Raw genomic sequence first — 72,089 nt, 5'->3', positions numbered from 1 at the left:
CTTGGGGAAATGGGAGGGACATGGCCAGATACAATGTGCTTTACTGATCTAAGATTCTCATTGTTTAAACATTTGAATATCAGCACAGTCTGTGTGCTTTTGCCTCCCCTGCAGTGTAATTATTTGTGCCCTTTTGTCCCACATTTTCACCATTCAGTTTAATCATTCACTCCTTGCAAGTCCCCCACATTTCCCCCTTTTTGTTTTACAAAATCAGTCAGGGGGAGGAAGACAGAAAAATAGCGTGATTTGTACTGGGCCTCATGCAGGAAGGTCATCATGAGCTCAGCACAGAGTGTCCCCTGGAATAGCATACAAAGGGCATTGAGGACTGTAAGAAAAACAGCAAAAATATAATCCCAACAGGAGTAAGAATCCAATGTGAAGGTTGAGACCAGCAAACCACGTTTTGGGGTTGGTCCAATATGCAATATCATTAAGGTGATTTAAGAAGACATTCCCAGCTCCCACTGTGAATTATGAAATTGGGCCTGTGGTTGGCCCTAGAGATTAGTAAAATCTCCCCCCAGATTTGTGTGAAGGGAAACAGAAAAGGTGTTGAATTTCCACTTAGGACTCTAAATGGCTACATGCAATAGATGTGATGCACATAATACAACAACCATCATCACAAATAAGTTAACTGTGTGTCTGAAGAGCTTGTGGATATTTCTTGAGCCAGATTTTCTTTTTTGTCAGGAAGTACCATTTGTAGGCTTAAGGTGCCAACCACTGGAATAGCCAGAGTGGTTTTAGACCCTCCTGCAGTCCTTAAAGCACTAGGAGGTGGCAGTTAAATTTTGTCTATATGTGAGATGTCATTAGAGGAAAGAAGTGATCATGGATTTTCCAATGTAACTATATCTAAGACAGGTGAGGTAAGAAGATGAGCCCCATAAATGATATCACTTACTTGAGGTTTATGTCTCAGCAAACTCACAAAGATAAGGAGCCTTTTTACTTTTGTAATTTTGGAGCTATATTTGACTTACATGATCTTTGAAAAAAAACATGTTTTTAGAAGTAAAAGTAATTCTTGTGCTTTGCAGCATCTGTTCAGCTTGAGTGATAAATTTTTTCTTTTTATTGTTGGAACTGAGTTTTGTAATGTGCAGTGCTTCATACTGGACTAAAGCTGCAAAAATGTTATAATTGTGCAAAGGGGCACATTTCTAAAGGATTGTAAAGACAACAATAAAGAAAAAGAGACAGAAATAAAGCAAAAATGCCCTAAATGCAAAAAAAAAAAAAAAAGAATATTACTGGGCTAGTTGGTTCTGCTCCAAATTTGATTATGAAGGAAATGTCATTACAAAAAGAAGAAAGAAAGGCCCAACTCCCTGACCGCCAATAAAAATGGAGTCAACTCTAAAATTCTCCTGCTCTGGTGTGAGAGCAAACCCAGGGTCACAAGAAGAGCCCCTAATTACAAATCTTAGCTACTTGAAAAAATTACTTTTAGATTCCAACTTAGTTTTGTATTTTTTAAATTAATATGCTGAAAACATTTCTTGTGCATTATATATTCTTATATTACAATTATGGGGTTAACTTGCTTTTCTCTCTGCTTTCTGCTGCTGATAAGAGAACTGACTCAGGGTTACATGAAAGTCTGCTGGCAGCCAGTCAAGCTTGAAGACATAACTGTCAGAGCCCAGAGGAAAAACAGTAACAGAAGGACACTTTAAAGTCCAAGCAACTGCAGCCAAGATTGTTATAAAAAGTTTATACAAAGCAGGATAAAGAAAAATATATAAAGGAGGCTATATATATTTATATATAAGGGAAAGTTCACACCCCATGCAGCCAGCAGGCAGGAGGAAAATCCAGGGAGAAAAAGCCACCCTTGCAACTCACCCCCCAAGAGCCTCCTCCATTCATATGGCCTCCTCACTGCACAGTGGGATCCTGAGATTCTCAGCGAGTGAACCTACTCTGAGGACAGCACCAAGATCCATCACCATCACAATCAGGAGGCTGTGCGGGGCATTTTAGGTCTGAACCACAGTGGAGGTGGTGATGTGGTTTCAGTGCTGTGATACAGCTGGTCAGAGCTCGATGAGCTCACAGCACATGGTCCACTCTTCCTGTGTGAATTGAGTCAAAAGGCTGTGGTAGCAATTGGAAAAGAAAAAGAAATAAAAGGAATAAAGATAGGAAAGGAAGAAGTTAAATTGTCATTATTTGCTGATGATATGATACTTTACATAGAAGACCCAAAAAACTCTACCAAAAGACTTCTAGACTTAATTGACAGATTTGGTAGAGTAGCTGGATATACGGTCAATGCTCAAGAAACAATACCCTTCTTATACACGAATAGCAGACTCACTGAGAGAGAAATTAGGGAAACAATTCCTTTTATAATAGCATCCCAAAAATGAAATATCTAGGAATCAATCTAACAAAGGAAGCAAAAGACCTCTATCCTGAAAACTACAGCACCCTGAAAAAGGAGATCAAGGAGGATATAAGAAAATGAAAAGACATCCCTTCTTCATGGGTAGGACAACCAATATAGTGAAAATGGTCATACTTCCTAAACTGCTATATAAATTTAATGCAATGCTGATTGAAATTCGAACAATATACTTCACAGAACTGGAGAAAACAATCCAAAAATTTATTTGGAACCAGAAGAGACCTAGAATAGCAAAAGCATTTCTGGGCAAGAGACATGGCTGGGGGTATCAAAATCCCCAACTTGAAGCCATATACTACAAAGCTACTGTGATAAAAACAGCATGGTACTGGAAAAGAAACAGACCAGAGGATCAGTGGAATAAATTAGAAGACACATACTCAGTCATACTCAGCCACCTCATCTTTGACAAAGGAGCCAACCACCCTCATTGGAGGAAAGATAGCCTATTTAAAAAATGGTGTTGGAAAAACTGGATTTCAACCTGCCAAAGATTAAAACTAGACCCATATATATCACCATGCACTAAAGTAAGATAAAGTGGATTAAAGATCTAAATATTAAGACAGAAACACTAAACTTGCTGGAAGATAAGTTAGGTAGAACTCTTGAAGATATTGGCATAGGAAATGACTTTATGAACAAAGCCTCAATAGCATGGAAACTAGCAGAAAGAATCAACAACTGGGATTTCATCTTATTAAAAAGCTTCTGCACTGCAAGAGAAAGCACTAACAGAGCTAACAGACAACCTACAATGTGGGAAAAATATTTACCAGCTGTAATTCAGAAAAAGGACTACTATCTAGAATATATAAAGAATTGAAAAAAATCAGACACCCCAAATTCAAAGAGCCAATTCAAATATGGCATCTGAAATGAACAGACATTTCTCAGACAAAGAAGTAAAAGCAGCAAATAAACATATGAAAAAATGTCCAACATCACTGGTCATTCAAGAGATGCAGATGAAAACAACACTGAGATTCCACCTTACCCCACAAAGAATGGCTGCTTTCAAGAAATCAACCAATGACTAATGCTGGCAGTGGTGTGGTGAGAAAGGAACCTTTCTCCATTTTTGGTGGGAGTCCAGAATGTTGAGACCACTATAGAAATCAGTGTGGAGGTACCTCAAAGTACTAGGACTGGAGGTCCCATTTGACCCAGCTATTCTTCTGCTGGGTATTTCCCCCAAAGAATTAAAAGAATAATACCACAGAGATACATGTGCACCCATGTTTATAGCAGCACAGTTTGTAATAGTTAACACTTGGAAACAGCCCAAGTGCCCATCAACTGGAAACTGGATAAAGAAGATGTGGTTTTTTTTAATGGAGTACTACTCAGCCATAAAGAATGAGAAACTAGAGTCATTTATAGCTAAATGGATGCATATTGAGACCATACTCTTAAGTGAAATGAATAGGACACACATGTGTAAATACTGAATAGTTTCTCTAGTGTGTGAAACTGAGAGTGTAAATAAGGATTGAAAGGATTAATAACTAAAAATTTATACTTTGAAATAGAAAAAGATCCAAAGGGGTAGGTGTGGTGGAAGGAGATGGGGAAAGGAAAGAATGGAAAGGAAAAATTATGAGAAAAAAATATGGAAATGAATCTATGTAAATAGGGAAGGGTGGAGGGGTGAAGAGAGTACAGGTATTGGGGAAAAATAAGAACTAAGATACATCATGTACAGGTACAAGCACCCAATGATAAATGTAAATGTATTGTATACCTAAAATGTACCCATAAAAATTTAAGCAAAAAAATTTTCTACATTGCATTTCATGAAGAAAATGTTAAGATTTCTATGTAACAATAAAAGTTTGCAATTTTTCAAAGCAATCTAGAAGAAAAATGACAGAGCTGGAATCATCATATTACTTGACTTTTAAGTCTTGTACAAATTTTTTGTGATCAAATTACCCTGAGAGTAGCATAGAAGACAGACACATTGGTACATAATTCAAGAGAGTGAGCCATCATTCAAAACCAGTGATCCAGTATAAAGTGCTGAGAACAGAGGACAGAGAAAGAAAAGATGGTCTCTTTAAGAATGACAGTGAAACATTTCATATTCACAACTAGAAGAAATTCAAGTAAGGTTGCCTTAAATCAGTTTTTCACAGCACATGAAAAAAATTCAGAGTGAAATGATAACTCATAAACTAGGAGAAAATATTTGCAATAAATATATTGATATGTGAGTAATATGCAAATATATGAGACTGAAACAATTAAAATCAAAGAAAACATATAATCCAATCCAAGAATGGGCTGAGCACCTACATAGATATTTCTCAAAAGAATACAAAAATCACCAATAAATACATGAAAAAAGTCTCATTACCATCAGTCATCAGGAAATGCAATTAAAATAAGGAGGAGACATCACCTAACATTAGTTAAGATGACTACTGCCAAATGGTCAAAAAGTGTCAGTGTGGGTGAGTAGCAAAGTAAAATCATCTTGGGCTTCATTATGAATTAGCCCAAACAGCATGGAGAACACCATGAAGATCCCTCAAGACATAAAACTATGAATCCGTAAAAATAGTTACTGCCTAATAGAAGAATCTTGTCCCTGGGTGTGTTTCCAAAAGCATTGAAATCAATCTACTGAAAGAATGCCTGCACTCCCTCCTCATTGTGGCATTGCTCACAAAGCTAAGATCAGAAGCAACCTAGGTTCCCTCATCAGATGAGGGGTAAAGGTAATGAGGTGAAATGGCAGAGGGCCTTTCCTGTGTACCAACATGGCTGCACCTGGAGGACTCTGCTACGGGAATTCACCAAGGCTCAGAAAGACAAACACAACGTGACTCACTTATATGTGGATGCTAATAACGTTGAAATCATAGATCTGTAGGGCAAAATTCATGTTATCAAATCCAGGCATAAGGGCTTGATGGGTCATGGGTAAATATTGACCAACATACACAACATTTCAATTCAATAGAAAGAAGAAGCTTCAAGGACATATTTGCACGAAAGTATGACCATAGTAGCAATGCATTATATATTTGTCATTTGCAAAGAACATTATGTTTCAAATGTTTCACATGCAAAATGATGAGTATGAGTGATACAGTTATCACATTTAAATGATCCATTTTGTATGAATTATATCACAGTATCTCAATGAATCCCAAAAATACATACAATTGTTGTTTGTAAATAACTAAATAAACAAAAATTTTTTGAAAATAAAATATTCTACAAATAAAACTACCCAGGAGAAAAGACTTGATGTTCAAAATTGGAAATGTCTAACAGACATTACCTAAAAATATACAAAATTACAGTATAGAATTTTAAGAATCCTCTAATAAAATAATGTGTTCTTGGTAAAGTCAAAACAAATAACCAGAGTGAAATAAATTTATCAATTAACCATGGAAATTAAAAATCAATTTATTTATTCATTCAAATATCTGCAGAAAAGTAAACCTGGACAGAAAGTTTACATATAATCTTAGATAGAATTAAACAATATGACAAAGTAAACTCATACAAACACATTCAAATATTCAAAAATTTTAACCTTGTACCTTTGTAAGACTAAATATGATTCAAAGAGTAATTTTTTGAAAACATTTATACAGATAACCCTGGTAGAGATATATTTTGAAAAGACCCATGGAATTATTAGCTTGGTTGGGGGAAATATTTCAATGAATACCAAAATCATATCAAGATTTGCAGCTTACACTCATAATTTTTATTGTCACCTATATCTAGATAAAGCTGGAGAATAGATGTAGCCTCTTTAGAGATGAAACATTGATAGTTGAGGTATCTCAGGCATCAGAGGATGATGAGTCCCATCCAGACCTTCACCAGGTCATGAGCTCTGTATGACAGGAGGTGCATGGGGCCAAACACCACTGGGTTCTTCCAGGAGCAATAAGTATGGAGACACAGTGAGCCTGATGCACCTATTGTTCCAGTGCTGGACTGGGGCTAAATGGCACCAGTGCCTCCATGCTGAGGTTTTCCTAGAGAGAACTTTTAGATGAAAGATGAAGAGAATGTGGAATTCAGTTCTGAGACACAAAAATTGTTGTTAATATGTGTTTCATCCACCAGGATTCAGATTTATTTTTCATGAGGCTGAGAAATAATAAACCCCATTTTGTGTGAATCAATTTGTATGCACTGTTTGATGAGAAAAATGCACCCCATAGTACAAGCATTATTTCTTGCTCTCCAGGGAATTTCCAGTAGTAGTTATCTTTCTTTCTTTCTCCATGCTTCACTCTGATTCATGCTCTTCATGGCAACACAGTTTGAATGGATCCAGCATGGCCTGGATGTTTTCATCTGGATTACAGGGAGAAACCAAACACTTCCAAGTTACATTGTTTTGGAAAGTCAGCTTTCTTGTGTCTTGATTTTCACTGAATAGGGAAAGGGTTTTAGCAGATGCAACAGAAGGAGCCTGTGAGCATCTCAGTGTTAATCATCCCATTTTGTCCTCAGCCCTGAGTTGTCCCCCTGTCAAATCCCCTTGTAACTTATCCCAGCCTGAGTGGAAGAACAAATGCAAAGAGCACAGTGCAGACAGCAGGGTCTTCTTATAGGACCACACACTATGCTCGTCCAGGTTGGTAAGATCCAGCACCTGAGGTACTCTCAATACCACCAGCATCTGTTAAGGTGGAACACATAACATATGCCTTACTCCTTATGGTGCCTGACTATTTTTGATGAAAAATATCTCAAATATTTTCAAAAGTTTACCAAAATATATCAGAGGTGTATATTTTCAGGTTTTAGTATAAAACATGCAACAACTGTATAAGATATTTGAGACATAAACTTGTACTCGACCATAACAAGAACAAATATATCCAGACAGCGAGAAAGAGATAATCCACAAGTGTAGATCCACATTTAATAATATACATCAAACATGAATCAAACAACTCAAAATGAGAGTTGAGATTTTTATTATAGTCAATAAAACCCTTAACTGAGAACTCAGTTTATCTACTGAACATTCTTCTCAGAGAACCATTGATTTCCTTGATGTGTAGACAGTAGATGATGGGGTTCACAAATGGGAGCACCATGGTGTAGAACATGGCCATCAGCAGATTCTTCAGGGATGGTTTCTTTGCAATGTGACCCAAGACAGACACCTCCCCAGAGATGTGAAACAAAAGGAGAATGGCCAGCTGTGGGATACAGGTGGATATGGCTTTGTTACGGGCTTCCATAGAAAGGATCTTAAACACAGTTGAAAATATTTTAACATATGACAGAAACATAAAGGCAAGACACACTAAGATGAGGGAAGCACTTACAGCAAGAAGTACAAATTCAGAAAACTGGACATCTGAACATGAAATCCTCAGGATTTGAGGAATATCACAGAAATATTGGTGGATCACATTGGTCTTGGTGGAGGAAGCCTGAACAGAGCTCCTGTGTGGACAGCAGAGAAGACCAGACCAGAGACCCAGGAGCCAGCTGTGGCCTGGGAACAAAGACTGTGTGATGATGAGCCTGTAGTGCAGAGGGTCGCAAATGGCCATGTAGCAGTCATAGGACATGACAACCAGGAGGGCAAATTCTACCTCTGCAAAAAGAAGATAGAGGAAAATCTGTGCAGCACACTCCGTCAGAGATATGGTCTTACAGCCTGTCATGGAATTCACTATGGCCTTGGGAACAATAACTGAGATGCTGCCACAGTCTATTAAGGCCACACTGATTATAAAAAAGTACATGGGAGAGTGCAGATGTGTGTCTGTCATGATGACAGTTACAGTCACAAGATTTCCTGTTAGTGCTCCCAGATAAATCACTAAGAACAGCACACCTTGCAGAACCTGGGGCTCCCAGGATCCTGCAAAATCCACGAGGAGGAATTCTGTGAAGACAGTGAGGTTGTCCATGTCTGCCCACCTGCTGAGGTCTCTGTAGAGTCAGAAGTTAAAGTAAGCAGTGAATGCTATGAGCACAATGCAGAGTAGCCATCAGAACTAAAATGTGGGCTCTGATCAGGAACTCAAAATAGAAAACATGCATAAAATAAATTATTGTGAAATCCAGTGACTATGTTTATGTCTCTTTCACTTTTCTTTCCCCAAACTACTGGTATCTTATTAAATTTAACATTTATAGGATGAGATAAGTAATCAATATAAAGACAGATAAACTAGTCCTTTATAGCTAAATGAATACAACTGAAGACCATACTCTTAGGTGAAATAAACAGCACCCACTGGGGTAAATAATGCATTGTTTCTCTGGTGTGAGAAATGAAGAATAAATGACTAAAATGTGTAATTTGTGATATTGTGAAATGGAAAGAAAAGGTTCAAAGGTAAAGAGTACCAGGGGAGAGGCAGGGGAAAGTAAAGAGGGGAAAAATTAGAAAAGAAGAAACAAATGGAGCAGAGTTTTTGTAAATATTGGGGGTTGAGTTGTGGAAGGGAGGGCAAGGGAATGGGAAAAAATAACCAAGATATGTCATGTGCAGGGACAAATTTCCTAAGATGAATATGATCATAATGTGTACCTAATTTGGACCAATAAACTGAAGAAAACAATATATGATAGTTAAAATGAGGGCTGGGGATTTAGCTCAGTGGTGCCGCTGCCTGCCTTGCAAGCACAAGGTCCCAAGTTCAATCCCCGGTACCCCACCAAAAAAGAAAAAAAAAAGATAGTTAAAATGAAATGAAACCCCAGAAATCTTTCATTTGTCAGTACTTTTAAAATGACTTTTCTAATTCTCCCAGGACACCATTTGCTTCAGTTTTGCACAGCAATCCCAGCTTTACTCTAAGTGACTGTCTGTAACAAGCCCAGGTGTTGGAAATCCCTCATCTGCTCTTCATTCTCTAGGTCCTGGGCTGGAGACTGTGATGTAGTCCTTCTCTGGCTGATATTCTTCTCTGCTTTCCATAACAGATCTAATGGATGAACCTGAGCTTCCTTTGAAATGACTGTAATCTAAAGGACACCAGGCCGATCACCCTGCCCCATTCTTTCACTTCACATGCTCTTCCAGACCAGTGTGTGGACCTTTTCTTTCTCCCTTTGCACTGTCTTCTATGCAAAAAATTATTTCATTTGGGTGTAAAAATTCTGTTTTCCTAATGGCAGTGTTCAGCCTGCTTTCATCTTGTACTTCCCTGTCTGCCTGCTTTATGTTAAAACAAAACAAAATAAAATCAGCTTGAAGTTCTCCTCCAAAACGTAACCTTCTGTAAGGAATGGATTTGTTGAGGTGCCAGCATTCTCTCCACACCTGGCCTCTACTTGCTCTCAGAGATTTTGTGAAAATATCCTTGTTTTAAAATCATTGTTTTAAATTTACTTTATTTACATGTGCTTGTTTTTGTTGTTGTTGTTGTTGTTGTTGCTCTGGGAATTGAACTCAGGGCCTTGCACTTGTTAGGCAGGTTCTGTGCTGCAAAGATACATCCCTGGTCCCACCTGTGCTTGTTTTGAAGTCTTCGAATTAAAAAGGGTTTGTTAAGATACAATCTTTTTAGTACTAAAATGAGTTACATAGAAAGATATAATCTCAGCATTATTTTATTTTCATTGGTAAAAATATCACAGAGGTATTATAATATTGAAAGCATTAGCACCTTTATTATTAAATATTTTATGTGTGATTACTTTGCCATTACAAAGACATTTACTATTTTTCTGCCTTTCCATGCATAAGAATATTCATTTTTACACAGATGTGCATTCGTATGGCTATTAAATATATCACAAAAATATTTTACAAGATTGTTTGGTCTGGTAATCTTTTTAATTCCATGTGATTCTTCTTTTGGACTAATTTTTCTAATAAAGAGAATCCTATTGGCAGAGAACGTTACTCTCTAAATTGAAACCAGCTGATACTGTTGATAGAACTGATATAGTGTAAGTTACTGATGCAACCACACTTCTGGCCATTTTTCACTTACTTCACCAAAATTACAGAGAGGGGTCAATAGAGGTCTGGTCTCCTCCATCTCTTCTTATGACTGGTCTTCCACCTCAGTGCAAGCAAATCCTCCCATTTCCCTGTGCTAATTCACCTGTCCCTTGTATAACTTACCTTGCATCTCAGTACCACACAAAGGAGAATCCAGGGATTCCTACTCCTCTTCTTTTCTTCAGTGTATTTGGAAATTATTTCACTCACAACATAGAATGGACAGCAGCAAAGTGGTAGTTGCTAATTCCTCATTAATTATTAAGAGGCAGAAATATAATAATCTAACTAAAAATCACTTATTTTAAAATCTATAAAATTCAGCTATTATCCAAAATTATTCAAAATAATGACCTTACTAATCATCTCCACTTTTGTTACTAATTTAAGGACTATGTTTGCTTATGTCATTTAATTTGCATGAAATTCATTCATAGATTTCCTCTGCTTATAGCTCTGTTGCACTTTTCAAATCACTTGTCCTGATGCTCTGTTAAAGGGGATTTCCCATCACTATGAGTTCCATTTATCCTGGACCGTCTCTGAAGCACAGGTCCTCAGAGAACATTTGAAGAACTAATTGCCTGAAATAAACACTAAATATCTGAAACAGTCTATGTATTCTACAAGCACACAGGAGATGAAATTTTCGCAGTTGCTTAAGATTTTGTAGTACTTCAAAAGTACATATATGTGATTTATACATTACTAGTGTGGGTAGACATACATAAAAATAACTTGTAAATATTACCTGAGCAGTGGAGTAATAAGTCTATCCTCACCAACATGAATGCTGCTTTTGCTCAATGTGAAGAAACTTGATGAGATCCTTGCTCCTGCTTCTTTCTTCAGTGAGTAAGTGCAAAGTCACTTCTCAGTGAGACTCCCAGTGTGGATCATTTGTGCAGCCCTACTTCTGAAATACCTGTGAGCCTGCTGAGTCTTCACCAAGGACACGGGGTCACAGTTCTGATAAGCTCATGAGACCTGTTAATCCTGTGTTTCCTCCAAACCCTGATTGATGAGCATTCTGGGCTACACCATTGAGATTAATTAAATTTCTGCTAGACTTTTAAGGAAGTTGTTTATAAGTATGAGATATTAAATGAAAAGTAATCATACTAGTATGTTTTGTACATCACTCATGATTCAGTTAATTTCAAGTTCACATCTTATTCTGGAGTTAATTTACTGGCTTTCTAGCAAATCCCTAAAACACTGTCCTGGCACCATCATTGTGCCATGATCCTGTGCCTCAGTATTTTAAGGGTGACCATGTTTCTCTTGGCATGTTGATATGAATCTCCTGGGATTTTTTTTTTTGGAAAATTGGCTCATTTTCAAGCTGCTATGTATTGTTACTGTGGTTCTTCCATGGGGTTGGTTTACTGGAGCATGGTGCAAAAACTCAGCCCAAAATCCTGACACCAGGACTTGTATTTGACACACTGACCTATGCTTAGGTGAATTATTTGTATACTTGGAAACTTTGTAAGTTTTCAGTGCATTGAATCAAAATTTTAATGCATTTAATTTTGAGGCATTTTTTAGGTGACATAGTCTACCATGCATGATTCTGGTTATGTGTGTATTGACAGGTAATTTTAATCACCACTCCCATGAATGGGAGACATTTTCATCACCTTGGAAGGGAGGCCCTGTATCCACTCTTCTCTCATCCATATCTTCATCCCACTTTCTTCTCCTCAGCCTAACACTAGGCCACCACTAATAACTGCTTCCTTACTTTTCCTCCTCTAGATTTTGATATTAGTGAACCATAGAATATGAGGCCTCTGTCGTTTGCTTTATTCAGTTGTTATAATTTTCAAGGGAATCCATGCTGTGGCCTACATCAGAACTTCACTAGGCTTTATAGTCAAATAACATATGATGTGATCAACATATACAAAGAATGTTCAAATTTGAAGTGATCATCACATTAAAAGTCACATTGGCACAGTTGCCCCTCAGAGTCTTCCCATATCTTGCAAGGGACCTACCCCACCATTCTTGTCACTTTTAACCAGCTCTGGAAATCCTGTTTTGTGAGTGTGTGTAGTTGTGCTGTCCTATTTCCCTTGAGGTCCTGAATTGGTTCAAAACATTTACATATCATGATCCCATTGACTTTAGGGAAGATTTGAAATCACAATATGTCAGATATGATGAATATGATGGATGAGGACACAGTCTCATGTTTTATGAGCTGCCTATCAGTTGGACGGAGCTTGGCAGCAGCACAAAGCATATTTTTGAACACACTTCATGCAGAACCTACAAAAGAGGACTTCCAGAGCTGCTTCAGTAAGTGGAGAAGGTTGGTATGAGGGTGTTGGAAGTGAAGGGGAGGGTTCTGAGGGGGATTAATGGCAATGTGTCTTTTATTATAATCAATCTTAAATATTTAAAACATTGTGTACTGTCATCATACCCTGTATATAGCATAAGTTGTTCACCCCTTCCCAAATTGGTGAACATTTGGTTCCTTTCTAAATCTTGTCTACTATGAGCAATATTTCTATGAACATTTGACCAGTTTTGGTGCTTACCTGTGCTTCTAACTCTCTTGGGAGTGGTATTTTTAACCTGAGGTAGAATTCTCAGCTCACAAGATAGCTCTGCACTTAATCTCCTGAGGAACTGCACACTACCCCAAAGTTTAGGGAGGAGTTGGGGAGGTCCCAATTCCTCCACATCTTCCCTACCACTTGTTGTTACCACTGTAATCTGATCCTTTTCTGTCATGCAACTATGGCCTTCATTTACACTCTGATGACAATTCATGTGAAGAATCACTTCATGGACTTTTAGACATTTATAAATCTTCCTTGGAAACTGTCTGATTAGATCTTTGCCTATTTCTTACTGGATGCTTTGAATTTAATTATTGAGTTACAAGAGGTTCTATGCATTGTAATTGTGTCACTTGCCAGACATGTTTTTTGCCAATATTTCCCTCCAATATGTGATTTCAGTTTACTGTTAATGTTTTATAATTTTAAAATGACAGTTGAATGCACCCAAAATAAAATCTTCCATTCTCATTATTTTTAAGAACACAGCTTACAAATGCTGTGCACATTCACACTGGAATCTACTCTCCAGAACTCTCTGTATCTTGCACAATCAAAAGTCTGTACCCATTTAACCACTTCCCCTTCTTGCCTTTTTTCAAGCTTCTGCCAACCACCATGCTGCTTTCTGTCTCTATGAACTTTTTGGTACTTGATTATTCATATGTATGGAATCACACAATATTTGCTCTTTTCTTCTTATCTTAAAATAACATCCTCAAAGCTCATTTATGTTCTGGAATATATCTATATATAATATTGCATTGTGAGTAACTTGTTCTTTGTGTTCTTCAAGACAAGAAAACATTTCTAATAAAGTTTAACTTGATAAATTACTGATGTCTTGCAATATGAGTAGTATGTGATTCCAAAGGTCAAATGATAACAACTCAGCCAGTGATCTCCCCCTGCCATCAGATAGTGGGTGTTGATCTCCCAAGAGGCACAGGCTATGGAGGAAATGGAGTCTGCAGAGGAGGAGGGGAAAATGACAAAGAATCTGTCACTTCAAATGAGATTAATGAAGATGTGGAAAATGTGGAAAACAGTGCAAAATTTTGTAGAAAATACCAGCCAAATAAGCCTGCAGAATTTCAAGCAATGAATCTAACAACAATGCAATGTAACATTTCTGCATAATTGTCAAAAGGAGGCAGAAAGAACAATTACAAAGAACAAGATTTGAGACCTGTGATTCCACAGAATGGTGCCTATGACAGCAGTGGATTGTACATTTTTCAATTGATTTAAAATAGTAGATTTTAACTATTTCACACACCAAAGGATAAGTATAATGAATAATATATTTGATTATTCACTTCACTGAAGCATTCTATATAAAATTTACATCAAAGAACCACACCCCATCCCATATATACATACAATTGTTATTTGTAAATGACTAAATAAATAAAATTACTAAAAAGAAAAAAATCTAGAAATAAAATTACTCAGGGAGAAGACACTACTTGCAAACTAGAAACACTCTATCTCATAATATTATATTACTTGAAAATAAACAAACAGAAATATAATATGGATTGTTCAAGTACCTTAATACAAAACTAAGTTCTAGGTTGAAAATCAAAACAAAGAAGAACTGGAGTGACATAATTTTATAAATGAGCACTTGGAGTTAGACATTAATCTATTTGTTCATTCAAATATTAAGAATTAAAAAAAAACTGGAGAGAATGTCTACATATGTATTTAGATAGAAATAAAGAAATAGGGGAAATTAAATTAATTAAAACAATCAATGATTCAAAAAACGTTAACTCCCTAACTTTGTAAGAGTGTTATTTAAATATAAAATTGAAAGAGCTTTTTTCCCCTGAAAACAGCTGTGAAAATGACTTAGGTGCAGTCATATTTTGAAAAGAAATATGATACATTAGCTAGTTTTGTTGCAGCAAACATTTCTATGACTAAAGAAATCAAATCAAGATTTTCAACTTACACTACACAATTTTCAATGTCACCTATACCTAGATAGACCTACAGGACAAATGTACCCTTCTCAAGGATGAAACATTGAAGTTTGAGATATCTCAGGCATCAGAGGAGAGTGAGTCATGTCCAGACCTTCACCAGGACATGAGCTCTGGATGACATGGGTCCATGGGGCCAAACACCACTGGCTTCTTTGAGGAGCAATAAGTATGGAGACACAGGGAGCCTGATGTTCCTTTTATTCAAATGCTGGACTGGGGCTAAATAGGTACCAGCACCTCAGTGCCGAGGTTTTCCCAGACAGAGGTTGATGAAACAAACAGGTGGAAAATTTGGGATTCAGTGCTGAGACAAATATTTCCAATATGTGTTTTATCCACCAGGATGCAGGTTCAGCATTTCAAGTTAGAAAAGTAAAACTTTCGATTTTCAATGAATCATTTGTGCATGCTATTTGATGAGAAAAGTGTGCCACATAGTGTAAGCATTTTCTGATGCTTTGCCAATAAATCCAATATCATTTGTTGTTTCATCTGTCTCCATGCTGATTTGCTTTCTTCATTACATTCAAAGTTTTCCTGGATCAAACATAGCCTGTATTTTTCCATCCTGAGCACAAGTAGAGACCAAGACTTTCAAGCTACATTTTTTAGAAGGTCAGTTGTTTTTGTTGTGATTTTTTATTTAGGGGAGCAAAATAATTTTATCAGATGCAGCAAAATGGGCCAGTGAGGATCTCACTGTTGACCTCCGCATTGTGTCCTCAGGACAGAGTTGTCCCTGTTTAATCACCTTGACACTTATCCCAGCCTGAGTGGATGAGCGAGTGCAAAGTGCACAGTGAAGACAGCAGGGTCTTCTCACAGGCCCACTCAGTACATTTTTTTCCACAATTTCTGTAACAGAACCAGAGTGAAATAACTTTATCAATTAACCATGGAAATTAAAATCCATCTACTTGTTCAACCAAATATCTGCAAAATAGTAAACCTGGACTGAAAGTTCACATATAAGTTTATTAAGAAATAAACAAAATTGGAAAATAGACAAAAAAAATTCAAAGATTCAGAAATGTTAAACCTGTACATTTGTAAGACTTTTATTTATATGTGATTCAGAGAGTAATTTTTTTCTTTGAAAACAGTTATGCAGATGACCCAGGTAGAAATATATTTTGAAGGTATCTGTGGACATATTAGCTTGGTTGGGGCAAAGTGTTTCAATGAATACTGAAATCAAATCAATATTTGAACCTTACACTCACACAACTTTCAATGTCACCTATACCTAGACAAAGCTGGAGAACAGATTTACACTCCTCAGGGATGAAGTACTGAAAGTTGAGGATTCTTAGGCATCAGAAGAGGGTCATCCATGTCCAGACCTTCACCAGGACTTGAGCTCTGGATGACAGGAGGTCCATGGGGCCAAATACCACTTGCTTCTGTGAGGAGCACCTGATGTTCTAGTGCTGGACTGGGGCTAAATGGGTAGCAGTGCCTCAGTGCTGAGGTTTTCCCAGACAGGGCTTTTGGTGGAAAGGAGGGAAAATTGGGATTCTGTTATGAAAAACACAATAGTTGTTAACATGTGCTTTATCCATCAGGGTTCAGGTTTATATCTTGATAGTATAAAACAATTACACCCCATTTTGTGTGAATCATATTGTAAGTGCTCTTTGATGACAAAAATGCAGCAAAGAGTACAAGCATTATATATGGCTCTCCAGGGAAATTCCAATAGCATTTATCTTTCTCCATGCTTCACTCTGATTCATGCTCTTCATGGCACACAAAGTTAGAATGGACCAAACATGGCCTACATGTTTTCATCTAGATTACAGGAAGAATCCAAACAATTCCAAATTACAGTCTTTTGGGAAGTCAGCTTTTTTGTGTCTTGATTTTCAATCAATGAGGAAAGGATTTCAGAAGATGCAGCAGAAGGTGCAGGCAAGATTATCAGCTTAATCTCCCCATTGTATTTCAGGTCTGAGTTGTTCCCTTGTCTTATCACTTTTACAGATATCCTATCTTGATTGGAAGAGAAAGTGCAAAGAGTACAGTGGAGACAGTAGAGTCTTCTCATAGGACCACTCTGTGCTTCTTCAGGTTTGTCAGATCCACCACCTGAGGTTCTCTCAATAGCACAAGTGTTTGGCAAGCTGGAACACATAACTCATGCCATGCTCTTCATGATGCCAGATATTTTTAGCTCAAAATGATATCAAAAATTTTAAAACATTTTACCAAAGTAAACTAGATGTGTATGAGTTCAAGTTACATGTATAAGACACAGGAACTGCACAATATATTTGAGACGTAGACATATTCATTGATTACAAGTACAGACAACAAAAATATACAGATAACCAGAAAGAAATAATCCATAGGTATAGATCCTAATTTAAGAATATACATCAATTTTATTAAAAAAACACATTTTCTTTATCCAGTTTCCAGTTGATGAGCACTTGGGCTGCTTCCAAGCTTTAGCTATTACAAACTGTGTCGCTATGAACATGGATGCACATATATCACTGTGGTATGATTCTTTTAATTCTTTTGAGAAGATACCCAGCAGGAGAATAGCTGGGTCAAATGGGACCTCTAGTCCTAGTTCTTTGAGGTATCTCCATACTGACTTCCACAGTAGTTGCACCAGTCTGCACTCCCACCAGCAATGGAGAATGGTTCCTTTTGCCCAACAACCCCACCAGCATTTGTTATTTGTTCATTTCTTGATAGCAGCCATTCTTTCTGGGGTGAGGTGTAATCTCAGTGTTGTTTTCATCTGCATCTGTCAAATGACGAGTGATATTGATTGAAAATCTAGAGTACTTTATAGCTAAATGGATGCATATTGAGGCCATACTCAAGTGAAATAAATAGGACACACATGTAAATGCCGAATAGTTTCACTAGTGTGAGAAACTGATAGTGTCATCAAGGATTAAAATGATTAAAATGAATAATTGATAATTTGAAATAGAAAAAAATGTTCAAAGACAAAGACGAAGGAGTGAAGGGAGGGAAAGGGGAAAGGAAAACAGGGAAAGGAAAAACTATGATAAAAGAAAAAATAAGTGGAAATGAAATCTATGCAAATAGGGAAGGGCAGAAGGGGTGAAAGGTGAACAGGTAATGGGGAAAAAAATAAGAACCAAGATATATCATGCACAGTACAAACTCCCAAAGATAAATTTAAATGAATTGTATACCTAAAATGTACCAATAAAAGAACTAAAAAATATATATACATCAAGTATGAATTAAACAACTTGAAAGGACAGTGGAGATTTTTTTTTAGTCAAGAAAACCCTTGAGTGGGAAGATTATCTACTGAACATTCTTCTCAGAGCAGCACTGATCTCCCTATTGCATAAACAGAAGATGATGGGGTTAACGAATTGGGGCACCATGCTGTAGAACATGGGAGTCAGCAGATTCTTGCAAGTTGGTTTATTTGCAATGGGACCAAGGAGAGCCAGTGACCCAGAAATAAGAAGCAAAAGGAGAATGGCCAGCTGCAGGATACAGGTGGATATGTCTTTGTTACAGGTTTCCACAGAATGCAAGTTAAGCACAGATGAAAATATATTAACAAATAACACAATTGTAAAAGCAAAATAAACTGAGGCAAGGCAAACACTCAAAGCAAGGAGAAGAAATTCATGAAACTGAACATCTGAAGATGAAATCCTCTTAATTAGAGGACTATCACAGAAATATTGGTGGATTACATTGGTTTTGGTGAAGGGAAGACTGAACAGTGCACCTGTGTGCATAGCAGAGTAGACCAGGCCAGAGGCACAGGAGTTAGCTGCAGTCTGGGAGCACAGATTCAGGGTAATGATGAGCCCATAGTGCAGAGGGTGGTGAGTGGCACATAGCAGTCATAGGATGTTACCACCATGAAGGCGAATTTCACAGATACACAGATTGTGAACAGGAAAATCAGCAAGGCACATTCCCTCAGAAAGATCTTCTTACTGCCCATTATGGAATTCGCCTTGGCTCTGGGAACAACAACTGGATACTGGTGAGGTCTATTAGAGCCAGATTGCTTATAAAAAACGACATAAGAGAGTCCAGACGTGTGTCTGTCACAATGACAGTGACAGTCACAAGATTCTCTATTAATGCTCACAGATAAATCACTAAGAACAGCACACCTTGCAAAATTGGGAGCTCCTGGGAGCCTGCAACACCCATGAGGAGGAATTCTGTGAAGATGGTGAGCGTGTCCATGTCTGCCCACCTGCCTTGGTCTCTGTAGAGTCAGAAGTTAAAGTGAGCAGTGGATGCTATGAGCAGAATGCACAGCACCCAGTAGAACTCTAATGTCTGCTCTAATCAGGAATTCAGGATAGAAAAAACACATATAATAAATCACTTTGAAATCCAGTGAATGCATGCATTTCTTTTTCAGATTTATTTCTCTAAACTTCTGATATACAGTTTATCTTAACATTTATATGATTAGATAAATAATCAATATAAAGGAAGATAAACTAGAGTCATTAATAGATAAATGGATGCACCACAAAACCATACTCTTAAGTGAAATAAATATGACACACAGTTGTAAATATCAGATTGTTTTACTAGTGTGAGAAACAAAGTGTAAATGAAGACTAAAATGTATGGTAGATATTGTGAAAGGGAAAGAAAAGCTTCAAAGTGGAAGGAGTACTAGGGGAGGGGCAGAGGAAAGGAAAGAAAGGAAAAAAATGAGAAAATAAGGAACAAAATGGAAACAAAGTTTTTGTAAATAGGGAGGGCTGAGGGGTGGAAGGGAGTACAGGGGAATGGGAAAAAATTAGAAACAAGATATTTCATGTACATGAACAAGTTCCCAAAGATGAATGTGTTAATAATGTGTACCTAATTTGTAGCAATAAACTCAAGAAATAAAAAAAAATCTATAGTAGTTAAAATGAAATGAAGCCCCAGCAATCTGACAGTTTTTTGTACTTTTAAAATGACTTTTCTAATTCTACCAGGACACCACTTTCTTCAGTTTTCCATAGCAAACCCAGACCTAATTAAGGCAGCTTTTTAAACAACCCCAGGTGTTGGGAATCCCACATCTGCTCCTCCTTCTCTAGGTACTGGGGTAGGGATTGGATCTGATGCTGCTCCTTCTGTGGTTGATGTTCTCCTCAATTGTCCCTAACAGATCTAATGTGCGAACCTGAGCTTACTTTGAGAATGGATTGGATCTAAAGGACACCAGGTGGGTCAACCCACAATATTCTTTCACTTTAAATGCTCTTCAGGACCTGTGTAAGCCTTTGTTTCCCCATTTGCTCTGTCATCTAAGCAAATAGTTATTTCATTTGGGTGTAAAAATTCTGTTTTCCTAATGGCAGTGTTCAGCCTATTCTCATCTTGTACTTCCCTGTCTGCCTATTTTATCTTAAAGCAAAACAAAACAAAAGTAGCTTCAAGTTTTCTTCCAAAATGCAACCTTCTGTTAGGCATGGATATTAACATTTGATTTGGTGCAAATACTCTCTCCAAATATGTCCTCTACTTGCTCTGAGAGCTTTTGTGAAAATCTTTTTATTCTAAAAATCATTCTTTTAAATTTGCTTTATTTGCCTATACTTTTTTGGTACCAGGAATTGAACTCAGGGCCTTGTCCTTGCTAGGTAGGTGCTGTGCTGCTGAGCGACATCCTTTGCCCAACCTGTGCTTGTTTTGAAGCCTTCAAATTATAAACTTCTGTAGTGTGAGAAACTGAAAGTGAAAATAAGGATTAAAATGATTAAAATGAATAATTGATTATTTGAAATAGGAAGAAAAGGTCCAGAATGGTAGGGGAAGTGGGAGCAGAGGGGTAAAGGAAAGAAGGGAAAGGAAAAATTATGAGAATAGGAAAAAATAGAAACAGAGTCTTTGTAAATAAGGAAGGGAGCACAGGGAATAGGGAAAAAATAAGAACCAAGATACATCATGCATAGGTGTAAGCAACCAATGATAAATGTAAATATATTATATACCTAAAATATACCAATAAAAGAATTTAAGCAAAAAAAAAACTTGTTTGGAGGTGATTTTTTCAGTACTAAAAATAGTTACATAGAAAGATATACTCTTGGCGTTATTTTATATTCATTGGTAAAAAATACCACTGTGCAAATACAACATTGAACATGTTAGCACCTTTACTATTAAAGATTTTACATGTGATTGGTTTGGCATTAGAAAGATATTCACTATTTTTCTACCTTTCCATTCATAAGAATAATGATACATTTACAGTTGTCTATTCATATGGCTTTTCAGTGTATCACAAAAATATTTTACAAGATGGTTTTCTCCGGTAATCTTTTTAATTCTTTTAGAATTACTTCTTTTAGAGTAATTTCTCTACTAAATAGAAAATCCTGCTGGGAGAGAATGTTACGCTCTAAACTGAAACCAGGTGATAGTGTTGATAGAATTGATACAGTGTAAGTTACTGATAAAACCACACTGGTAGCTATTTTTCATTTCCTTTGCAAAATCACAGAAAGGGGTCAGTAGAGGCCTGTTCCTTCCATCTTTCCTGATGACTCTCCTTCATGCACAGTGCAAGCAAATCCTCTCTCATTTCCCTATGCTAATTCATCCCTCCCTTCAATTCCTCATGGAGCATCTATCCTGCACAGAAGGGAATCCAGAGATTCCTACTCCTCTTCTTTTCCTTAGTGTATTTTGAAATTATTTTACTCACAACACTATAAAAGACAGTTGCTAGTTCCTCATTAATTATTAAGTGCAAGTAATAATTCTAACCTCAGCATCATGAATGTTGCTTTTATTCAATGTGAAGAGATGTGAGGAGATCCTTGTTCCTGCTTTTTTCTTATGTGAGTAAATACAAACTCATTTCTCAGTGAGAATCCAGTGTAGAACCTGTGTGGAATGCTGCTTCTAAAATACCTGTGAACCTGGTGAGTGTTCACTAAGGACATATGGGGGCCACACTTCTTATGAGCTCCAGGGACAAGGTGATCCCACTTCCAAGGAGCTCATGTTTTGTCCAGCCTCTAATTGGTGAGCATTCTCAACTACACCATTGAGACTAATTAAATTTCTACTAGATTTGTAAAGAAATTGTTTATATGTGTGAGATACTAAATAAGAAGAAATCATCAAAATATGTGTTGTACATCACTCAAACTTCGGTGAATTTCAAGTTTGCATCTGGTTCTGGGCCTGTTTCACTTGCCTTCTTCCAAATCCCTTAAAATACTGGTCTGGCACCATCAGTGTGCCATGATTGTTTTCCTCAGTGTTCTCAGGATAACCATGTCTCTTGGCATGTTGTTGCGAATCTCCATTTTGGGGGAAAATTAGCCCATTTTCAAGTTATTTGTGTTATTTCAGTGGCTCTGCCACAGGGGTGGTTTACCTGAGCATGATCCAAAAACAGCCCAAAACCTTATCTGTGGCCCTTGTATTTAACACACTGACCTAAGCTTATGTGAGTTTGATGTATACCTAGAAACTTTTTAAGTTTTCAGTGCATTGAATCAAAAATGTTAATGCATTTAATTTTGAGGCATTTTTTGAGGTGACATAGTCCATCATGCATCACCCCATTGTGGAATATTTCATGCTTACCCATGTATTGACAGGTACCTGCATTCATAACTATGACTGTTGCACCCAGCAAGAAAGAACCGACCAGAGACCGACATTAAATCCACACAGGAGTTTATTACCGGCCGGGACCTGAGCAGAGCATCAGACTGGAGCCCTGACTGAGGGGAGACAAACATGTTTTATACACCTTTGAGGCCAACAGTTTCTAGGCCCCCCTATGGGATAGAACTAGTAAAGCAAGCAAAAGGTACAGAAGCAGAACGTCCTGCTGTTAGAACATTTGTAAAACAATAGTTGATTAATTGTTGTTTCTAAGAGACTCTCTAAGGGGAGGAGGTTTCTAAGCTTCCTCCTTCTGAGTTCATCTAAAGGGCAGGCAGGTGGGTCAAGCAGCAATATGGGGTCTGTCTTGCTAACTAGGGTCCTTCAATGACGAATGTGAGACACTTTCATCATCTTGGAAAACAGTCCCTGTATCCACTCTTCTGTCTTCCATATTCTCCTCGCACTTTCCTCTCCAAGGCTCAACATTAGACCACCACTAATCAACTGCTTGCTTAGTTATCCTCCTCTGGATTTTGATCTTAGTGAGCCATAGGATATGAGGTCTTTGTGGCTTGCTTTATTCAATTGCTATAATTTTTCAAGGAAATCCATGCTGGGCCCTACATCAGAACTTCAGTTGGCTTTATAATGAAATACTATAATATCATGTGGTCAACACATTCAAATAATGTTTAAATTTGAAAAGATCATCACAAGAAAAGTCACATGGGTGTGAACATCCCTCAGAGTCTTCCCATGTCTTGCAAGGCACCTACCCCACCATTCTTGTCACTTTTAAGCAGCTCTGGAAGTCCTCTTTTGTGTGTGTTTGTGTGTGTGTGTGTAGTTGTGCTGTCCTATTTGCCTTGATGTCCGGAATTGATTCAAAATATTTACATTTCACAATCACTTTGTCTTTGGGGAGGAGCCTGAAGTCACAAGATGTCAGATCTGATGACTAAGATGGATGAGGACACAGTCTCATGTTTTTATGAGCTGTCTTTCTGTTAGATGGAGCTTGGCAGCAGTACTCAACATATTTTTGATCACACTTAAAGACAACTCACAAAAGCTGACTTCAGAACTGTGTCAGTAAGTGGAAAAGGCTGGTATGAGAGTGTTGGAAGTGAAGCAGAGGATGCTGAGGGGGATTAATGGCAATGCGTCTTTTATGTTACTTAATCTTAAAAATTTTAAACACTCATTGTATATTGTGATCATGCCCTGTATGTAGCATAATTGTTGATCTCTTCAGGAATTGATGGACATTTGGTTTCTTTCTAACTTTTGTCTTCTATGAACAATATTGCTATAATATTTTGCAAGTTTTGGTATGGACCTGTGCTTTTATTTCTCTTGGAAGTGGAATTGTTCAGCTGAGGTAGAATTCTCAGGTCACAGGATAGCTCTGCACTTAATCTCAGGAGGAACTGCACACTCCCCAAAGTTGAGGGAGGAGTTGGGGAGGTCCCAATTGATCCACATCTGCCCCACCACTTGGTACCCCTTTAATCCTGTCCTTTCCTGTGGGTGGGACTGTTACCTCACTCTGGCTTTAATTTACACTCTGATGACAAATCATGTGAAGCATCATTTTAGACACTTTAGAAACTGTCTATTTAGATCTTTGCAAAAATTGTTTTTAGTACTGGATATTTTCAATTTCATTGTGAATTAGAAGAGGTTCCATGTATTCTAATTGTGTCACTGGCCAGATGTATATTTTGCCAATATATTTTTCCATTGTATGGATAGTGCTTTCAGTTTATTTTAAGGTTCTATAATTTTAAAATTAGAATTAAATACACCTAAAATAAAATCTCACATCCTCATTTCTTTTAAGTATAGATCTAACTGGTGCTATGCACATTCACACTAGAAACTCATCTGCAGAACTCTTGTATCTTGCACAACTGAAAGTCTGTACCCATTTTACCCACTTCCCCTTCCTGCCTTTGTAAAGCTTCTACCAACCGCTGTGCTGCTTTTTGTCTCTATGGACTTGGCTATACTAGGGTATTCATGTATGTGGAATCACACAATATTTATTCTTTTCTCCCTGTCTTAGAATAATGTCCTCAAGGCTCACTTATGTTCAGGAATACGTCTATATTCATAATCTTGGATTGTGAGTACCTTGCTCTGAGTGTTCTTCAAGACAAGGAAACATTTCTAATAAAGTTCAACTTGACAAATGTCTGATGTCTTGGTATATGGGTAGTATGTGACATCAAATGTCATATGATCACAACTCAGCCAATGATCTCCCCCCATTATATTGTGCGTGATGGTCTCCCAAAGGCCAGAGACTATGGAGGAGATAGGGTCTGCAGAGGAGATAGGGTCTGCAGAGGAGGAGGGGAAAAGGAAAAAATATCCATCACTTCAAATGAAATTAGGGAAGATGTGGAAAATGTTGAAAACAGTGCAAAATTTTGTAGAAAAGCACCAGCTAAATAAGGCTGTAGAATTGCAACAATGAATCTTTTTAACAAAAATGCATTGTCATATTTCTGTAAAATTTTCAGGAGGCTAAATGAAGTGTCACTAGATAAGATCTCATTAAAGTTGCAGGAAAAGATAAATAGTCCATCGAGCTAATAGCAGTAATTCCATTAGTGATAGTGAAAGTCATCCTACATAATAATCCTCATCTCTCTTGTCTCCCTCACACAGACCTAAAAGTTTTTCAAAAGTAAGTACGGATAATTTGTTTATTTTTCTTTGTATTTTATTTTCTACATTATATATCATTATAGTATTATAATCATTTTATATGAATATTTTTGGATCATGGAATGAATCACCTGAGTTTCCATTATTTCTTATGGGGAAACTTGCTTTGACATACAGGTGCTCTGGATTACAAACATAATTCCTAAACAAAGTATGCTTTCAAACCAAGAACCCAGAAATAAACTCGAGCTCCATATCAGCAGGATCAATACCTAGTAGCAGGATGAAGGCTGCATTCCACTTTGTAAAGAAATTGCCATTTTTTCCTCATGTGACATGCAATTTTGCATTCACACCAGCAGTGAATGAGAATTTCCATATGTACCAGTCTTTGCATTGCCAATGATTTTAATTTTGGTCTTGGACTGACATGTGGGGCCTGCCCGTTCTTGTTTTACTTCTTACAGTTTTGAAGAATGCTTTTTTCCCTTTTCCTGTGAATTCTTATTATCACATAAATCACCACTTGGGCCAAGTGCCCCTGACCCCATGTGCAGATGATGCCTGGTCAGTGTGGGGCATGGGGTACCCAGCACCCTCTCACCCCACCCACCAACTTGGACAGAAGCCTGCAGCTACAGTCACGTTGTCTCCTCCCTTGCCATTGGTTGCTGGCTGCCCTGCCTGGTAGCCTTGGGCAGAGCTATCCTACACCCTGCTTTGTGGGATGTCTTCATTCTCTCTGCCAGGAGCCACCCTGGGGAATCCATGGAGCTCCATAGCCCACACTGAACCCACAGACTCTGGGTCCACACACATTGCAGTCTAGTGATGTCCTCCTCACTTTCTAGACCTAGAAGGAGGTGCACAGCTTACTTTCAAACCCTGGGCATCTACACCTCATCCCTGTCCATTCTGGGTGGGCTCTTTCTTGTCACATGAGCTCCTGACCACTCTTCCTCTGACCCCTGTGTGCTCCTATCTCTGCAGAAACCTGTGCTGTTACCTCCTCCTTCTCCCCAGACATTGGCACCAGGGAGAACACCGCCCTAAGCAGAGAGATGGGTGAGGGAGGTTCACATTTCAACCACAAACTGAGCCTGAGTCAGCTCACTCTACAGAGGTCACAGGGCCATCAGCTGAGCTCAGGCCTGGGCTCTTCTTTGTCTTCCCTGAACCGCATTTCTACTGTCTGAGGAATATAGACGTGCACAGGGCCCTGAGGAAGCTGCTCATCCAGTCCCAGTGATGCACTTTCTCACAGCCAGCAGTTCCTCTGAATGTTGTCCCTATTCCCATCCTGCTTGGCTATGCATCTTAATCCTTCACAGTAATGGACCAGATGTTTTCCATTGCATAAAGGTACAAACTAAGAAAATAAAATGGAAATCCGTTTGGAGTTTAGTTTGTTAGTTGCAGCCATTTCCATAAGTTCTGCTCTCTCTTTAATTTTTCCTGATACTTAAAGATAAATTGGGATGAATACTTAGTGCTATTTTAGTCAATTGGTGTTTTTCTTATTCATCAGAGAGGGCTTGTCTTAGATACTTTCTGGTTGCTGAGAATAAATACTAAACTTCCACAGTTAAAGAAGAAGAGGTTTATCTCAGCTCACAGTTTATTGAGGTTTCAGTCCATAGTCAGCTGGCTCTGAGGCAAGATGGCATGGTGGACAGAAATTGTCCATGGCATAGTTCCAGGAGGTAGCCAGGCTTCTTTCCTTTCACTTTTTATTCTATCCAGGTTACTAGCCTATTTGTTGGTGGCTCCCATACCAACAGTGGGTCTTCCCTCTTCAGTAAACCCATAATCCACACAAAGAACTACACTAACCCCATCAGTGGGCTAATCCATCATCACAGAACCCAACCTAGCATGTGAGGCTTTGGGTAAACATCTAGACACAGAATAAGCCATAGTGAGTTGAGACAAAAGTAGACTCTATCTTTGCAGGCTCTGTTCCACTATCTCTGAACAGAGGGAACACATCCTATATGTCTTGGTCAGGAAAGGTTGTGTGAAGAGAGGGACAGGGCATTTATGTCTTGATAAAGAGGACTTGAAAAAAGCCTCAGTACTCTTGTCACTTGGTCACTGGTGTTGATATGGCATGAAAAATACACCTTCACTTTTAAAAGAGGCAATTAGTGTCTGTAAACATTGTGCACGTTTGTGTTTGAAGTCTGCTGAACATGTGCAGGTGCTCTGATCAGACAAGTGCATAGGATGGATTGATGGGGATGCTGTTAGTGGGTAGTCCAGCAAATGGGATAACTCTAGTATTTGTAAACATATAGAACTAGACAAGTACTACTGTTTGTGTTGACACATTTTTATTCTTACAAACATAGAAAATAAATTTCATATTTCACTACTTTTTCATATGTATTAAAATTAATGACCATATGTACATATGATGTTTAAGATTTCTAAGATTTCTACATTGCAGACATAACATTTTTGTTTCTCTGCTTTTGATAGAACACATATGTACTCACACATATGTATTAAATAAACATAGGTACACTGATATTTGACCACCCTACTACACTTTAGAGCAGTATTAGTCACACCCTTTCTCAGACTAGATACCAGCATTAGGGAAGACAATTTTTCCACAGACCCTGGGGAGTGTGGATGTTTTGGGAGTGCTTTGAATGCATTGCATTTATTGTTCACTTTATTTCTCTTATTATTACATCATCCTATGTTATGGAACAATTGTGCAAGTCTCCATAATGCAGAATCAGTGGGAGCCCTGACCTTGTTTCCCTGTAACTAAATGGTCCCATCTGGGGACAATGACACCCTAAGCATATTACTTATATCCAGTCCACTTCATAATCTCATTTTGGTTGCTGTCACTTCAAAAATCCATGCATCTCATAGATATGCTGTTGAAAATGACTTTCAATTCTTTTGAGGTGATACCAGGATATGCTGCCATGATTTCAATCTAGAAGAGTTGGAGATTTGAAGTTGTCTCACACATACTTTTAAGGCCACAATCATTTGTGATGTGAAGCTACTGATCCTATTTTAATACCCTTGATGATACAGAATTACTAGTCAAGAGAAATGTGAGCAGAAAATATGAAAAGATTTCTATTTAAATAGTTTTTTGTTATTGATTTTAGATACACTCTAGAAATAAATAATTATCAAATTTATCATAGGAGATTTGTACCTGTACATAAAATATCTCTATTCTTCTTTTGCCCAATCCCTCCCCACCTTTCAACCCCTCTTCCCCTTTTTATTTATGAAAGTTTTGTTTCCATGGTTTCTTTCTATTCTCTTTTATTCTTTCTCTTCCTTTCATTCTCTATCCTTGCTCACATGATCCCTATCTCATCTGGGCATTTTCTTCCTATTTCCCAATATCTATTGCACATTTAGATCCTTATTTATCCTTTTAATTTCTCACACTACAGAAACAATGCAATATTTAAACACGCGTGTTCAGTTTATTTACTTAAGAGTATGGCGTCATGGTGCATCCATTTATGTAGAAATGTCTCAGATTTATCCTTATCTATTACAGAGTAGTACTCCATTGTATAAAAAATGTGTTCTTTATTTATTTGTCTGCTGATGGGCATTTAGGCTCCTTCCAAGATTTAGCTATTATAAATTGTACTGCTATAATCATGAGTGTGCATATATTGCTGTAGTATTATTTTTTAAAAATTATTTTGGGAAGATACAAAGCAGGGGAATAGCTGGGTCAAATGAAAACTCTAGTTTTAGTTTTCTGATGATTCTCCATACTGATTTTCACAGTGGTTGCATCAGTCTACACTCCTACCAACAGTAGAGAAAGGTTCCTTTTACCCCACAGCTCCATCAGCATTTGTTATTGGTTGATTTTAAAGGACTTTTTAAGAGTAGAGTTTTTTGGCTCTCTATATTTCATAGAACAACAAAAAATTATGTGATTAATTAATGAAAACATTGGGTGACTGAATCAATTACAAACACTTTGGCTTTGTACACTGAAATTTTTTAGAATGTACACCAGAAGTATTGCTCTGAAAATAAGGTATTGCTAACTCACTCATGTTATTAATTTATTGCTCACACTATAGATCATGACATTATATGAAGGTTAGTGACAACTGTTCTTGTGTGGCATGTAGTATAAATTTCTGGGATATATTATTTCTTAATATTTTAGCTATTGCTTTTGAGATAATCTGTTTTTTGGCCAAACTAAAATAAAAACTACATCAGAATATTTGTATCCTCATGTTGGCACTGAACTTCAATAGCAGGACTACTTAGGAACCATTTAATTCTTCTGAATTTCAAGTCTTTAAAATGCAAAACAATAATAAAACAAGTTTTATCCAAATTTGGGCCACCTTAGAACAAAAAATAGTAATATATTTGCAATATTAATCCTGAAATGAATAAGCTGGACTTTTATTACATAAGAAGGAATAGTGTCATATAAATGTATTTCTAAATTTAGCTAAGTCATAATGAGTTCAGCACTTCAGAAAATGTTTCATGTGTTTTACTGAATTCCTTTTGAGTGCACTAAACCATGTCTGGTATGTCTCCTGATTGTCCACAGTCCACAAGTCAGATAAATACCGGTAAACCATGTTCTTATTTATATACACTACTACCATAATGCATATCCAAAAATGTTTCATGTAAATAATGAATTATGATCTTCTCTCTAGAAGTGATTAGGCAAATGGGAAGATAGTGTTTACAGAGCATAGAATTGCAGTTAGGGGGATGAAAAGTTTTGGATACAAGGAAATGTGAGAATGTCTGTCATACAAATCCTCAAATGTGCTAAAGTGCGTATTTAAATAAAATTTAACATAACTTGGAATCAGTGTAATGTAATTATGCAAAACATCAGGAACTCAATGGTATGATATTGTTGGGACTGTGGAACACCGATTTTTTCCATGAATGTGAATTGGAAAAGTAAAATGTTACATAGAACAAGCTGTGCATTTGAGTTACAGAGTTCTGAGTCGTCAGCCACACCAGGCTGTCCAATCTCTTGGTGTCCCCCACAACTAACCAAGCCAGAGATTCTCTCCACACTTGTACATAATAATTTTTTTCTACTGTAACCTGGTAAGAAGGGAAGAGCAATTCTCTGAGAGTGTATCCCTCATCTTTTCTGAAACTTGTCAAATCCCCATACCCACAATTGGAGGAGAAAAACTTTTACTGATGGCTTTTAGATGACTCTGTCCACAGTGATCTGATGCACAGAATCAAGTGGCAAGCAGAAGCAATGGTAGAGGACAGTGGACAACCCATGTGGGCAGCAGGTAGGAAGAAGAGCCAGGGAGAAGAATCCAACCTTGCTGCTCATGCCCCAGCAGCCTCCTCCAGCCATGTGGCCTTCTCACTGCACAGTGGGCTACTGAGCTCCTCAGTGAGTGAACCCACTCTGAGTGCAGCACCAAGATCCCTCACCATCACAGTCAGGAGGCTGTGAGGGGCATTTTAGGTCTGAACCACAGTGGAGGTGGTGATGTGGTCACAGAGCTGTGACACAGCTACTGAGAGCTGGACGAGTCCACAGCACAGGGACCTCTTTTCCTGTGTGAACTGAGTCATAAGGCTTCATTAGGAACTAAAAGGATCACCAAGGAGGTGTTGTTTACCACATCTTTGTGTGTATGAGTGTGTGTGTGTGTTAGAGATGGGTGCAAGAGTGCTTTGTGTGTATCTCTGATACAATTCCATGTGTCATTGGTGTATGTAAAATTTCACCTAGTAGCATTGTAAAATAATCAAATTAGTCAATGAACTATAAAGACATGGTTTCTTAGTAAACATTGCCATACAAAATGTTCACATTCTTTGTGTGGAGCCACTATCTAGTCCATGCGCATAACACAGCTCAATTCCTTTTTCCATCCCCTTTCTCCTCTCCTCCCTCTCCTGCCCTTGATCTGTGCATCCTTCCCCTTTTGCAAAAGATCTTGCTCCCTAAGTAGTATGTGCTTAAATGCAGATTTTTTAGAGAATATTTTTATTTTGCAGAAAAGTCTTATTACCATCAGTCATCAGGAAATCCAATTAAAACTGGGAGGAGACAATGCTTCACATAAGTTAAGATGACTATTGCCAAAAAGAGGAAAGGTGACAGTGTGGGTGATGTGCAGAGTAAAATCAACCCCAGGGCCAGTTTTGGGGTTTGCACCTTAACACAGCAATGTGCCTCAAACACTAAAATTGGCGTTACCTTCTGATAGAGGAATCCCATCCCTGGGTATGGATCCCAAGAACTGGAATCCATCTACTGAAGGAATGTCAGCACTTTGTTCTTCACTGCAGCACTGCTCACATAGCTGAAGATATAGAAGCCACATGGGCTTACTCTTCAGATAAGGGTTAAGAAAATGTGCCATATACACTCAGTGGAATACTATTCAGTCCTAAAAATGGTTGAGGGCCTTTCTTTTGCACCAACATGCCTGCACCTGGAGGGTGTGTATTCTGCAATGTGAAGTAAGCCAGGCACCAAAAACAAACACTGCATGATACCTTTTCATGTGGAATTTAGCAAAGTGGAGTCCATAGATCTATTGAGTAGAATTGTGAACAGATCCTACAGAGGGGGACTGTAGACAATGGGGAAATAATGACCAGAGTACACAGAATCTCAAGCAGAAAGGATGAGCATTGAAGACCTGCAGTTGCACAGAATGGTGCCTATGACAGCAATGCATTACACACTTTTCATACTCTGGGAAATGGGAGATTTTAACTGTTTCACACACCTAAATGTTAAGAATAATGAATAATATATTGGATTATTCACTTCACATCAAAGAATCACACCACATTCCACATATACATAAAACTGTTATTTCTAAATGAATAAATATATAAAATTGCAAAAAAGAAAAAAATCTATTAATAAAAATTACCCAGAAGATAATAATTTCAAAGTAGAAAGAATCAAACTCATAATAATATATTAGCTGAAAATATACAAACAGAAATACAATATGGATTTTTCAAGTCCCTTAATACAAAACTAAATTCTATTTTGAAAATCAATTCAAGGAAGAACTAGAATGACATAATTTTATGAATGAAGACTGAAAATTACATATGAATCTACTTGTTCATTCAAATATTTGGAATTAAAAAAACAAGGCAAAAACTCTACATATAAATTTTGATAAAATAAAAAACAGGGCAAAATGAATTAATTAAAACATTCAAAGATTTAAAAAGTGTTAACTCCCTACCTTTGTAAGAGTGTTATTTAAATACAAAATTGAAAGTGATTTTTTTCCTTGGAAACAGCTATGAAAATGACTTAGGTACAGACATATTTTGAAAAGAAATGTGGATATGTTTTTTACCTTTGTTTGGAGAAATATTTCACAACAAATGCAGAACTCAAATCAAGATTTGTGCCTTATACTCACACAACTTTCAATGTCACCTATAACTAGATAAAGCTGAACAGATGTAACCTTGTCAGTGATGAAACATTGAAAGTTGTGGTATCTCAGGCATTAGAGGAGGGTGAGCCATGTCCAGACCTTCAAAAGGACATAATCTGGATGACAGTATGTACATGGTGCCAAACACAACTTGCTTCTGCCAGGAAAAATAAGTGGGGAGATACAGTGAGCCTGATATGCCTATTGTCCTGGACTGGGGCTAAGTGGGTACCAACACCTTAGAGCTGAGGTTTTTCCATACAGAGTGGATTGATGAACCAAACAGGTGGAAAATTTGGGATTCAGTGCTGAGACCAATATTGTCAATATGTATTTCCTCCACCATGATGCAAGTTCAGCTTTTCAAAGTTAGAAAAGTAAAACTCTTTCAATGTTTAGTGAATCATTTGTACATGCTATTTGTTGAGATAAATGTCCCACATGGTGGAAGCATTGTCTGATGCTTTGCCAATAAATCCCAGTAGCAGTTGTTGTTTCATCTGGCTCCATGGTGATTTGTTTTCTTCATGGCATTCAAAGGTTTCCTGGATCAACCATCGCCTGAAATTTTCCATCCTGAGTGCAAGGAAGGAGAAACCAAAATTTTCAATCTAAAGTTTTTTGAATATCAGATGTTTTGTGACCTAATTTTCAATGAATGAATCAAAAGGGTTTCAGCAGATGAAGGAGAAGGGGCCTGTGAAGGTCTCAGTGTTAATAAGCCCATTGTACTTTCAGCCCTGAGTTGTCACACTGTCTAAACTCCTTGTCACTTATCCCAGCCTGAGTGGAAGAGTGAGTCCGAAGAGCACAGGGCAGACAGCAGTGTCTTCTCACAGGACAACTCAGTACAATTCTCCAGGTTGCTCAGATCCAGCACCTGAGGTTCTCACAACAGCCCAGGTTTCTGTTAAGGAGGAACACATAACACTTGCCCTGCTGTTTATGATGCCTGCCTTTTATTTACCTCAAAATCATCCCAGTCATTTTCCAGATAATTTGCCAATGTACACCACACTTCTCTTCCTTTGGGAAACATGTATATATGCAAGTAGTGAATGAGAAAATTAAGACATAGATTTGTAGTTCATGCAGACAACAAAAATATACACAGACAAATAAAATTATATAACTCAGTCTCAATCACAACTTATGAACATATATCAAATACAAAATAAAATACTCTGAATGAGAGTTGAGATTTTTGTTTTAGTCAAGATAATTCTTGACTGTGAACAGAGAATATCTGTTGAACATTCTTCACAGAGCAGCATTGATCTCCCTGTTGTGTAGACAGTAGATGATGGGGTTCAGGAATGGGGGCACTATCCTGTAGAACATGGCAGTCAGCAGATTCTTGAGGGATGGTTTCTTTCCAATGGGACCCAAGAGAGCCACCAGCCCAGAAATGGGAAACAAAAGGAGAATGGCCAGTTGTGGGGTACAGGTGGACATGGGTTTGTTACAGTTTTCCACTGAATGGGTCTTAAGCACAGTTGAAAACTTATTAACATATGACACAAACTTAAATTTAAAACACATTGAGCCAAGGCAAACACTTAAAGCAATGATTACAAATTCAGAAAATTGGACATCTGAAGATGAATTTCTCAGAATATGAGGAACATCACAGAAATATTGCTTGATCTCATTTGTCTTGGTGAAGGGAAGCCTGAACAGAGCTCTTGTGTGGATAGCAGAGTAGAACAGATCAGAGGCCCAGGAGCCAGCTGTGGCCTGGGAGCACAGACTCAGGGTGATAATGAGCCCATAATGCAGACAGTGGCAAATGGCCTTATAGTGGTAATAGGACATGACCACCAGGAGGGCAATCACTACCTCTGCAAAAAGAAGATAGAGGAAAATCTGTGCAGCACACTCTGTCAGGGATATGGTCTTAACAGCCTGTCATGGAATTCACTATGGCCTTGGGAACAATAACTGAGATACTACCCTGGTCTAGGAGGGTCACAGTGCTGTTAAAAATGTACAACGGAGAGTGCAGCTGTCTGTCTGTCATGATGCCAGTGACAGTCACAAGATTCCCTGTTAGTGCTCCCAGACAAATCACTAAGAATGACACACCTTGCAGAACCTGGAGCTCCCAGGAGCCTGTGACATCCATGAGGAGGAATTCCATAAAGACAGTGAGCTTGTCCATGTTTGCCCACCTGCCATCATGTCTGCCGAGTCAGAGGTTAAAGTGAGCAGAAGATGCTCCAATATAGAGAGATCATGAGAACTGTAATGTGGTTTCTAACCTGGAACTCAGGAGACAATAAGTGGATACATAAAGTACCTTGAAATCCAGTTAATGCACATATTTCTATTTCTTGTTCCTTTTCCAAATTCCTGATAATTATTCTGTCTAGTTCCATAGTATGAGAGATTAAAGCAGTAAAGTATTTAAAGTAAAATTAATTCTAGGCAATCATTCATTTATTCAGTACATACATTTAACATGTATTTTCTAATCATTCTGGACACCTGTTTTTCCATTTGCTTCAGGTTTCTGTTGCTCTCCTAGGCATTGTCTATGAGAGCTTCTCTAATGTCACTCAGGCTTGGAAATCCCTCATCAAATCCTCATTCTCTAGGTCCTGGCCTGGAGAATGACTGTGATGCAGCCCTTCTGTGGCTGATGCTCTCCTCAGTTTTCCTTAACCAACCTAATGCATTAACCTGAGTTTCCTTTAACAATGACTTTGATCTAAATGACACCAGACCTCTCTTTCAGACTTGCTTCCCTAAAAAAGAGAAAATCATTTGAGCTCAGAATGTGACTATCAACTCTGATATTAATTGATTTAGTTGATAGCACTGATAAGGTATGAGTTACTGATAAAAACACTGGTGGCTATTTTCAATTTCCTTTACCAAAGTCAAGCCTGGTCCCCCTGCTTCCTCCATGGAAACAAAATCTCCCATTTCCTGGTGCTAGTTTATCTCTCACTTCTATCCCTCACCATGGATCTTGGTCCTGCACAAACAGGGAATCCAGGGAGGCCAACTCCTCCTTCTTTACATCAGGGATACTTTGAAATCATGTGGCTCAACATTTCAATGGACAACAGAATGAATGTGCTTTTTAATTCCTCATAAATTATTAAATATGAGAAGAAGAAGAATTTACATAAGGATCAGTGTTATCATTCTAGTGCCTTATACAATCCACCTCCTATCAAAATTTGACCCTAATAATGGCCATGATAGAAATCTCAACTTTTTTCTTTACTAATTTGAAGCCTCTTTTTCCCTATGTCAGTTGATTTTAATGAAATGTCCCCATAAATTTAATTTGGTTACAGACTTCTTAGTTATCCCTTTAAATCAAGCTTAAATTCACATGACTTCATGCTCAATTCCAAGATAATTTTCCATCAGCATGATTTCTGTCTTTTGACCTCAGCCATATATGAAACAGATCCTGGGAGAGAATTTTTTTGTTATGAAATCAGGTCCTTGTGCTTATGCAGCAGGTGGTGAAACCACTGAGCTAAATCCCCAGCCCCTGGGAGAGTATTTTAAAAAGTAATTGCCACTAATAAACACTAGAATCAGAAAAAATATGTCTATCCTATTAGCACACATATGTCATATTGGGCTTACATAGTTAACATTATTTTATGATTTTGTAGTATTTCACAGGTGCTTATATGTGACTTATGCATTACTCATGTTAATAAACATACATAAATTAACATTTTAAAACTTACCTGAGCAGTGAGGTAATGAGTCTAATAACATGAACACAAATGTTGACTTTGCTCAGTGTGAAGAGACTTGATGAGATCCTTGCTCCTGCTTCTTTCTTCAGTGACTAAAGGCAAACTCACTTCTCAGTGAGACTAGGAGTCTGGACTTTTCATGCAGCCCTGCTTCTGAAATACCTGGGACCCTGGTAAGTGTTCACTAAGGATGCATGGGGTTCACACTTTGAATGAGATCCCAGCTCCAAGGGGCCCATGCTTCCTCCAGCGTGTAATTGGCCAGGATTTTTCCCATACCATTGAGACTAATTAAATTTCCAATAGTTTTAAGTAGTTTATGTGTGTGGCCCTTAATAAAAATGAAGCACTCAAATATATTTCATACATGACTCAAGATTCAATGAATTTCCAAGCTCACAACTGATTATGAGATTAATAATATTTGTATGAAATAAACACCTAAAATGTTAGTCTTGCACAATGTGTTGTGATGATTGGGAGAGAAATTTCACTCTCTATGTTGGTATTTTCCAACAAAACACTACAACATGTTACAAAATCATGCATGACCCTCACAGAGGGCTGGAAGAATTAAAATCAGAGTATGAAAAATTCATTCACAACTGTTCAGTTTTCAAGATTGAATTATTCTTTTAAAAAACTGTAAGATGTTTCTTTACTTTGGAATAAATGAAGAACACCAGAACCTGTATAAATGTATGCTAAAACTCCTTGCTATTCCAGTCCTATACCAGTCCAAGGCAATACTTGTCTTGTTCAACTGAACCCATGAACTTCACTGTCCAGGAGGTTTCTCCTCAGAAGCAGGTGACCCCACACTGCTTTCCCAAGCTCAGGGATGGAAAATTGTGTCCTCTGAAACCACAAAAGTCTTCTGATCCTTAGTTTATACAGGGAAAGATAATGTTCAGTAGGAAATTTTAATCCATAGGTTCTTGAGGAAGCTTAGCTGTTCTGTGTCTTGGACTCTTTTGTGCTCAGCAGAGCTCAGTACCTGTGGTGAGTACTTCATTTGTCAAATGCATTTTAGCAAACAGTTCTGGAGGTTGGAAAGCATGGCAGAGGCATTGGTGCTGATGAGCAGCTGAAGGGAAAGAGAACAATGGGAAGAGGAAATAGAGAAGAGGAGGGGAGAGGAGAGGGCAGAAAGGAGAAGAGAACTGGTGAAGATCCCATTGTGGTCTATTTAAACAACCCTCCCTTTGGTAAACAATTGATTCTTTGTTATTCTTTTCAGAGGATTTTACACATGAATTATTTAGATTTCTTTGGGGCCCACATGCATAGGTTCTGTCATCTGTTGTTATGGTTACACTGGGGAGACCAGCACACAAATATGGGGCAGAGACAGCATACCAGCTCCAGCACCAGGTTATAGAGAGAAGTATTTTCCTGATTTTAAAGATTCTTTGGTTTATGTCTAATGAGTTTCATCCATGTAGAAAGTGCAATATTTCATCCTTTAGGTTTAGGGTGTTATGTTCACACACTCATATTGGTAACTTTAGTTTAGCACCAGGCAGATCCTACATTCATGGCTTTATGAGTAAATTGTGCCTGAAATTGAACAAAATAACCAAATGAAAGATAATGCAGTAGTTTAGACAGAAATTGATATCCCTGACATCATAAGCTTCAGTACCATTCAAGAATATTTTAGAATTTGATAACAGAGCTTGAGTACTGCACCTTCCTAGTGCTTCCCTAAATATCAAAATTAAGGCCCAAACCATGCCACAGGGAGTTTCCTTCTGTACCTCCCCAGGAAGCATTTTATTTGTGAGGGATGTGGTGATCCACTGTTCATGTGGGCAAGTTCATGGGGCAATGACTGGAAAGAGACTTAATCAATACCATTTTAATTCCATGGCTAACTGAAATTGATTTTTTGTCTATAACTGTTAATTTACATCAAAGCATGAAGAATAGTTTAGCACATGTAAGTGAGAATCATTTGTAAAATGCTCCCAGACTGGTTTGGAGTAATTATAAGTAAAATTACAATAAGAAATCTATCTCAAACATTGGATACTATTGCTAAATCTATTGCAAATACTACAGTTGCCCAGAAGTCTCCAATTCTATTGCTAAATTTGTTTTAGGTAACAAGACTTTGTCCTATTATCTTTGGGTAAACAGGGCAGAATGGGGTGGTAGCCAATGGTAGAAACTCTGCTGAAAGAAACCAACAGCCAGATATTTTTGTCAACAGTGCAAGTCCTTCTTCTGGCTCATTCAGGGTGTGTTTCCATGTGCTCGATTGATTCATGAAGGCTCTTGCTGAATGCATTCCTTTGCTTAGTTATTAACTCCCCCTAGTCATTATAATTATCTCCTCTTGTGCTCTGTCTCTCTAGGTGTTGCATGCTCATATATCTGGTACATGCCAGGTTTTCTCACCAAGATCACAATAGTGAGCAAAATAAGAATGTAAAGAATGACTCAACTAACTGGACATTATCAATTATAACTTCCATACTTGGACCAAATAGGTATATTATCAAGGTATCAAATAGTGGTATTGATGCTCAAGGATTTTGCCGTTCTTTGCAGTGTGAAGTCACGACTGTGTGGGGGAGCCACCTAGAAGATTAGTAAAGTACACTTCTAGGTGTGTCAGGGTAATGGAAACATGGCCTCTAGGTCTATGTTGAGTCTGTGAGCCCTTTCCCTCTTGTGCTGTTTTCTTGCTCTGTTTCATTTTTTTCCCACATCCTTTTGCAATGATGTTCCTTTCTTACAGCTGGGTAACCAAGGACTGAATTCTTTGAAACCAAGAGCAAAATTAAACCTCTACTGTTTTCATTTGTGGGCAGATATTTGCTGGCTCAGATGAGAAAGTTGACCAACAAAGGGAATATGGGCCAGGAGTAGTGGCTGCTCAAGCCTTTTGGAACTCACATTTACCACTATGTTCCTTTGATGCCAGGCATGGAGTTACAAGGCATATATATTGAATATGCTCACAAATATAAAATACATTGAAAAAGAGGCAAGTCACAAGGGAGGAACTGAAAATTTAGAAATATTTAAATTAAACAAGTTAAGAGATAAGAAATTGGGGGAAAAATCTGCAATGCATAGAGTATAAGTAAATTTAGTGATTTCCACCCATATATCATTAAAAGTTGGAAAATTAATAATACATACTTATGAAAGAAAAGGCTGTAGAATCCTTACATAAATAAGGTATATTCCCATCATATTGATGGGAAAAATTACAATTTTTTGATTAATTAATTAAAATATTGGGTGACTCAATCAATCAAAACCTTTGTCAAAATGAAATTTTGTAGAATGGACACCAGAAAATGTCCCTGTGAAACAAGGTATTGCTAGCCCAGCTCCACACACCCATATACTTAATGCTCAGCCCGCTCTCCCTCATGGACCTCACATCTGCACCACAGTGCACAATATGGCTTCCAGGTTACTCTTTGAAAACAAGTCTATCTCCTCTATTGGGTGTGGGGTTCAGTGTTTCTTCTTTGTGACCTTAGCAGGTTCAGAAGGACTGATCCTGATAGCTATGTCCTATGAACATTGCCTGGCAATATGCTTCCCCCTGCACTACCCCATCTGCATGAACAGAAGAGTGTGGGTGCTGACAATCCTAGGATCCTGGGCAATGGGTATCATCAACTCCTGTGCTCAGTCTATGTACTCCATATACCTTACTGCAGGTCTAGGATCATCAATCATTTCTTCTGCCATGTTCTGTCCATGCTCACTCTGCCCTGCATGGACACCAGGGTCTATGAGTACAATGCATTCAATAGCACCATCCTCTTTCTTATGTTTCCTTTCCTGGGTATTCTGTGTTCCTATGGTTGGGTCCTTCTCATTGTCTTCTGCATGCACACTTGGGAAGGCAGGAAGAATGCCTATTCCACCTGCAGCTCCCACCTCACTGTGGTGACTTTCTACTATGTACCCTTTGCTTACATTTATCTCCACCCAAAGCCCCTCCAGTCTCCAGCAGAGGACAAGGTTCTGACTATCTTCTACATCTTCCTCACCCTAATGCTCAATCCTGTGATCTACAGCCTGAGGAGCAAGGAGGTGCTAGGGGCCCTGGGAAGAGTGATTCAAAGAATCTGCTCTTGGAAAATGTAGGCAAATTTGTGCCTCTGCATATGCAGCAGTGGATCACTACTTGAAAAATATTTAATGGCCACCACTTAAACTGAATTTAATCTGTAATATTGCAAATTTATCTGATGTGGCAAAATAATTATATATTTTCAACCCTAATATTAATCTTTCTTTATTGCTTCTCTCCCATCTAATAATGGCCTTGTGTTTTTCACTAATGTGAATTTGCTGACATGGAAAATTAAAACAGAATATAGTGAAACCTTTCTAAATATTTCAAAATTAGAGTGAGATCAACAACTTAGTTGAATGTTCAAATTTTTGAAACTAGTATTTTAGCAGACACATTCCCATGATTTCCTCTCACAATCCTCCCCCACATTTGAACATACATATGGCATTGTCCTTGCCAATTCCTGAAGCAGTTTCTAAGTCTCATTTCATGAGGGCCTTTAACTATGCTATTGTAGCTGTCCTGGTGTCCAGAATGCATTCAAAATATTTACCTTACAAGGTCAATTTTTACTTCTGGGAAGACCCAGAGTTCCCACAGTGCTAGATGTGGCAAATCAGGCAGATGAGGGCACGGTGACAAGTTTTTATGAACCTACCATTTCCATTCATAGGAATTGGTAGTGGCATGCACTATACATTTTATCATTCCATAAAGATACTTATAAAAGAGGACTTGCAGAAGTGCTTCAGAGAGAGGCAAAAATAATCGAATAATGAATGTGTGTTTAAAGTAAGGAGAAATGTTTTTAGGGTCATTAGTGCAAATGTGTCTCTTACTGTAACAATTTTAAAAATTTAAGCATTTATTGTATATTGTGATCACTCCTTGTGTTGATGTGTCAATTCCATAATTTCTTTTAATCTTAATTTTAGTAAATTACCACAAAGTTAAAATAACTATTTGTACTGGGCAGGTCTAACTGAAAACAAAATATTTCATTTATTTAATAATAACTTACATGCATACTACACAGTTTCTATACAACCTACTTGATTTATAATGACTTACTCTAAGGGCATATTCTTATGGATGCTGTAAAATTATGCTTTATTTCCTAAACACTCAGAGAAACTTATCCTCAAGGAATTTTGGAGGGATTACCCTCAGAATGAAGTGGAACAATTTTCTATTTTCCATGAGACAGACCTTGGATTTACATGATTAAAGCATTCTGCAGTGATACATACCATGTTTGCCTACAGTTCAGTAATAATGTCTGTAAATGACAATTTATTATTATACTTTTTACTGTGAGTGAAATGTTTCTGTTCAAAACTGAATATTTCTGATAAAATTATCACTGCCCAAAGACAGATGGAGAAAAGTAAGCAGAATGTTGCTGGGGAAAGGTCTTGGCTAGCATAAACCATGGAAGTGGTGGTGAGCTGTATTCCCCTTGTGAGCACAGTTGTTTCTCAGGCCAGAAAATCTGTACTTGAATAGATGATATGAACACAGCAATGAAGTGCTAGAGTCTGTTATGATACTGACTAATTAAAACCTTTGATTATGAAGTGGCAAATGAGTATGATCCTTTTATCTCAAAAATTATTTATTGGAAATTAGTTATCATCAAATGAAATTTTAGGCTGACAGCAGAATAACATGGGAAAGGGCAATATTTCTTATTGAAAATCATCATACTGATGGAGCCCGCCGTCACTTGTTGAACAGCACCTGAATGGGGGAGTGAGGATGAAGAAAAAGAAAGACACAGAGATAGAGTCGAGAGGGCTCCCAGAGAGATTGAGAGCCCAAGTTTATTTTTTCTGGATCTTTTATACACTGAACAGGCTGTGGCTATTTTCAGTCCTGGCCTTGATATAGAAACGCCCACTTCTTTTTTCTTTAGAATTTCCCCATTCTCTAAAATTTCCCTGTTCTTTTAGTTCTTTATATCTCTGGGTAAAAGAACATTCATCATGGCACAGGACAATCTTTAAAGATAAGCATTTGGCTTGGCAGGGACAGAGTATTCCCAGAGCTGATATCTTGTCCTTTACGGTGGAGGGCAAAGTTAAAATGGAATCTTCATAGCTAACACCGCCTTCCATATCTCCCCCTTTTTTGTATTATATGTCAAGTTCCCTTGATCATGCAGATAGACTGTGCCTGTCTTAGGCGAGGAATACAAAGAAATCTCTTACCCGGCATGGAGTCAAGAGTGTCACAGTACTCTTGCTCTGTCTTAGGTTTGTGATTTCCTGTACTTCTCTTACCCATCATTGACTACCAGCCTCTGCAGGGGATTACACCATGGGCCTAGGCAGCGCAGCATATAATTGTAGACCATGTATACTTCCAGCCATCCTCATTAAAGAATGCACAAACACCCACAGTAGCACTGGAAGGATCATGCATCCAAGAAGTAATCCTCCTCCAATGATTACTACAGAAATGAGTAATGGTGTAAATGAAGATGCAGATGGCAGAACTTTTCTAATTTGTTTAATAAAATCCTGTGCAGACTGGGCTGCATCAAATTTTAGGGGCTCTACTTTTTGGAGATCCATAATTTCCTTATGAAGCTGTATTAAATCCAAGGACACATTCATACTGTGCCAACCCCCTTGCAGATGTTTCCTAATCCTATCCCACTCATAACCTGTATCATTATATATCTTACTAGTAACACAAATCCATTGATAATCAGCATGACATTTCAATTTGCTTCTAATTTTAAGCCCTTGTATTTCATTTCCTAAATATGTGACAATAGAATATAGGGCATCTATTCTTTGCTCCATCTTAAGATCTATATCCTCCTGTGTTTTCAATGCCATAGTAACATTTTTTGACAACTCATTTACATAATGTGCATTTTGTATAGATTGAGAGAGGGCAATGGCGGCAGTAAAGGCAGTGGCTATAAGGGATATAAGTGCAATTATTCCAGCAATAATTAACCCTATTACTCTTTTTTGTCTACTTAGAGCCTTATTAATTTCTTCAAACACCTGTAATCCCTGATCTGCATACCATGCCCCTGTAACATTAACTGGCGTCATAACAAATGCTGGCTGCTGCAAAACCATCACCTGAGTTTCTGTCCGGGTGATACAATTACTTATTTGACAATTAAAGCAAGTAACATTATAATAATCGTTACCTTTCTGAATATTAACATTTCCTACAAGCAATACATAAGGGCGCATGACACATGCAGTGACATTTCCTCTGGGATGATAATAATTCTCGGGTTGGGCCTTAACCTCATCCAAAGCTGCAGCCAATTTCCAAATATATGTTTGAGCATATCCTTTGTCACTCCACCATAACCCTGCAGAGAGTGCTATTTCACTTAATGATGGGGGACTAGGAGAGGAAGAAGTATACATTTGAGTAGAGGCATAATCCCGAGATTCAGACCAATCCAAAACAAGTATCAAATCCAGTAATATTATGTCTCACAGGGGCATCCGCCGCACATCTCTTCCATGGAATAGTCTTATTGGAGTATTCTCTCCTCCCACAAGGTGGAAAAGTCTGAGGCACTACACCAGTGGTCTCCATACCCACAGGTAGATGTAGACGGACTCCAGTGATCCCGCCTTTGCATTGATCTACCTGCCTTCCTGCCAGGGTGCAAGCACTCAGTCTTATACAACCAGTCTTGTTGATTTTGGAAAAACATATGGGGGGTTCCGGTTCCTGATCCCGTATAGTTGAATGATCAGGCCTCATTCTTGTCAGGGGCTGCTGGCTCATCCAACAGCCTGGTATTGTTCACCCATACCATTACTTCTCCACTTTCCCAGCTCATTGGAGGTACAACAGGTGGATCAGGTACATAAGTCCAATAAACTTCCGCATTTAGCATCATCATCAGATTTATCAGCAGGACAGTTGTCGGGATCATCCTGAGGGGCAGGAGAATTTCCCGCAAAATGGACCAATCTTTCAGGCAGCCACCTGGCACCTTCAGCGTCCTGCAGGAAAACACAAACATGATCTCATCCCTATATCAATACCGGGTTGGGGCCACTCCATACACCCGTGAGGGGAACTTTCCTCCTCACTCGAGCATATGATGATTTAGTTTTAGGATGCCACAGCCATTCTGCTGCGGTCATTCCATGAGCATCCACAATCAGAAAGTTCAAGATGAAGAGAGCATGATGTAAATAATTCGGTGGGGATAAAGGGTATAACTCCCCCTTTTTTATTTTGTGTAATTGATTTTTTAGAGCACCATGGGCTCTTTCCACAATCTCTTGGCCTTGTGGGTTATAAGGAATACCTGTCTTATGGGCGATACCCATCTGTTTACAAAAGATTTGAAAACCTTTACTAGCATATCCCATGTCATTATTAGTTTTAAGAATGATAGGGACCCCAACTGTGGCAAAGCATGTTAAGCAATGGGCTATCACATGTTTCGTAGCTTTTCCAGTTTGGGCGGTGTCCATAATAAATCCCAAAAAGGTATCAATACTTACGTGTATATATTTTTGTTTTTCAAATTCGGCAATATGGGTAACATCCATTTGCCATAACTGATTGGGTTTAAGGCCATGGGGATTTACCACATAATGAGGGACAGAATGATGTGTAGGACAGGCAGAACATTGCTTAACTATTTGTTGAGCAGCTTCTCAAGTTATATGGAATTGTTTTTTTAAGCTGTGGCTATTCTGATGATGTAGAGCATGAGACTGCTGAGCTAATTCCAATTGACTGAAAGCTATTAGCCATGTAGCCTGATCCGCAAGATCATTTCCCTTTGCCAGGGGTCCAGGAAGCCCAGAATGAGCCCTAATGTGACCCACATAACAAGGACAGGTCCGGGGATGTGTGCACTATTGTATCTGAGCAAAGAGCTCCTGTATTTGATTATTGGCAGTATCAATATAAGCAACTGTTTCAAGCACCTGTAAAGCTTTAACAATATAATGACTGTCTGTATACAAATTGAAAGAATAATGGGCCAAAAGTTTAAATACTGTAGTGACAGCGTGAAGCTCAACAATCTGAGCAGAGGCAGGGACTGTATGAACAATCTGTGGCTTTTTCTGAATAACATATGCCACAATACCATTGGAAGACCCATCAGTGAAAACCACTTGAGCATTTTTTGGGGGTTCCTGTTTTATAATCTTGGCAAGCACCAAAGCATGAATATTAACACATTGCAATAATTTATCCTTGGAGATATGGTTTTCTATACATCCAGGGTAATGTGCAAAAGCAATGGCCCACATGTCCACATTTTGGAATAGCCAATCTAGCTGTTGTTTGGTAAACGGGACTCCAATTAAGGAAGGCTCTGCTCCAAAATATTTTTGAGATTCCTCCCGTGCCATATGAACTAGGCACATCACAGAGTTATAATAGGGAGTTAACACTCTGGCTGGAGAAACAGGAAAATGCAACCAAAGGAAGGGACTATTTTGCCATAAAACGGCAGTGGGAGTATGTGCTGTTGCCAGAACATAGGCAGCCCATCCTGGAGCATAATCTATATATTGAACTTGCTGTCGTTTTATAGCTTGTTTTATCTCACACAATGCCATCCGACCTTTTTCAGTTAATTTTTTAACCGATGTAGGATCAGAATCTCCCCAGAGGATATTGAATAAAGGTTTCACTTCTCTGGTGGAGATTTGTAAATATGGTCTAAGCCAATCAATATCTCCTAACAATTTCTGAAAATCATTCAAAGTGTGTAAATTGTCTTTTCTAATTTGAACCTTCTGAAGTAATATAGATTTGGGATATAATGTATGTCCTAAATAGGAATATGGTGGCTCAGTCTGAACCTTTTCCAGTGCAATCATCAATCTGTGATCCTTCAAAGCTTGTTGTAAATGAGCATAGGCTGTTAATAAGAAGCCTTTTTGTCTATGAGCTAAAAGTATATTATCCATATAATGAACAATATAGATTTGGGGATATGTTTGCCTAACTATATTTACTGTTTGAGCTACAAATTTATGACATAAAGTGGGACTATTAGCCATACCCTGAGGCAATACTTTCCAATGATATCTCTTCATAGGCTCCTTAAAATTTGTAGAGGGTATGCTAAAAGCAAATCTTTTACAATCTTTAGGAGCAAGTGGAATAGTATAAAAACAATTCTTTAAATCTTATAAGTATTTCTAGGTAAAGCTGATGGCATAGGCAACCCTGGTTGCAAGGCTCCCATTACTTCCATAGTCTGATTGACTTTTTTAAGATCTTGTAATAATCTCCATTTCCCTGATTTTTTTTTAATCACAAAGATAGGAGAGTTCCAATGAGAATTAGAAGGAGCTATATGTCTGCTATCGAGCTGTTCCTGTACTAACTGCTCAGCAGCTGTAATTTTTTCCTCAGTGAGAGGCCACTGATCCACCCACACGGGTTTTTCACTTTTCCAAGTAATGAGGTCTGTGTGGAGTACAGGCTGACCAGTGGCCTCCTTCAAAAACACCCTAAGCCTGTTTTTGAAGGTCATTGGATCAGCATTAAAGGTGTCTGTATTCCCTGACATTTAGTTCCTAAGCCTTGATTAGGTAAAAGCCCTTGATCAAACATTTGGTGGGTGACCTGTTTGCTAGGACTATACAAATACACCCCCCATTTTTTTTATAACATCTCGGCCCCACAGATTAACCGGCAGCCCCGGCACGATGTATGGTTGAAATCTACCATGATGAACCTCGGCATCTTTTCAAAGTAACACATTACTACTCTGTTCAGTGCTTTATCTTTGACCTATTCCTTGTAATTGTGTCATTGTTGGTTGCCTAGGCCACGCCTTAGGCCATTGGTCTGCAGTTAGAACTGAGAAGTCAGCCCCAGTGTCTAGTAGACCCTGAAAATTTTTCCCATTGATGGTCAGGGTGAGCTCAGGTCATTGGGCTCCTATAAATTGCACCCAATAAACATCTGAAGAGCTGAATCCAGCATCTCCTATTTTTTTTGTTGTTGTTGTTGGATTATTTGTTAGCACTTGAGGGAGTAACAGCAACTGCACTATACATTGTCCCACTTGTATCACAGAGATCCCGGTAGGTGAATGAGTCATAATTTTAATTTCTCCAATGAAATCCCCATCTATGACCCCGGGAGCAACCAGAATATCATTTATAGTAGTGCTACTTCAACCTAAAAGCAACCCTATCATCCCTGATGGTAGGGGTCCATAAACTCCAATAGGTAGGGCCTGCATCCCCATTTCTGGGGTTAATACTGTGAAGGCCGAGGGACTGAGGTCCAGTCCTGCACTGCCTGCACTTGCTCTGAAGAGATACTGAACGGATTTTCTTGCTGGGGAACGAAAGTATGAAGTGCCCCATAACATTGTTGCGGGGCCTGGGGCAGGCCCCTCCTCCCATTTTCCTGTTGGAGAATATTTTCCATGGCATCTTTTTTGGATTTATACTCATTAGCCCAATGATTGCCTCTTTTGCATTTGGGACACAATCCAGGCCCATTTCCTTTTCCTGTATTGTTTGAATTAACTGGATGGGTCTTATTGGGACATTGCCACACCTGATGGCCTATTTGACCACATCCAAAACAACTCCCTGGCAGACCCGGAACCCTGCCTTTGGGATTCCTCTTTTGTTGTTGGAACAACACTTTTTTAATGGTTTTTCCTTGCAAAGCCACTGCCATGGCAAGGCCCTGACTATAAGCAGGCCCAATGTCTGCACACATTTTAATATAGTCTGAAATGGTGCCTTTTTTTCTAAATGGTCTTAGGGCTGCCTGACAGGCGGTATTGGCATTTTCATAAGCTAGTTGTTTGACCAGCAATAACCCCACATGGGAATCCCCCAGCAATCTACTGGCAGTCTGCATTAACCTGGCTACAAAATCTTGAAAAGGCTCATCAGGTCCCTGCCTAATTTTAGATAAATCTTCTGTCTGCCTACCTGTAGAAGGAAGCTTATGCCAGGCCCACTTGGCAGTGGTATTGACCTGTGCATATACTCCTGCAGGAAACAATAATTGATTGGCGAGGTCCACATATTGCCCCCCCCGCTAACATGTCGTAATCAACATCGTTTCTATTAGCTCGATTTAATTCAGCTGTTCTCTGACACTGCTCAGAAAATTCTGATTTTTAAGGAGAAAGTCTCCCCCAGACAAGCATGCCTTAGCAAGCTGTTTCCAATCCCCTAGAGGCAGTGCATCCATACTCAGCGATTCTAACATGGCCTGAGTAAAAAGTGCAGTAGGGCCATATTGTGTACATGCTATTTTTATCTCTTTGAGCTGTTTAAAAGGTATTGGCCAATGTGTTCTGACCATACTCTCTTGAGCATCAGCTTCTTCAAATACTGGACAAGCTAAATGAAAGCCCTGGGTATCTTTTCCTCTGTCAACTGCATGTTGCAGGGTAGCTTGTAATGGCGACAGAGACCGAGAGTTGACAGACAAATGTCCAGGTCCTGGGGGATGTTTCATCATGGCTATAAGGGGGTCAGTATTTTTTTTTTAAATTTTTGACCTACAACCGGTGGGGGATCAAGACCAGCAATTATACAAGGAATCATTCCTCCCTCTCTCCGAGTCTTCTGGTCTTTCTCTTCCACCTTTATTCCTGTTTGCCACTGCTGGAAAAGAGACTCCAATTTCTTTTCCAACCTAGCAATCTTTTCGGTCACGTCCTCACTCATTGACCATTTGAATTTTTTGGTTTTTCTGGCCATGGCTATGACAGGGAGGGTGGGGCCAGTCCTCATTGTTATACCTAGCAGCCTCTTCTTCCAAATCATCAGCATCTCCCGGGTCTAAGGGACCCTCATCTGGAAAAAGGCCCTTCCTTAGTGAAGGCTCCACATCAGCATACACTGGCGGAGCAGATGGCTTAGTTTCACTTTCTATAGGAGGCAGAGGGACAACCTCAGGAACATCAGCCTTGTCAGACTCCTCCAAGGAAGGACTTGAGGAGGGTCCCTTAACCCTCTCTCTCTCATGTTGAGGGTCCAAACTATCTCTAATTAAAGCCCATAAACTAAAAGTATCTATAGGGACTTTAGTGGGTCCATGACCATCGTAATAGTCCTGAAGTCGCTTTTCCACCTTATTCCATACTTCTAAATCTACTGTGCCTTCTTCAGGAAACCAAGGACAAACTTTCTCTACAAACTCCAGGAAATTACATAATTGTTGATGCCCTAGCTTTGCTCCACGAACGTGAAGCATATTTTCAAGCATATGTACAAAAAGCATTTGGCTATTACCATTACCCATCTTGTTACTCCGAGTGTACTCACCACCCTTGAATTACTTATCTGAGCTCACGATCTGCGGTGTCCTTCAGTTCCCCATATTCAGGTCCCTGTTCAGGTGCCACCTGTGACAGAGCCTGCAGTCACTTGTCGAACAGCACCTGAATGGGGGAGTGAGGATGAAGAAAAAGAAAGACACAGAGATAGAGTTGAGAGGGCTCCCAGAGAGATTGAGAGCCCAAGTTTATCTTTTCTGGATCTTTTATACACTGAACAGGCTGTGGCTATTTTTAGTCCTGGCCTTGATATAGAAACGCCCAATTCTCTTTTCTTTAGAATTTCCCCATTCTCTAGAATTTCCCTGTTCTTTTAGTTCTTTATATCTCTGGGTAAAAGAACATTCACCATGGCACAGGACAATCTTTAAAGATAAGCATTTGGCTTGGGAGGGACAGAGTATTCCCAGAGCTGATATCTTGTCCTTTACGGTGGAGGGCAAAGTTAAAATGGAATCTTCATAGCTAACACCACCTTCCACATCATACTCATGATGATTAAATTTGGTGAAAATCAAAAATTGGGTAGTTGCTCCTTGAGACTACTATCCAAGTACTTACTAAACTTGCAACACACCAGGTGTGACACAAACACACCAATTCCACTCAAATGAACAAACAATGGGATGGTTGCAAGTTAACTTCTTCCATTTGTGTTTTCACTGAAACACATCTAATCAGCCCTAATATTTTCTTATTCTGTTCTATTTTTAACATTTTAAAGACTCATTCATTACTCTCAACATTTATAGTCAGTCATTGCCTTTCTCCAAGATTTTATTCTCTTCACATTTTCTTTCTAGCCACTGAATGTAAATAGAATTTATAAATTGATCCTATCAACCACAGTTCTTAAGTGAAAACAGAAATAATTTCACTACAATTTAAACAGAAAATAGAATAATACTAAGTGGATGAAAGTCTTGAAGAAGTGATACTTCATGGTGGAACTAACAGATTCTAGCTTCTCAGGTACAGCAAACAAAGAACTGTGAGATCAGCATAGAAGAAAAGAGTGGCTATATTTAGTGAAGATCATGAGAACATGTGCTCAGGGCAGATCTGTGCCAACAGAATCAAGACTATGGCATGAACAGAAAAGTGGTGTGATGAAAACAGGTGTAAAAGCAAGCTTTCAGATTTTAAGAGATGTGCACTGCAGCTTGAGTGATTCTCACTGGGTCTCTGGATGATCCTCCTCTGAGGATTTATTGATCAGATATGAATTAGATTGACAGAAATTATTGAAAAGCTGCTGAGTTAGCAGCACAATGTACACATGCATTTCTCAGATGAAATTACATATGTGTGATGCAGTCCATATGCATGAACTTTTAACAAGATTAGAATGGCAAGAAGGTTACTGAAGGTTAGGACATGAGATATAACATATATGTGCTCTACCCTTGATCTTTAGAGATTTCCCAGGTCTTTGTTATTTTACTTTTGCTTCTCTGATGATAATGGGAGGAGGATTGGCTCTGGGATGTTGTCTAAATTCATGTGAGTGGAGGAGGAAGTCTCCCAGCCCCAATTGTGCTATCTCTACTAGTCTCTGCTGGAAGACCTTGTTCCTGAAAATTGATGAAGGGTGGAAAAGGGGAAATGTTCATCTTTGATAGCTATCTCCTGCTGAATTGGGTGCTGTCTATACCTATGTAGATACCAAGGAGCTCCCTCCCTGTCTGACATACAGTATCAGGGGAGCTCTTTTCCTCTTCTGTGGATTTCCTGATGAGCCATGGATGTGGAACCAGGCTTTGATCTTGGGCATGGGCCATTACCAGTACTTTAATTGTTATCAAAGAAGAAGAAACATGTTTGAGTACGTAAATTTAAATAGTAAGATTATGGCAGCATTAATAAAGTCCATGGACAGTACAGTAACCAGAACCCCCAATTCCAGATATTGCACTAGGGGATCTATGTCTCAGGTAGTTTCTTGTAGACCATGGAAGCATGGTCAGCCAGCTTTTGTCCAATATCTTTTACTATTTAAGACTGACTGACACAGGAACTGCATTTCTCTTTAGGACACAAACATAACCCTCTGTTTCAGGAGTCAGATCTAGTCCCCTACAATGCAGCATGGTCACCACTGCCAGTGACTCTATTTGATCTTGAAGGATGGCAATACAAACTTGAACAAGTTTGTCTAAGCTGACTGTCAGGTTCTTAGGAAATTATTGATGAAGAAGAAAATGTGATTAGCTAAAAGGTATATAAATAATCACTGTTTATTACCTGGACTAGAGGCAATTTGTTAAATTATCTACTTGGTTTCCATAAGAAACAGGAAAAAAAAAGAGGTCATGTTATATCTTGTGATAAGGACATTAAGTGCATCAAACAAAAAAGTATCAATACTAGCCACACAATTTACTTAGATGGGACAAGAGCTTTAATTATATGGTTTAACAGTGTGCTGGTTGAGTTTTCTGTAAAAAATATAATTTTTAGTCATCCACTGGATCAGCTATGTACAAGGTTTGTGGTCTCCTTTCTTCATTTTCTAGTATACCAGGTGGCTTGGGTTTCACCATGGAGATGTGTCAGAAAAAGTGAATAAAAGGGTGTATAAGTACTTGTTTATTTAAGGGTAAGTCATTCCTGGGGCCCACCCTTCTTCAAGACCTTGATTAAGATCTGGACACTAGGGAGGATTTTGGGTTGACAATTGTTGTTAGTGCCCAGGGATGGAAGCCTCTTGCCTCCATATTCCTGGTGATGGATTATTTCTAGATGGTCATATAATGATGGAGCTGGGAAGTTTTGGTGTCCATGAGTCAGTCAGATGTTATAAAGCTCCTTTCAGAAAGAATCTCAAATGGGATGAGATACAGTTTGGATATAGGAGGTGCCCAAGGCCTTGGTATTTCACTTAAGGATATGTTCTCAAGGTGCACCCATGTGCACAAAAATGTCTCAACTTTATCCTTCTTTATGACTCAATAATATCCCAATATATAAAATAACCATATCTTTTGTATGCATTATTCATTGACAGACATCTGGGTTGTTTGCAAGCTTAAACTATTACAAACTGTGCAGCTATAAACATGGGTGCACACATGTTGCTGTGGATTAATTCTTTTAATTCTTTGGGAAAGTTACTCAGAAGGGGAGCACTGAAGATGAAATACTTAGGAATCAATCGCACAAAGGCAGTAAAAGACCTTTGCATTGAAAATTACAGTACTCTCAAAAAGGAGATTGAAGAGGATATCAGAAAATGGAAAGACACCCCTTGCTCTTCCATTGCTCTTGGGTAAGGATAAGCAACATAGTGAAAATGTCCATGCTGCCAAAATTGTGATACAGTTTTAATGCAATTCTTATGAAAATACTTTTAGCAAGCCCCACAGAGCTAGAGAAATTACGCCTAAAATTCATTGGGAACCAGGAGAAAACTAAAATAGCAAAAGCAAATCTGAGTGACAAAGGAAGACAGTGGGCATCACAATCCCTGATTGAAAGTATACTATAGAGATTCTGTGTTTAAAACAGCATGGTACTGGAAAGAAAACAGACCCAAGGACCAGTGGAACACAGTAGAAGATGCAGAAAGAACCCTAAACATACTCTGCCACCTTATCTTCGACAAAGGTGGCAAACACCTTCACTGGAAGAAAGGTGGCCTCTTTCATAAATGGTGCTGGGAAAACTGGCTTTCCACAGGCTGAAGACTAAAACTAGACTCATGTGTCTGATACTTTAAAGGCATGAAGAATCACCAGGACAGAAGAGGATCTGGTCTGAAGATGTTACTGTAGGCGATTCCCAGTGCAAATCTGAGACTGAGTTCTTGAAAGGCAGTGCTCTTTCCCACGTGGGTGTGAGATGAAGACCCAGCATTAAGAGCTGAGGGCCTCAGAGCACTGGTGATGTTTACCTCGACTGCATTCATTGTCCCTAGGCTGGTGCCCTGTCTTTGTCAGAGCCAGAGGCATGGACCCATGAGGAAGGCAGGGTGTGTAGGATGGGAGGTGTGTGGTCAATTCAGCTGTCTTTTCTCTCTGAGACATTGCACAAGAGAGTTCACATACATAACTGGTAGTGACCCTGTTATAGAAGTTGTGCTGACAAAGGTGTCCCACTAGCACTCTTCTCTCAGTGTGTGAAGGAGACAGGGGATGTGTGACAAGTTTGGCTTAGGTATGGTGATTGGGGAAGTAAACACAGCAGGTGGAAAAATGTGAAGTGATATGATCTCTATTTCCCAGTGGGGGCAAAAAAGTATGGCATGCACATTCTGACACATATAGATACATAAACATGGGAGAGCAGGGGGCATGACAGGGAGTGGTCATGAAGAAGTCTGTGACCAAGAGGACCTGTCCTGCAGGAGTGTGAGCCCCACCAGGCAAAAGGAGAGAGGCTCTCATCATTGCTGAGAGGCAGCCTTTCTTTCTCTCTCACCTCAAATGCCCAATTCTCTTAGATATGCTGGCAGGAGGACTTCCCAGACACCAATTCTCATGTGTTCTCTCACTTGTAGAATCTGGAATTGATCATATTAATTTAAGAGTACAAATCTCTTTGTCTTTTTCTAATGTTAACCGAATCACTTTCAGATTAAAAACTAAAATGGTGGTCAGGCTTGGTGGCATGTTCCCCTAATCCCAGATCCTGGATAAACAGAGGCAGGACATCCACAAGTTTCAGGCTAGCTAGGCAATTTGAGGAGACTGCATCAGCATAAAAATTTAAAAGTCCTGGAGATGTACCTCAGCTGGAGTTTGAGCACCTAACATATGCAAGATTCTGGGTTCAGTGCTCAGCATTGTAAAAAGAAAAATAAATTATACATGATACCACTCATATTTTTGATATAAAATGAAGTGAATTACATCAAAACATATATAATGTGGTGGACACCAGGATTCCTGATTGGTAGGAAATGGGGAGAAGTATATTAAATGAAACACCTTTGCAGTTAGATAGGACACATAAGTTTAGATATCTAATGCATAGTCAAAAATGATAGATCATGATATTGTATTGCATATTAAATTTGGAAAGAGTAAATTTTAAATGTTCATATTGCTCACAAGGAAAGAGGAATATGGAAGGTTCTATATATGATAATTTGCTACTATACTAATCAATTCTTTGCATGTATCTAGACATGATAGTTCTCATCATACATATAAAATTTAAAAAATGAATAAATTTAATAAGGAAATATATAAAAACAGAACATATTTTGACAGAAAAAATCCAACACAAACCTTAATGATCATATGTATGCAATGAAGTTTGATCCATTCAGTTTTGTAAAACAAACATCAATGAACATAAGGAAAACATAAGCTACAAAATATCACTTCTGATTAAATTCAATGCTCTACTTTCATATACAAATAATTCATCCAAATAAAAAAACAATTCACAAGAAACAATGAAATTAAACTGCAGTATAACTCAGTTGAACTTAACAGGCATTTTGAGAATTTTCTTTCCAACAAAACCAGCTCATGAAACTATTCAAAATTGTCTAAAATTGTGTTTAAGGACTTAATTTAGCATTTGAAAATTAATATAGCTCACTATGTAAAATAACAATGAAAAAATAATAAATATAAATAACAATACAAATTACAAGAACACAGGAACATTAGGAGATTAAACTACACACTTTTGAATGAGGAGTGTGTCTTTGAAGATATCAAAGGGAAGACTTAAAAAATTCATAGAGTCAAATAAAATTGAAAATAAAACACCCTAGAAACTATGTAAAACCTTGAAGATGTTCCGACAATATTTATTGATATTAGCATCTGTGTTAGAAAATCAGACCAGCATCAGAGAGAAAATCTAATGATACATTTCAAAGTAATAAAATAATGAGAAATCAAACTCCAAATCAATTGAAGAGTATAATTAATAAATATCAGAGCAGAAATTAATGAAATAAAAGATAAGATACAATACAAATGATCAATGAAATAAAGTATAGGTTCTTTGAAAAGACAAAGCAGATTGTTCAATACTTAGTCAAACTCCTTATTATCCACTTTAACACTGAAAGCACTGTTTTGTGATTTAATAATTATTGTCAATATGAGAACAATTTGATAACAAATAGTACCTAAGGCAATTTAAATATTATCTTCCAATGCCAGACATTTCAAGAATTTCTTCCAGTGTGCTGTTAAATTTATCATATTGCACTGTAATGCAGTAAGTTTGGTACCCAGTAAACAAAAAACTGGCAAACCAATGGAGACACATTCTAGTGATGCATGGGATGAATAAGGAAATTTTAATCACAGGTCCCATCGGACTGAGATACAGTGACCCTGGGAGAGTCTGAGATGAATACCTGGATCTCCCCAGGGACTGGCCCTCAGCACCCAAGGAAGCACTGAGGACCTGGGGGCTCCTTCCAGGTCTTGGCCCAGGCCCAGCCTTCAGCAAGAAGTGGCTTCTGCGATCCCAGTCCAAGAGGACTTCCCCTGGAGCATGTGGGCTGAAAAGCATCCACATCAGGATAGCTGGTTTCTGGGCTCGAGGCTCACTGTGGAGGAGCCTAGCAGAGGTGCGTTCAGGCTGCAGGGACTCAGGAGGACAGGGCAGGCTCTGCTCACTTGGCTTTGGGCTGGGCACCCTGTGTCAAGGGGAGGACAGGGTTGGGCCTTGGGTGTGGATTCTTGTGCAGTTCTCAGGGGTTCAGACTCTCAAGAAAGGGCTTGAAATAACAAAATAAGGTGATAAGTCATTTTAAAACTAATCTTTTTTAACAAGACAACTTTAAAGGCAATTTTATTTGGCTAACATGACATTAAAGGACAGAAACATAAATAGATCCTTGATGATTAATGGATTTTTCCTTAAAATGGATAAAGTGAATGTGTTCCTTAAATATATTAAAGCATTTTCTTAAATATGAAGATGATTTACATCTCAAACAAAAATTATCATAAATTGTGGGAAAAGATGAGAGTGATTCTGAATATGTAATGTGAATTGATAGGAAAACTGATAAATCCAGAGCATGGATTATATTGTGTATAATTTACTTTTCTTGATATATAAATATACTAAGACTGTGGTATATATTCAATTATCCTCTCTTCTTGAAAGTATGGCTGCTTTAAATAATAATAACACAATGATATAAGATATATTAAAATTTTTATAAACTCAAATGATATTACAAAATGTGAGATTTCATTGAGTATTAAATAAACTAAGATACTTATAGGTGAAACCATGCTCCAGAATAAATGCTGTTCATGCAGGAAGAGCAGGTGATCAAGTCTATACCTGTGCTGCACCTTCTTGGCACAGAAAACACTGGGGAAAATTTGACAATTAGTGAATTTGGACTTGGTAGGTGAATTATTTTCTCTGGGAGTAGGAGTATTTTCATTCAGTACCATGAGGTGTTTAAACAGAGGTCGATAGCTTGGCATGAATCCCATTGGTTATGGATTACTGCCTACATTGGAAATGTTCCATATTTAATCTACCATTTCATATTTAATTCCATATGTAATCTAATCAAGGAAATGAATGAAGTAACCTGTTTAAGAATGGTGAAGCTGAAAACTGAAATGGATGTCAAGTTTTAGGCACAGTAACTGCAAGTTTACAGTCAAAAGTACTTTTTGTACTGACTTATGAATATAGCCCTGGGTTTGAAGGGAGCGCACGATGTTGTGACAATGACACTGGGACACACGTTGGTGGGCTCAGGCTGGTCCTGTGAAATCTGATGGAAGAAGCAGTATTTGAGAGTCCCACTTTGCCAGAGACCCCTGTAGTCAGTTTCCAGTACCCACCTCCCCATTGTGTGATGCAGGCCTGAGAAAAAGAATACACTGAGACAGAATTAGGAGTGAGAAAGTGGGATGCCAGGATGACCAATGCTGGTGCAACTGACAAAGGTGCTCAGCAGTTCCAGTCACTGTCTTTTATTTGCAATGGATTGATTTAAAGGCAATGTGTGGTTTCTATGGAAATTAACATAAACAAGGTTCATAAAGGACAAGACAAAGCATCCTCACATTAGGAACAGAATAGACAAAATATATGACTGTAATTAGAACACTGTCCTTCTAGTCTGAATGTTTTAGTTGTGGGAATGGAATTTGGGTGCAAGTTACTCTGACCTTGGAACTTAGGCTGTGGCCAGACTCACTTCTATAAACAAGCCAATTGTGGGGTTAACTCTTTACAGCCTGCCTTGGCAATAATCAATATTATGGTCCTCTGTACCACTTCTTACATGTTTCAGAACATAAGTTTCTTTGTTTCTCTAGTTCACTGTTTTTGTTTTGTTTTTTCATATGAGTACAGCAAGATCTCAAGGGAAATGCATTTTTCTCTGCACAGCATTTTAACTGATATGAATCCATTGATTATAAAAGCTTTTTCATGTGTTTTATAAAACACTATATGATGAAACTTTCTACTAAAGCTTCTTTTACAAGTTATTAATTTCTAAATACCACATGTGGATGAAGTAGTAATGGGGTGAAAGTGTGTTTTTAAATTTAAAAATACCTATTGAAAATAATTGAGATTTTCCTAGGAATCGTAGATATATCCCAGTTATCTGTCTTTCTCCACCCACTGCTGCCTGATTGTGCTGCTTCACAGGTCACATTAGTAGTTCATGGCTGTCATTGCTGCAAAATCATCTCAGATTTCAGGGAAACCATAGCAGTGCCTGCACAGACACCTTTAGATATAGGGAGCTGATGTGGCCACTGTGAGCCCAGGGACATCCAGCCCCACTAGGGACATGTGGACTCTCCCCCCATGGACCAGCCCAGTTCAGGCTCATCCTTGATACAGGCCAGGGAGGGACCCAAGGTCCTATCCAGCAGGGGAGTGCACCTCCTTGCTGTATGGGAGAAGGGGAATTGTGTCAGACTCTGTGCCTAGATTGTGAAGATGGGCAGGTAGAATCCACCCCAGCCTTACCCACATTTGCAGGAGGAAACCCTGTGATTCTCTCACTCTTGTCAGAGAACATCTGGCTGCCTGCTTATGTTCTACCTCTGGGTGATGCTGTTCCATCTTCCTGGGGTTTCCTGAATGTTTAAGACTTAGAAGGACTCAGTAACATTCGTCTTTACTGTACATTCGAAATCCCTTCATATACTAAAAATTTTCTCTATCTTGTCTCTGTATGTTTCTACATGGCTGAAAACAAAAACTGCTTATCCATCTGAAGAGACTATCTTGATATATAATAAATCCATACAAAAATCACACTCTTTTCTCCTTTTACTAGAATATGGTATAAAAGCACTTGGAGGAAGGAGGCATCTCATGAAGGACTCAGTTCCAGGACATTGCAGAACAATGCTTGATTATGCAGCAGAGGACATTTTTGGGGGTCACTTCGCTACAATTTTATAAGACTGTAAACTCACATACCTGCTACCAATTTGACTTCATTCTTATAAGTGGGCATGCACACACAGGCATGGTCAGATTTTCAGAGCTGAGACACATGTCCTGGGAGCAAGTGGGTTCTATGTCCTGGGAAGGGTGATCTGGTCACAGAGTTATAAGGTTTCTGCCTGCAGGTGATTAGGAATGTTCCCTCTGCAAAGCTCTGGGTCATTAGGATAACCTGCCAGGCACAAAAACAGAAGAAGTGAGTTTTTGGCAAAACACAGAGGAAATTTTCATGTTTCTTTATGCTGTTGTGTATATATATATATATATATATATATAATTTAAAAGTCTATCTTTCAGTTCTCTATAAAATTTCTAGTGAACCAAACTTAAAAATTAATTACTACACAAATGCTAAGTGTTTATAACCTTCTCTTAAACAGGAAGTAAAACATCCCTAAGGGTCATGGACAAGTATTAACATTTTTGTTTATAATTGAGGTACTTGCATTCATTTTCATATGTTCACCTGTAATGTAAGGTTTCCTACTGAGGACAATTGATTTTGTAAGTGAACATACTATTTGAGTTTAAATAAAGGCATTAGACAAATATGTAATTTTGATAAATTTAGAGATTTACTATATTGTGTAAAAACATGTTTGCCATCTTCAGGCAGATATGTGAGGTAGAAAATGGAAGTCTTTTTTCAAAAAATTTTCTTTATTAAAGAGCTAAAATAGTTGAAGCTAAATAAAATAGTTGAGCTAAAATGTCAGTCTTAGTAATGACTTGCAATAACTTCTTATTCATATATACCACATCACTGCAGGCACTCTCAGGAAAAGCTAAACAAATGCCTGATGGAAAACTACAATGAGACCTCTACCAACTTCATCCTCCTGGGCCTGTTCCCCCCATCAAGCCTTGGCCTTTTCCTCTTCACTCTCACCATCCCCACCTTCATGATGGCCCTGGCCGGCAACCTGTGCATGGTCCTGCTCATCCTTCTGGATGCCCAGCTCCACATGCCCATGTACTTCCTGCTCAGTCAGCTCTCCCTTGTGGAACTCATTTACATCTGCACCACTGTACCCAAGATGGCTTCCGACTTCCTCTTTGGAAAGAAGTCCATCTCCTTCATTGGGTGTGGGGTTCAGTGTTTCTTTTTTGCCACATTAGCATGTTCAGAAGGACCTATTCTGATGTCTATGGCCTATGACCGTTATGTGGCTATTTGCTTCCCTCTGCACTACCCCATCTGCATGAACAGAAGAGGGTGTGTGCTGGTGATCCTGGGATCCTGGGCAATGGGTGCTGTGAACTCCTGTGCTCACACAGTCTATGTCCTCCATATCCCTTACTGCAGGTCCATGGCCATCAATCATTTCTTCTGTGATATCCCAGCCATGGTGACTCTGGCCTGTGGGAATACCTGGGTCTATGAGTACACTGTGTTCCTCAGCACCATCATCTTTCTCCTGTTCCCTTTCATGGCCATTGTGGGTTCCTATGGGAAAGTGCTCCTTGCTGTCTACTGCATGCACTCACGGGAAGGCAGGAAGAAGGCCTCTTCTACCTGCAGCGCCCACCTCACTGTGGTGACTTTGTACTATGTACCTTTTGTTTTCACTTATCTTCTCCCAAAATCCTTCCTGTCTCCAGCAGAGGACAAGGCTTTGGCTGTCTTCCACACCATCATCACCCCAGTGCTCAACCCTGTCATCTACAGCCTGGGGAACAAGGAGGTGCTGGGTGCCCTTGGGAGAGTGGCTGAGAAGTTTCATTCTACAACAATGTAGGTAAATTTCTGCCTCAGTGTAATTGAGCAATCTATAGGAATAAGAAAAATGTTTAATGTTTTGGGCTGAAAAATTAGAATTAAGGTTTAAGATTTTAAAATTTTGAGCTATGGAATGATAATAATTATGTGTTCTAATATATACATTTTTGTTTTCTTGTCTCACCTTTCTGTAAATATATTGGACATGAACTTTTTTCACTTTACGGATAACATTTTGTTATTATGGACATATTGAAATGGAAAATGTGGAAAACTTCACAGTCATTTTGAATGTGTTGTGTGATCAAAACCTTTGTTGAATATTTTAATTTTAAAATATTCCTTTAGGGCCAGGGATTTAGCTAAGTGACACTGTGTCTACCTCCCAGCCACAAGGTTATGACTTGGATCCCCAGTACCCCCCCCAAAAAATACTGTAAAAACACATTGCTATGAATCCCCCTCAAAGTACTCACACTCATTTGAACACATTTATCTCATTGTCCTTGGTACTTTTCTTACTCTAACCTCTCATAATTAATGTGATTGCATAAATCATGATATTGAATTCTCTCATGTGTAATAGGAATATATAAAGGAAAGCTTCCTGAGTTCACATCTTCACCTACACATGCTGATTAGTACTGTACATCTGGAACTCACACTGACACAATGTGATGGCACAGAGGACACAAACTTCCTCTACCTTGTGATCACCTCTAACTCCCATCACCTGCTGACCCTCAGGATTTGTGTTCTCAACACCTTGCACACATGATTCCCATCAGCATATAAGATTACCACCTAAAATGCAGTGTTTTGAGTCACACTGGATAAAAATGGAGCCCGACACATGAAAAAAAATAGAATATTACCTAGGAAACTCTTGATTATTCAATGAAATATAACTCAACACATAAATGCCCATTTGTTAATCACAGAAATCCATCAATGTCTTATTCATTCTAGGCAGGAATGGTTTGTCTTTATTTCACATGTTGTCCACAGTGTTTGTGAAACAAGGTGTCACTCTTTTGTGCAGTGTAGGTTTAAGTCCTGCACTCAAGCAGTCCTTCTGCCTCAGACTCCTGAGTGTCTAACCCATAGGCATGTGCCACTGCAGTAGAGAAACCTTTGTCACCTAAGTCTTGCTCTTCGGGACACAGAATGGTCTTCCTTTTAAAAATGAGTGTGTACCACTGTTCATATAAAGAGCTGTGTGCTGTAGTGAATAATTCCTGGGAGCTAAAGGGAGACATTTAGAAATGAGTAAGAGCAACAGCTACATATTACTCAAGTTTTGACTCTTGATTTCTTTCCATTTGAGCCCAGTCCTCTGGCCATCCTTTCTCACTGTGGGGTCCTAGTGCAGAAGGTGAAAACTGGGTCCTGCCCCCTCCATACAACCCTCAGGATGACACCACCCCAGATCTCTCAGGACAGGTGGGGCTCAGGGGGCATCCTGGTCCTCCTTTGTCCTGGCTGCCTCACCCTGGATCACCCACACAAGGCTCTGGGCTCCCTAGAGACACAGAAGTTGTCATGGCAAATCAGAGCAGGACAGCCTGGGAAGGTCCCCATGAACCTGCCTGATCCTGCCCACTGCAGCCTGGAGAGATCTCAGGGCTCCCAGGGCTCTGTCCTCACCTTAGCCTCAGGCCAGGCCATGTCCTCAGAGATGGGCTCCTTCCTGTCAGTCTCAGTGGACATTCCCCAGGGACACAGCCGTCCTTAGACTCAGTCTGCAGCTACTGAAGGAAGGAATCCTGGTTGCTGCTCAGTTTCCTGGATTTCTCTGAAATGCCAAGTGGGGAGTAAGAGGTTTATAGGTATATTTGTCAGGACAGAACTCAAAAGGTCCACTCAGAAACATGACTGTGTTCTCCTGTGACTGTTGGCTCATAGTCCACTGAATGGATGTGGAGATCTAGGAGAGGTGGTCAGGGCACAGGGTGAGAGAGTGCAGGGTGGACTGACCCACTGATGTCCAGCTGAGTGCTGGCAGAGGGAGGGTCAGTTGGAGGTGGCACTGATGGACTTAAGACTCTTGCTTATGTTCCTTTCATCCCACTCAGCTTCCTGGCCACCTTGACCTGAGCAGCTCTGTTTCTCCTGGGCCCTCCACTATGAGCTTCCTGACTTGAAGCCAGCTGCCCATCAAATGCAGTCCTGAGCCAAATTAAACTTCTCTTTTCTATGATGTGGCTATTGCATGTGTCCCCCCACCAAGTTGAAAGCTGACCAGTGCTACAACTAGCCAAGGAAGTCAGTGGTTCAAAGTGGGGAGGAATTGTGGTATGAATCCTAATTTTACATTTGTTTATTTTATAGAAGGATAAATTCTATTGTGTGCTTGAGAGAACTTAGCTTCAGAATCAGATTGGTAGTGGAATTTGAGAATCAACCCTTCTGCAGGAGAAAGCCTGCATTATGAGGTGCAGACACCAGAAGCTAAATCAGCTCATTGTGAGCCTGATCTCTGGATCAGATGGAAGTAATTTCATTATTCTCTCCTCCTTTCAGTTTCACCTACCTACCAAATATCCATTATATTGGGGTCAAATACCTGGAAATTATAAATAGTATTTCAATATGAAAATATGTAATGGACCTATGGTTAAAGGAAAAGAGTAACGGTTAAATTACCAAATGTGAAATAATAACAGGATTCAAAATTTAAAAAAGCCTTTTGGAAGTGATGCTGGCAATGTGTGCATAGTAGCTGTGTTATAGCTATCCAGTTTGTATTCAAATTCAATTTGTGCCAAATTGAGTGCTTATACTATTCATTTTCTGAACTTATTTGTCACTTTGCTTCCTGGACAGTACACACACTTTCAAAATATAATATTAATAATATCTGTCTTAGGGACCAGCAAAAGCTTTTTGGAGAACCAAATGGGCATGGTTCACAGAGACAATCTGATCTCGATGTCACTGTGCAGTTGTAGGTGAAAAAAACCATGTTACATGAATGCTGATAATTTGCTGATAGTGATGGCAGAATTAGTGGTGCAGACTCTAAACACACACCACTGTCCAGTGCTGTCTTTGCCCCAGTCATGCTTTGAGTGTGCATGGTGTGTGTTCCCATGGGCAGCCAGTAGGCATCCATGTTTGTGTCTCTGCACAGTCAGAGAAACCTGAGCAGCCAGAGTTTACCTTACTAAAGTTTAAGGCCTGGATTAGATGCAGATTTAAAGCTCATCTTTCTTCTGTGAACATGTACAATAAAGCAGAAGTCATTCTTAATCCAGAACAAAATTGAAAGAATTTATCAATGCAATTGATTTCTGTGTATCAAAAAATGTCTTCTGACTTATTTCAATGTTTGTTTTTTAAACACTAATGCATCCTTGTGAAACTTCCTGAAAGTACATAATTTAGTAACATCCAAGTACACACAAAAGATAATTACTGTGTATTGTAATATTCTTAATATGATAAAATGGTTCTTTATTCCATTCTAGACAATGGAAAACAAGCACTTACAAATATCCAATAAGATCAGTTAATATTAGTCAATAAAATGAAAGAGAACACTGTGCACTAGCCATGCCTTCTCCAGTGGATTCTGTCAGGAAACTGCTGAGAAGGGGAATCACACTGGGTTTGCACACACACTGTGAGAATGCTCCTCCCTGACTTCTTAGATTCTACAACAGTCATTTTACAGTGTGGTGAATTCTAGTTCACCAAGGTGAGTGCAGAATATGAGTCAGTGTAGGTAGGGAGACTCAGGCGGGACCAGCATTGTAACTTCCAGTTTCCTCTTTGGAAACAAGTCCATCTCCTTCATTGGGTGTAGAGTGCAGAGTTTCCTCTTTGGAACTTTAGTAGGTTCAGGAGGACTAATCCTGATGTCTGTGTCCTATGACTGTTATGTGGCCATTTGCTTCCCTCTGCAATACCCCATGGACATGAATAAAAGAGTATGTGTGCAGATGATGCTGGGATCCTGGGCAATGGCTATTGCCAACTCCTGTGGTCACACAAAGTCCTAAGTATCCCTTACTGCAGATTGAGGGCCATCAATCATTCCTTCTGCCATGTTCCATCCAAGCTCACTCTGTCCTGCATGAACACCAGGGTCCATGAGTACACTGTGTTCATGAGCACCATCCTCTTTCTTGTGTTTCCTTTTCTGGATATTCTTGTTCCTATGGTCAGTTCATTCTTCCTGGTTACCACATGTAGTCATGGTAAGAAAGGATGAAGACCTATTCCACCTGCAGTGCCCACCTCATTGTGGTGACTTTCTACTATGCACCCTTCGCTTACAGTTATCTCCAACCAAAGTCTTTCCAGTCTCCAGCAGAGGACAAGGATCTTGCTGTCTTCTACATCTTCCTCACCCCAGTGCTCAAACCTGTGATCTACAGCCTGAGGAACAAGGAGGTGCTGAGGGCCCTGGGAAGAGTGATTCCAAGAATCTGCTCTGGGAAAATGTAGGCAAATTTGTGCCTTTGTATATGCAGCAGTGGATCACTACTTGAAAAAAAATACTTAATATCCACCACTTACACTGAATTTAATCTGTAATATTGCAAATTCATCCACTGTGGCAAAATACTTATATGTTCTCAACCCTAATATTAATCTTTATTACTTCTTTCCCATCTAATAATGGCCATGGATTTTTCACTAATGTGAATTAATTTGCTGACATGGAAAATAAAAATAGAATATAGGGAAATCTTTGCAAATATTTCAAAGTTAGTATGAGATCAACAACTTAGTTGAATGTTCAAATTTTGAAACTAGTATTTTAGCAGACACATTGCCATGATTCCCCTTACAATCCTTCCCCACATTCAAACTCACTTATCCCATTGTCCTTGCCAATTCCTGAAGCAGTTTGTAAGTCTCCTTTCATGAGGGCCTTTAGCTGTGCTATTGTGGCTGTCGTGGTACCCAGAACACATTCAAAATATTTACCTCACATGGTCAATTTTACTTTTGGGAAGAGTCAGAATTCCAACAGTGTTAGATCTGTCAAATCAGGAAGATGAGGGCACACTGTCAAGTTTTTATGACCCTACCGTTCCCATTCATGGGAACTGGCAGCAGCATGCACTATAATTTTTATCATTTCATAAAGATATGTACAAAAGAGGACTTGCAGAAGTGCCTCAGAGACAGGAAAAAATAATCGAATAACGAATGTGTGTTTCAAGAAAGGAGAAATGTTTTTAGGGACATTAGTGCAAATGTGTCTTTTACTGTAATCATTTTTAAAAATTTAAGCATTCATTGTATATTGTGATCACTCACGTTGGTGTATCAACTCTATAATTTCTTTTACTCTTAATTTTAGAAAATTACCACAAAATTAAAATAAGTATTTGCAATGGGCAGGTCTAACTGAACGCAGAAAATATTTCATTAATTTAATAATAACTTACTTTCATACTGCACGGTTTCTATACAACTTACTTGATTTATAATGATTTACTCTCAGGGCATATTCTTAGGCATGCTGTAAAATTATTTTTTATTTCCTAAACACTCAGAGAAACTTATCCTCAAGGAATTTTGGAGGGATTACCCTCAGAACAAAGTGGAACAATTTTGTATTTTCCATGAAACAGACCTTGGATTTACATGATTAAAGCATTCTGAAGTGATGCATATCATTTTTGCCTACAGTTCAATAATAATTTCTGTAAAATGTCAATTTATTTTTTGTTTACTTTTTACTGTGAGTGAAATGTTGTTTTTGTTCAAAAGTGAATATTTCTGGTAAAATTGTCATTGCCCAAAGACAGGTGGAAAAAAGTAAGCGGAATGTTGCTGGGGAAAAGTCTTGGCTAGCACAAACATGGCAGTGGTGGTGAGCTGTACTCTGCTTGTGAGCACAGTTGCTTCTCAGACTAGAAGATCTGCACTTGAATAGATGATATGAACATGGCAATGGACAGTTAGAGTCTGTTATGAGGCTGACTAATTAAAACTTTTGATTACAAACTGGCAAATGTGTGTGACTTTTTTCTCTCAAAAATTATGAATAGGAAAGTATCATCAAATGAAATTTTAGGGTGACAAAAGAATAATATGGGAAAGGGCAATATTTCTTGTTGAAAATGTTATATCACTCATGTGATGATCAAATTTGGTGAAAATAAAAAACTTTGGTTTTGCTTCTTGAGAGCACTATCCAAGTACTTACTAAATATGTAGCACACTGTATGCGACACAAACACTCCCATTCCACTCAAATGGAGAAACAATGGGACAGTTGCAAGTTAACTTCTTCCATTTGTGTTTTCACTGAAATACATCCAATCAGCCCTAATATTTTCTCATTTTCTTCTATTTTAACATTTTAAAGACCCATTCATTACTCTCAAGTTTTTTAGCCAATCATTGCCTTCCTCCAGGAGGTTATTCTCTTCACATTTTCTTTCTAGCAACTGAATGTGAATAGAAATTAGAAATGGATCTTATCAGCCAAAGTTCTTAAGTGAAAACTGAGAAATCATTTAACTCCAATTTAAACAAGAAATAGAATACTACAAATTAGATGAAAGTTTTGAAGAAGATGATACTTCATGGTGGATCTGACAGATTCCAGACTCGTGTACAGCAATCAAAGTACTGTGAATTTAGCATAGAAGAAAAAAGTGGCTATATTTAGTGAAGATCAGGAGAAAATGTGCTCAGGGCAGGTCTGTGCCAACAGAATCAAGAATATGGCATGAACAGAAAAGTGGTATTGTGATGACAGGGGTAAAAGGCATACAGAAAAAGCAAGGTTTCAGATTTTAGGAGATGGTTTGTAGCTCGAGCAATTCTCACTGGGTCTCTGGATGATCCTCCTCTGAGGATTTCTTGATCAGCTATGGATTAGATTGTGGGAAATGACTGACAAGTCGCTGAGTCATCTCAGTGGCACAATACACACATGCACTTCTCAGAATCCTTTCAGAAGAAATTACATATGTGAGATTCAATACATATGCATGACCTTTTAACAAGTTTAGAATGGCAAAACTGTTACGGAAGTTAAGGGCACAAGATATAACACATATGTACTATGACCTTGAGCTTTAGAAATTTCCTTGGTCTTTTTTATTTTACTTTTGCTTCTCTGATGATAATGGGAGGAGGACTGGCTCTGGGATGTTGCCCAAATTCATGTGAGTGGAGGAGGTCTCCCAGCCCCAATTGTGCTATCTCTACTAGTCCCTGCCTGAAGATCTTTTTCCTGAAAAATCACTGAAGGGTGGAAAAGGGGGAAGCTTCATCTTAGATAGCTATCTCCTGCTGAATTGGTTGCTGGCTCTACCTATGTAGAGACCAAAGAGCTCCCTCCCTGTCTGACATAAGGTATCAGGGGAGTGCTTTTCCTCTTCTGCGGATTTCCTGATGAACCATGGGTGTGGAGCCAGGCTTTGATCTTGGCTTTGGGCCATTCCAGTACTTTAATTGTTACCAAAGAGGAAATATGTTTGAATATGTAAATCTAAATAGTAAGGTTATGGAAGCATTAATAAAGGCCATGGCTAGGACAATTACCAGAACCTCCAATTCCAGATATTGCACCAGGGGATCTATGATTCAGGATGTTTCTTGTAGACCTTGGAAACATGGTCAGCCAGCTTATGTGCAGTATCTTCTACTGTTTCAGACTGACTGACACAGGAACTACATTTCTCTTTAGGAGACAAACATAACCCTCTGTGTCAGGAGTCAGATCTAGTCCCCTACAATGGGGCATGGCCACTGCTGCCAGTTACTATATTTGATCTTGAAGGATGGCAATACAAACTTGAGCACATTTGTCTAGGCTACCTGTCATGTTCTTCGGTAGTTATTGATGAAGGAGAAAAATGTGATCAACTAAAAGGTATATAAATGATCACTGTTTATTAGGGGAAATTTTTTAAATTATCTATTTGGTTTCCATAAGAAACAGCAAAAGAAGAGATAATGTTATACTTTGTGTTAAGGACATCAAGTGTAGCAAAAAAAAGGTATCAAGAGTAGCCACACAATTTACTTAGAGAGAACAAAAGTTTTATTTATATGGTTTAACAGTTTCATTGGTTTTTTTTCTGAAAAAAACATAATTTGAAGTCATCCACTGGATCAAAGATGTACAAGGTTTGTGGTCTCCCTCCTTCATTTTCTAGTATATCAGGTGGCTTGGGTTTTACCATGGAGAGGTGAATACAACTATCTGTTACTTGTACCTTAATGACTAATTATATAAACAGTGATTAAGAGGGTGTATAAGTATTAGTGGAAAGTCATTCCTGGGGCCCACCCTTCTTCAAGACCTTGATTAAAACCTGGTCACTGGGGAGGACTTCAGGTTGACAATTATTGTCAGTGCCCAGGAGTGGAAGCCTCTTGCCTCCATATTCCTGGAGGAGCTGTTGGAATATTTCTAGATGGTCATATGTTAAAGGAGCTGGGAAGGTTTGGTGTCAGTGTGTCAGTCAGATGTTATAAAAGGCCTTTCAGAAAGTGGGATGAGAAATAGTTTGGATTTAGGAGGTGGCCAAGGCCTTGGTAAGTCAAGTGGGAACAGATCCAGTAACTTATGGTCAGTTACTTGTCATAGTTTAGCTAAGGTTCACATGAGAGTTTGATTGGCTTGGTGAACTTTTTTGATTATTAGGACCTCCACACAAGGTGGAGATGGTACTTAATTCCCAGTGCTTTGGCAACTCCTAGTATGATTGAGATATGGAAACCAGGAAAGAACTAACAAGAAATTAAAAAACTATAGAGCCATTCAAGATAAATTGCACAATGTAGAGAAAGGAGGGAACAATCTACACTTTCTCCCAGGCTCCTGGCTCATTGCTCAAGGGAAACAGAGAATGAATCTACAGAGATAAAGCAAAACCTGGGCATCCCAGAGGGCTTCAGGGAGAAACATGGGACTGGAACAGACTAGCAGGTGCTGTGATCTACAGGGAGAGCAATAGATTCTGCTCTCATATGAGTTTTTCAAAAGGGAAGAGCTGGTGAATGTCTCCTGCTCAAGTGCCCATCATTTCTCCTGAAGAGAATGAGAGCTCTCACACACTATTTTGAGGAGGGGCTGATTGTTTGAACCAAGTACTAAGAGCAACCATGAGATGTCTTCAATTCTGAGCTCCTTGTGTTACTTTCCCATAGTGACTGGGTGAGAAACAGCCTCAGTAGACATCCATGGTCAGGGAGATGTGGTAAGGTTGAAAAGAGAGACCTTTAGGCCTTTAAACTAGAAGTTACAGACCTTACATCTATAACCAGAGGCCACAGACAGCTGAACTTTTCCTGGATTTGACAGTCATCGGTGTCCTTACTCTATTATGATGGAATGTTCATGACTACATCTAGAATGGATCTGATGTTTGATTTATTTCTTCAGCAACTTGTTGGAGCAAAGGTATTTCCGCAACTTGACATTTCCACAAAATTGTAGATCCTAGAAGAAAACTACACAATCAAAATCACAGACATTTTTTCATTCTTTTTTTTGGTTTGATTTTGCTTTTATGTTTTGAGCTTTTTTATCTATTCATTGGTTTCTTATTTTTGGTGCTGTTTAGTTTTTTGTGAGGCTATGCATTAGTTTAAATTTTTCTCTGGTTTCATTCTGTTTTCTTTTTCTTTTATTTTCTTATTTCTTCTCCTTTTTTCATCTTCATGAGTTTATTAGATATTGGGGAATTTTTCTGTGTCTTTCTTCCTTGATTCTTATAATTTTCTTAATGTTTTTCTTTTTTTCTTCCTTTACTCCATTTTCATTTTTCACTCTTTAATTTTTTGCTGTAATTTTACTCCCTATGTAATCTCTTGTTTTTTCTTCCCCTTTTTCTTTAATCTATTTCTCATAAGTTTTTTTCTTCTCTTTCCATAATTCTATAAACATCCTTCTACTCCCAATAGGAATTTTTTTACAATTTCTCTCTCCATTTTCATATATATTTTAAGGCTGCAAATTTTTCTCCTTGCATTCCCCCATTCTCAAACCCCTTATTTTCACTAGTATATAAATATAAAAAATTCATAATCTTTTGGTAGTTGGAAAAGCCTGTAAAATTACTTTTGAATTCTTTTCTACTATTAATGGAGATGTAGCTGTCATATTTATACATATTAGATTAAACTCAACACCTAGGTTCTCTTAAATTTTACAACATAATTATAAATTATAAATTTCCTCTCTAGAGTTAATGATCATATATAATTGGTTCTTATCTTTTGCTAATATTCATTTTGTCCTGGATAATATTACTGTACCTGATTTGTTTAATATTAACAGGGAAACACAATCTTTGCTAACTCTCTGTAAGCCAACACTCAGATTACTTCTATGACATTAAAAATACTAGAGTACTTTCACAGAAAGCATTGTTCTCAGCCTAATTACACTATATTATTCCATCCTAAATTAACCAATGTAGTCAGATCCTGGGACTGAGGTAGAGGACAATAGTTAGCCATGATCCAAATGCCTCACTGAATATCAACTAAAGTGATCTGTATACTATCAATAAAATCTTTACACAATCCATCCACAAACCTCAGGGCAATACAAAACAAACATACAAAAATCAAAGAAGCATGAGAAAGCAAGTCAACAAAATTCCTACCAAAGTACTGAAGTCTCTGGTAGCCAATAAGAATGGACATAGGGAAAGAACAGAATAAATCACACACCCAAATTACATAAAAGGATAACAAAGAAGAGTAATAACCAGATACAGGCAATACTCAGTAAGTTCATAGAAAAATAACTAAACAAATAATAGAAACAATAAAAAAGTTCAGGAGCCTTCAGAAGACAAATAAATAGCTAGATGAGCTAAATAAAATAATACAATAATGAATGACCATTTTGGTAAAGAATTAGAGCCCATGAAAAGATTACAATCAGAAATCCAGGAGATTAAGTTATATTGAAAGTATGGGCAGCAGAAGTGACCAGTGAGAAGAAAGCTTTTCAGTATTAGAAGACAATGATTCATTCAAAGACCAACTACTAGTAAATCATTTTTTTTTTTTTTGGTACTGGGGATTGAACTCAGGTCCTTGTGTTTGCACAGCAGATGGTGAAACCACTGAGCTAAATCCCAAGCCCTACTACTAGTAAATCTTTAAAGCAACAAGAAAACATGTATAACAGATCTAATAGCTGCTATATGATTCAAATAAAATTAAGATTATTTGGAATAAGTGAAAAAATCAGAAGGCAACAGAAATGGCATAA

General features: G+C 38.5%; 2 protein-coding genes and 3 pseudogenes across 2 annotated transcripts; 3 read left to right on the top strand and 2 right to left on the bottom strand.

Moving 5' to 3' along the window:
• Positions 1 to 33,932: 33,932 nt before the first annotated feature.
• On the bottom strand, positions 33,933 to 34,487 carry LOC147822098 (olfactory receptor 14I1-like). The gene has a single exon (XM_087197558.1). It carries the CDS (start codon positions 34,485 to 34,487, stop codon positions 33,933 to 33,935), a length of 555 nt encoding a protein of 184 aa, XP_087053684.1.
• Positions 34,488 to 34,851: 364 nt separating this feature from the next.
• On the top strand, positions 34,852 to 40,519 carry LOC147822097 (olfactory receptor 2L5-like; annotated as a pseudogene).
• A 1,715-nt stretch (positions 40,520 to 42,234) lies between these two features.
• Positions 42,235 to 49,953, bottom strand: LOC110348364 (endogenous retrovirus group K member 10 Gag polyprotein-like; annotated as a pseudogene).
• Positions 49,954 to 59,937: 9,984 nt separating this feature from the next.
• LOC101722382 (olfactory receptor 2L3-like) lies at positions 59,938 to 60,896 on the top strand. The gene has a single exon (XM_087197557.1). It carries the CDS (start codon positions 59,958 to 59,960, stop codon positions 60,894 to 60,896), a length of 939 nt encoding a protein of 312 aa, XP_087053683.1. The 5' UTR covers positions 59,938 to 59,957.
• A 1,395-nt stretch (positions 60,897 to 62,291) lies between these two features.
• Positions 62,292 to 65,386, top strand: LOC147822096 (olfactory receptor 2L3-like; annotated as a pseudogene).
• Positions 65,387 to 72,089: the final 6,703 nt, after the last annotated feature.

The sequence above is a fragment of the Heterocephalus glaber genome, unplaced genomic scaffold, assembly GCF_053883595.1.
Source record: "Heterocephalus glaber isolate CG9 unplaced genomic scaffold, H.glaber_assembly_v1.0 deba00001673, whole genome shotgun sequence".
Taxonomy (NCBI): domain Eukaryota; kingdom Metazoa; phylum Chordata; class Mammalia; order Rodentia; family Bathyergidae; genus Heterocephalus; species Heterocephalus glaber.
The sequence above is the reverse complement of the archived record's forward strand: the minus strand, read 5'-3'. Positions and strand labels throughout refer to the sequence as shown.

Excerpts from the sequence above, each read along its gene's own strand:
- LOC147822098 (XM_087197558.1), bottom strand. The coding sequence starts at position 34,487 with ATGTCCTATTACCACTATAAGGCCATTTGCCACTGTCTGCATTATGGG.
- LOC101722382 (XM_087197557.1), top strand. The coding sequence starts at position 59,958 with ATGGAAAACTACAATGAGACCTCTACCAACTTCATCCTCCTGGGCCTG.